General features: G+C 39.3%; 4 protein-coding genes across 4 annotated transcripts; 1 reads left to right on the top strand and 3 right to left on the bottom strand.

Moving 5' to 3' along the window:
- Positions 1–5,187: 5,187 nt before the first annotated feature.
- On the bottom strand, positions 5,188–19,946 carry nat8l (N-acetyltransferase 8-like; the record flags this gene model as incomplete). Its single annotated transcript, XM_079257447.1, has 3 exons — positions 5,188–5,555; positions 18,303–18,467; positions 19,643–19,946. The coding sequence occupies 3 exons, from the start codon at positions 19,944–19,946 to the stop codon at positions 5,188–5,190; spliced, it is 837 nt and encodes a 278-aa protein (XP_079113573.1).
- A 13,914-nt stretch (positions 19,947–33,860) lies between these two features.
- nicol1 (NELL2 interacting cell ontogeny regulator 1) lies at positions 33,861–38,519 on the bottom strand. The gene is made up of 4 exons (XM_079257466.1): positions 38,389–38,519; positions 35,617–35,748; positions 35,139–35,227; positions 33,861–34,852 (listed from the first exon to the last, which is right to left on the bottom strand). Exons 2-4 carry the CDS (start codon positions 35,726–35,728, stop codon positions 34,781–34,783), a joined length of 273 nt encoding a protein of 90 aa, XP_079113592.1. The 5' UTR covers positions 35,729–35,748; positions 38,389–38,519; the 3' UTR covers positions 33,861–34,780.
- nelfa (negative elongation factor complex member A) lies at positions 36,723–45,743 on the top strand. The gene is made up of 11 exons (XM_079257465.1): positions 36,723–38,149; positions 40,603–40,774; positions 41,482–41,643; positions 41,817–41,906; positions 42,204–42,331; positions 42,474–42,543; positions 42,635–42,723; positions 43,605–43,713; positions 43,784–44,112; positions 44,234–44,333; positions 45,147–45,743. Exons 1-11 carry the CDS (start codon positions 37,940–37,942, stop codon positions 45,329–45,331), a joined length of 1,644 nt encoding a protein of 547 aa, XP_079113591.1. The 5' UTR covers positions 36,723–37,939; the 3' UTR covers positions 45,332–45,743.
- Positions 45,744–46,079: 336 nt separating this feature from the next.
- faah2b (fatty acid amide hydrolase 2b) lies at positions 46,080–57,140 on the bottom strand. The gene is made up of 11 exons (XM_079257995.1): positions 56,868–57,140; positions 55,986–56,068; positions 54,922–55,058; positions 54,512–54,721; positions 54,252–54,371; positions 53,549–53,684; positions 52,789–52,906; positions 52,573–52,692; positions 48,573–48,684; positions 48,005–48,193; positions 46,080–47,488 (listed from the first exon to the last, which is right to left on the bottom strand). Exons 1-11 carry the CDS (start codon positions 57,054–57,056, stop codon positions 47,313–47,315), a joined length of 1,590 nt encoding a protein of 529 aa, XP_079114121.1. The 5' UTR covers positions 57,057–57,140; the 3' UTR covers positions 46,080–47,312.
- Positions 57,141–65,854: the final 8,714 nt, after the last annotated feature.

Raw genomic sequence — 65,854 nt, 5'->3', positions numbered from 1 at the left:
TGTCTGTTTGTAATTATTGCTTGATTCGATGGCACGTGGGCAGGATTTTTCCAAACAATAACAAGTGATTGTAGGACTCAGATTAACAAAATATAGTCAGGATAGAGGGGGGGAAATGCAGTGGTTACTGTCACCTCTGGCGAATTTTCACCTCAAAAATTAGCCATGAGTTTTGTAGTATCAGATAAACATTATGTCATAATTTCTTGGATATTTGACATGATACAGCAGATAAAACTGGAGAGCCACAGTCTTTGTAGGAAATAAAAAAAAACAAAACAAAACAAATAAATAAAACTACCAGTACTGTACAGTTATAGCAAAACAAGACACAGTTGTGCTACAAGTGCTATATGTTTTTGGCACCTGCGGCCTCAGTCCAGAGTGAGTCCTTCAGCATTTTCCACAACGGAGCAAAATCCTCACCAAAGGTAGAGAGAGAGAGAGAGAGAGAGAGGGAGTCCATGGTGTGGAGTTCCTACACTGCAGACCGCCTCCACCCCACACACCCCCTCTTTGAAGTACCATTGAGGCACGTTCCTCCCTCGCCCTCCTCGTCAGGTGTAACATTCCAGGCGAAAGCCGATTTCTGAGACGGAAAAAAAAAACAAACTGATTCCATCGGGTTGAAACTGGCAACGTTGACAGCTTGCATTAAGTAGAACATCATCAGTAGGTTGAGATACAGCTATATACAGTCACATAAATAGTCTAAAATCTAATAGAGTGGTTTCAACACTTAAATGAAAGAACCAGTAGCTGCTCTGAATCCCTTTTCCACTGTTCACATCTATCGAGGAAAAAAAAAAGCAACCAGTAAGGATTGAAAACAAAATGCTGGCAGTTTACATTCATGCCTGTGAGTGTTCAGCCCCAACGCTAACGGGCACAGACACCATCAGAGTAACCCAGCACACTCACAGGCTCTGTACAATTGTGCAGTTTTGAATCACAGACTCTTCTTTTAGTTCGTAAACGGGAGGGAATTTGATCATGATTAGCAGATATTCATACTGATTAGCAAGTAACATGGCCACTTTAGATGGAGAAGCTCTAAAAAGCCTCACTTTGTGCCTCTGATGGGGATCATGTACTACTTCCAATGTACTCTGAGCTACAAGAGCCTTCTTCAGCAAAGGATTTTATGCAACATAGCCTCTCAAACCTCAACCATTAAAAAAGCACACTTGCATTAAATCATTTAAAAAAAAAAAAAAAAAAAAAAAAAAAGACAGGAAACCTATAAAAAAAAAGTGAAACTGTTTTTTGGATTGTACATCAGCAGAACATTTGAGAGGGATGGTGTTTATCTAAATGCACACTTCGCATACAGTTTACTACATTCTAACATTAGGTATGCAAGAGCAGTGTTAAACAGGTGAGACTTCACAGGGCATTGCATTCACATGAGGTACAAAACATTGCTCAGAAAAAAACGCATCATAGTCAGTGCACTTCATTCCAAATTGCCTTTAAATTAGCTTAAGCCATGCAGTCCACAAGATATTTGAACTCTAGTGCATAAAGCCTCAGCAAAGGCATTTTGAATGATATTACCTCTCTTCATAATCAGATATCATACTGGTATGGATGAAATTAGTCCCAGAATACATGAAAGAGCTTGAAAAATGTCATCAGGCTAAGACTGATAATGGCAGCAGCAGAAATGGCTCACAATAGACAGACTTCACATTCTTCAGCAAAAAAAAAAAAGTCCATCTCTCACTCTCATCCTCACCCAAGTCCTACAAATCCTGGTCTGGAGGTCCTGAGTGCATGAGAGGGGATCACTGATGTTAAGATGTTTCACAATCACAGCTGATGTGATTCTGTGAACACACCCTCCGTAACACTGACCTTACACCGGTATCGCAGTCAGTGGTAGCTGTTTTTTTTTTTTTTTTTCTGGAAACACCACAAAATACTGTCAGATTCTCTCCAGCAGCAACCAAGTTCAAAGCAGAATGCATCAAGGTGGTGTGAAGCATCCTCCTAATGACATGTTTAACGGTGCTGTTTGATGCCTTCAGGGCTTTACCGTTGAATTTAATCAGGAAATCTTTGACTGGCTCATTTTAAAATATTAAAAACACGAACACTGCTAAGCTTTCGCTGGGATTGTTTCAGTATTGGTTATGGGGAAAAGGCCATAGCACCATGAATGCTGGCATACAGTCGCGTTAAAGGAGTTCAGGGCACCTTTTCTTAACTGTGAGCATTACATAATTACATCCTTACACCAATCATTCAAAATTAAGGGGAAAAAAATAGACATGTTCTGTGTGATATTTTAGGAGTTAGAGGACAGTAAACTATCGCCTGCATCACCTGGAGCATTCGTACTAGATAAAAGACGCAGGATGTTGGATTATAGACCTTTGCTCCCAGTAGTTGAAAGTATGACCACAAGCTGTTCAAGGCTGATTCTCCAGTCTCTGTCGTCCTTTCGTGTCCTCATCCTAAGATTTGTATAGATTTGCTTGTGGCTGGCTTTGATCTCACACCCTTGTCTTGATCTAAAGTAAATAACTAAATTAAAAATGTCGTAAACCATCATGAAAACAGCGTTTTATTTCAACTGCACGCCATGTGGCTGGAGTTTCTCCCCTTAAAGTTATATTTGCATTCAGACACATTTCATGCAAATGGTACAGTTTTTTTTCTACTCAAAGAAACACATTTATTTTATATGTTGATTTTTTTTTTTTTTTTTTTTTTTTTTTAAAAGCTTATTTTATTTATATATAGATAGTATACATGTACATATATGTCAAAAAAAATTTCTATGTTTTTCCAGGTCAGGCACCGTACACACACTGGGTACAGAGGCATGCCACACTTGCATTGCTTTTGCATTCTACAGTTGGTTGGCTGGCAGGCATCATGTCATCCAGGCAGCACTGCAGTCGGTGAGTGTATTCTGTCTGCACCAACTTTTATCACACACACACTTTCTCTCCTAAAGACCAAGTCTCCTGCATCACACCCATCCGCACTCAGTCGTACATCATGTGCAACCTGGCACCGGACTGTCTCATCGTGACAGAGGCAGCGTCATGCTGCCCAGATGACATCAGAATAGGGGCGGGGTCTACGGACTGGTCTAACAAGCATCAAATGGAGTCATTAAAGCAGTGCGGCAAGGCTCCGGAGTGCATGCAGAGATGGGAGGGTATGGATGGGATCTATCAGGATGGGTCAGAGGGGGTTAATATGGAAAGTCTAGCTCAGGGTTGCAGACAGATTCATTAGTGGGAGGGAGGGAAAGGAAAGCAAGGTGTGGATGGGTGGCGCTAACTTTGCGACATTAAATTTGAGCTCTTTTTTTTTTCCCTTTTTTTAAGTTATGTGCTTTTTTTGTCATGTTTCTGTTTAGTTGTTTTTTTTTTTTTTTTTAACAAATAGTTTGATGGTACAACTTAGGCTCAGCGGAGTGGATGGCTGAATCTACTGCTGGTTGTTTGCCAGGAGCATGGAGATGGAGGGAGAGTCTCTGACATTCGCTACATGAGTTTTCAGCTCTATACACAATATAAATACATGGGGTATGAGGGATACTAATGTCAATATATGGGTTCAAATAGTTATTTGCTATTTGTGCTCAGTCATGTACTGTAGGTTTGCAAGTATTGCTAGTAGTCGTGTGTTACCCAAGTTCTTTCCCAATAACCTGGATTAATTCTGTGAAGTGTAGACTGCAGCTACTTAGTCATTATCGTAGTTTTGACAGTAAAATTTGCATATTCAAATGTGGTATCTTTCTTTAAAGTATAAAATTGACAAATTATTAGTTAAACTGTGAACATATTCAAAAGCTTAGAATTTATCCTGGTTCAATCAGTAAACAATTGGTAAGTACACATAGAAAGTAGCGTTGTTAGATCATATTTGACTCTTATGGAGAGAAAGGTTCGTTGTATTCTTTAGAGGCTCGGTCTGGTGTCAAACCATAACCTCATCAAATGTGCATACATACATACGCATACAGTTACGCGCTTTTTAGCAATCACACACACATGCATTCAGATGCACACACACACGCACGCACACACACACACACACACACACACACACACACACACACAAGCTCTGACATGTAGCTATATCATGTCTTGGGATCGGAAACTGCAGCAGGAAAGCTGCCTCCTCCTGTCACCTAAAGCAACCGCAGCACCTCTCCACAGCTCCAGAGAGAAAAGAACAGAATAAATTAACAATGAAATCCTTTTTTTTTTTTTTTTTTTTTTTTTTTTTTTAGCAAGGGAGATATAATCTAATAATCATCGAGCAGAGTACAGAAGGTGTGTGAGGGAGATGCACCGTGCTGCACTTAGGATGCAGGATGCACGGTGCATATTCCGGTTGCCATCATGTCATCTTTCTCTCACTGTGGGGGTCAGCAACACACTCCTACTGGGCTTCAATATGGTGTCTTGAGAGTATGAGGAACAGCCAAACTGTTTGTTTAGTGCAACCACATTTCTGTCCAAAACTTGCACACAAAAAGTAACACTGCAACACTGGGGTTTTTTTGGGGGGTGTGCACCGGAAAACACACCTAGCACTGTTTCGTTTTTCCTCTCAAGCAAACCATATCCGCCATCGCATCCACAGACCCATCAACCCCCCCCCCCCCCCCCCCCCCCCCCAAATGTTGTGTGCAAATGTTTCATTGCGCTCTCCTGCGTCAAAACCCGTTAGCTGTGGGAAAACAGAGGGATTGTGGGAGGTGTGGGGTCGGGCTAAAAGAGGAGTTGGTGGAATTGTAATAAAGGAGATTTTGATCCGAGTCAGATAACCTTGAGGCCAAAGCGGCGGGTGCTGAGTTTGGGTGCCAGTGAGGTTTTTTTTTTTTTTCTCCTTCAGTGGAGAGGGATGGGGGAAAGATACAAAAAATAGATTAATAAAATAGAAGAAAAAGAAATAAACTCTCATTCAAAGATGTAAAAGTATAATACCAAAAAATAGCAACAAAAGTGAAATATTAATAAAAATGTTAGTGACTTTAAGATGAGATAGACGTGTTACTCAAACATCTCTAATGACAGGAAGTAAATAAAAGCTGTCAGAGGAGAGGATGCCGGTGGGGCTCTGAGGGGAACGAGGGTTATTGCTCTCTCTGTCCCTCTCTTCCTCCATCTCCCCCTCTCCATCTCTCTCTCTCTCTCCCTCTCTCCCCGTCACCTCTCACTCCTCACGAAGCTGCAGGCGGTAGCGGCTGTGGCGGATCTGGAAGAAGAGCCTCTCCAGAGGCGAGCGGCTCATTCCGGGTAGCCTGTAGTCCTCGCTCTGGCCCGTTCTGCGGAAGCCCAGCGACTCGTACAGCTTGTGGGCGGCCAACTTGACTGCCGTTGTGCCGAGGACCACGGCGGTGTAGTTGTTGCGAATGGCGTACTCCAGAACACGACGACCCAGTGCCTTGGCGATGCCTTTACCACGGTAGCGGGAGTCCACCGACATGCGCCGCAACTCCACGGTGTTGTCCTCCTCGTGGCCCTGCGCAGCCACAATGCCCACCACCCGTCCATCAAGCACTGCCACCCAGAAGCAAGAGCCTGGCAAGAGAATAGAGATAAAGTTTGACCACATTAGACCTCCTGAAAATGTTAAAGTTAAAGTCAAATAAGTAAAGTAAGTAAAGTAAGGCCATGTTCACAATGCAGTTCGACAAACTCTCTTCCCATTCTTTAGGAAGTTCACATTAATCTAAAAACAACTTAAAATCGAACTCCAGTCTGAACAAAAACAGCCCTGAAGTGAGCAGAAGAATACGTGACATCACATGTAACATGTTACGGAAGTAGCAAATGATTATAGACATATATACTATATAAAGGGATTCTGGCAGACACCAGAAGTAGGCCATTGCTGAGGTGTCACTTCTGTGCGTGTCAGAGCAGAGCAGATGAAAATTAAATGATTTATTTAATGACGTCGAAGGAAAAATGGAAGAATTTGCACATTTCTTGGCAGTGCAAAACTTGAATTGGGGTAAGACGTGAATACTGAAATCATTGGCCTTTACTGTCTGTCTCTGTGTGGCCCTGTGATGGACTGGCGAGCTGTCCAGGGTGTACCCTGCCTTTTGCCCAATTGACTGCTGAGATAAACTCCAGCTTCCCCGCGACCCTTCATCGGACTAAGTGGTTAGTATCATGAATGAATGAATGGATGTATCTGTCTGCGTGACACTGAGGGGGGCAGTGGTTGAGACTCCGCTGTTGATGGTGTGTGGCACGTTTTAGCAAAGTAACTTGTTCCAACAAAACATGCTAAAGAAGCTTTCTGAGATGATTATAAAAGAGTCGGATTTGAGTCACTTTTACCTGCAGTGTGAATATTTAGGACAAATATTGTTAGTTTACAGCACGTATCAGAACTGAGCCATGAGCACCTTTAGTGTAGCAAGAAGACCAACCGGCTTAACCTACTGTCTCTGTAAAGCAGGGGTCTCCAACTCCAGTCCTCGAGAGCCACCATCCTGCAGGTTTTTGTGTTTCCCCGCTGCAACACACCTGACTCAAGTCAACGGCTCATCAACTAGCAGGTGCAGAAGATGACAACAAGTTGTTGGAGAAACTTTTCATTAGAATTAACTGGGTTGTACCTGGGAAACACTTAAACCTGCAGGATGGTAGCCCTCGAGGAATGGAGTTTGAGACCACCTGTCTGCTGGCTGTGCATTCGTATTAATTTTGCATAAATGAGAAAGGTGAAGCCCTCCCTCCCCCATCTTAGACAAGATAAATTATTGGCCACAATGTTGCACTATTGCTTTACAACTACATAATTATATCACCAAAAATAATCACCTTGATTATACAACATCTAAGAAAATCTTGGGAGAGTAATATGCTGCATGCAGTCAAACTAATTAAGCTTTATCTATTTTTTGTACTTTATTTGGGATGCAGGCTACCAACTATTTAAGAAGTAATCAACTTGTGCTTTTTTTTTTTAAGTAATGTCACAGTAATGTTATGTTTTAGCAGGTGAGATCTAATAATTCCTTATTTTCAGCATGATGATAATTAATGGCATTCACATTATTGAGTTCCTGTTCTTTCTATCTTGTTATTATTATTATATATTATTCCGCCAATTTTTGCCGTGCTACTAGTCCTGCATCGTTCAAGTCACTTCAATCATTCAGATCTTAAACTGTGCAGCTCCTTCAGGACATGTGTGCGCTACGATTTTTTTTTTTTTTTTTTTTTTAAACTTTGTAGTTTTTGAGATATTTAGCATTTTGTAAAAATAAATTCAGCCTTGTGACTGAGTGAAAGTCCTTCAAACTAAATGCGGATTGGACGTTGGAAGAATTTAGCTCGGCAATTGGTCGGTTTTTGCATAATGAGCTGAAAACAGCTTCAACGGGTGGTTCGTCTTGATCCCGGTCTCCATTGTATTTTCTTGCAAAATCTTTGAAACGCTACTCCTCCTACACCGTTTGTCTCACTTCAACCATTCAAGTATCAAACTCTGCAGCACATTCATGAGATATGTTCTACAACTTTTGGTCTTTCTAACATTTAAAATTTTTAAGTTATTTTTTGTCAATGTATTGAAATCCGTTCCTGTGATTGAACGAAACGGAATTCAGCTCAGCGATTGGTCCATTTTGTGCACCGGGACACAGGGGCATTCACATTTGCTATTATTTCAATAATAGCTGGTTCTAGTTTATTATTATTATTATTATTATTATTATTATTATTATTATTATTTTATCAGATTATTTATCAGAATATTGGACTAAAAAAGTCAAGAGAAGGGAACAACTTCTTGTGCTTACATTTACAGTATGTTGTGATCATGGCTTAAATATCATTTTGTTGAAAGAAAAAAGAAGACCAGAGGAAGAGCGGCATGGAGTTAGTGAATGAGCTGGACAGAGACTAGTGTCTGACGGGTGCATAATAGCATTAGCCACTCAGCAAGACTGCTGATTAAAAGCTCAGGCATTACGGAGTCACTTTTGACTCGCTGTTAAGTGAAGCAAAGTAACTGAAACACAGATGTCAGACAAGAAACTTGTATTTTCTCCAGATCATATTTGTAATGTAAAACTGCAGGGAAAGAATGAGGATTTGGACATTCTTACAACTTGTACACATCAGGCTCTTCCTGAGTAAATCAGATGTTGGTAACAGACAAACACACTCTCATACAGACAAGCAAACAAGGTTAAAACATTGTGGTTAAATATGTCAGCAGACGATGCACCTCCACCAGACAAATCAGCCCCTCTTTGATATTGACTGTTATTCAAGCTCCAGTTCATAAGTTTTTCACTTTGATACAGTGTGATTATATTTCAGTTTTCCTTTTCATCCTTGAATGCCTTTTTTTCAAAGACAGAAGCACAGATTGGAGGGGAAAGGAGCATCCTTGACATACTGAAAATCACCGTTTTATCACTACTGACTAAACGTCCTTTTTGTCAGTAGTGATGAAACAGAAGTTTATGAGTCATTTTAACATCCTTTTTCTCCTCAAATAATTTAATCACATAATTTTTTAAACCATCATACAGCGTTGGACCTAGCTTAAGCTCCTTTACGGATCATAATCTTTCAAAGAAAAAGACTCTCTGCTCCTCTTGTTTTAGTTGCATAACAATGTTCAAACACCCTCCGACGTCATGCGGATGCAACGGTTACATGGTTTTGTACCAAACGACCATCTGTTTGTTGAAGATTAAGTAAAATCTGACTGTTCTGTGATTGGCTGAAGCGGACCTGTGGACCTGCTGCTCATTGTGCTCGAGTCCTAATACTTCCTCTTTGACCTGGCTCTCTCATGCTTTCACACAAAACCTTCTCTTTCCTCAGTTTCCACTGAATTTCTCCCTCGTGCGTCTTAAAACAGGTGGTGGGAATGACATCGTGTTTGAGTCATTGTGTGTCAGCGGGGATTTGATGCCCCTGCAGGCTCGTGTTAAGCTGGTCCAGATGCTCCTGTCACTGAATCAAACAGCTGTGATGGATGCATGAAGGTAGCAGCAGGCGATCTCATGTACTTGCTGCCCTCCAAGTGTGCAAACAGTGGTTCGCTAATCCGTTGCGATTTGCATGTCGAAGCCTGAAGATTGTCGAGCTGGCTTTTTAGCTGAAATTTTATATCCCGAATAAGTAAAATAATACATAAAACCATCCTGTCACCACAATAAAAATGTTGCAAATTCTCTTAGATTCCAGTCGAGTCATATTGAAGTGGCTGATCAGAAACTTTGTGTCTGCACACATCTGGATCAGACTGTTTAATGAACACAGATCATGTTATTTAATGCAATGAAACCGTTGCTTTTTGACACTATCTGGGGACACTAAAGGGTGTGGATGGTTATGTTGAGCTTTGATGGATTAGTTGTAAGTGGTTAAATACTTTGTAGCGGTAACAAATATCGCAGAATGAGGTTTTATTATGGGCAGATGTCAACTCCTTTGGCACAGTTTCAGCATTATTTTGTGTGTGTGTGTGTGTGTGTGTGTGTGTGTGTGTGTGTGTGTGTGTGTGTGTGTGTGTGTGTGTGTGTGTGTGTGTGTGTGTGTGAAGTGCATGTCTTTCTAAGCACGTGGGATGGAAAGAGGGTGAGGGCTACGCTTGCATGAAGCCCTCCTGACCATCTGTCTGGACTGAGTCTGTGCCAGGAATGAGGGCAGCTCAGGAAGGCATGCACAGCAAGCACTGCCCTGCTCGTCAGAGAGTAGACGTTACTTAACACTGTGTCTCCAAAAGATCACCAGGATCATGTGAGGCAATGAGGAAACCTGAAGGGGGTGGTATTTTACAACTCATCCTGCCCCTCCAGCCACATTTTTCTCTTCTTTTCCAATAAAACCTAAGAAGCATGAATTGACCGCTAAGCTCTTTGACATCACTGTTCAGGGAACATTACATATCCTGCATCTGCGTTGTTATTTTTGATCCTCCACAAGGCTTTTTAAACAAGATCAAACAAGATCTATACTAACATATGAGGAAAATATATAGTGAAGTGCCATATGCACAGTACTTAAAGGAGGGGGGCCTGCAAAGATTCTGGCTGTTGTATTTTCTGTTTTATTTTGTTCGTTATTTTTAGATTTAGTGTTGATGTGTGTGACCGACCTGTCTAGGCTGTTGGAAAGTTATGGAAATACGGAACAAAGTGCAACATTTATTTGTCAATTAAAGGACAATTTTGGATTTAACAGGATGGGTGGCAACCCTAGGCGGCCATGATGTGGAGAGGCGGCTCAACGTCATGAGAGAAACGGAGAAAAAAGAACAAGTGTGGATGAGGTAAAGCTAAAGTTGGGAAGAGAACAGAAAAATCTAAACCAGGGGTCCTTGAGGATCGCAATTCTGCAGTTTTTCAATGCATCCCTGCTCAAGCACACCTGACTCAAATTAAATAACCTCTAGTTTGAGTCAGGTGTGTTGAAGCAGGGATAGATTGAACACCTGCAGGACAGCGACCCTCGAAGACCGACTTTGGACTCCCCTGATCTAAGCAAAGCGACTTGCAGCAACTTACACGTTTCAATAACAACAAAAAAAAAATGCACGAAATGGAATGCATCCATTGGCAAGCGATGTCTTAAAGCGATCAGGTGTAATCTTTTCATCTCCTGCAATAGCAACTTTATTGTTTTAAACAAAATACCACTGGACTCAATGACTGTCACCTCCATAGGATTCCTAGTAACTACAGAGATCTAACTTTTCAAGCAAGATTATTGCAGTTTTTGTTGATTTTTTTAAAAATTTTTTACTATTTTATTTAAATACAAAAAAACAAAGATCAATAAAAAGAGCCAATATACCTGTAGCACTTGTATGACCAATAGCCTAAAACCACTAGAATGTCCTTTTCTCAATATTTGCAGATCTACCAGCTCAGACTTAATATTTACAAAGTTATCATCAAGTCTTTTGAATGAAAAGATCATTGGCAGAATTGGTAATCTTTGAATTTTCTATTTATTCTTTCTACTATCCCACTATTCTCCTGCTTAATACTTTTTGTAGTGCAGAAGAAAGAAGCTGCTCCATGTTTCTCTAGAATGCTGAGCATCCAGAAGGAGTAAGAGGAAATCAGGGACGACTCTTTTGAGCAAAGCAAAAAGCTCCCTGTTGCTCCAGCCCAGCAGCTGCCCAGGCTCAACGCAGCATTAATACAGTGCACCACCAGTGTACTGGTGTGTGTGCAAATGGTATGAATGAGCTTACTCACTCAGAAAAAAAGGACTTGGAGAAAGAGAGGAACGAGGAACAAGAAAGAATAAGTCATTTATCTCTCCTCTTTGAAAGAAGGAGTAAGCAGAGGTGGAGGAAGATGGTGGGGCATGTGTGTTAACAGTAAAAGCGATGTCTCTGAAAGGAGCTATTACTGCTGCTGAGGCACACAAATACGTAGGGGGAGGGAGGAAAGATGGAGAATACAGAGAGGCGGGGGGGGGGGGGGGGGGGGCTGAGGAATACAGATGATCTCAAGAGAAGGAATCAATTTAGTGAAAGTGAGAGTGAAGGTGAGAAAGAGAGGAAAAGCTCTGGAAATCATTTGCAAGTAAGAATCTGATTACTGTGTTTTAAATCCAGCAGATATCATTACTGCTTTGCAACAACTATTAGCATGTCTTTCTGAACGTGTGTGGGAGGGTTAAATACTTGATGATTCTGTAAACTGAACCCATTAGAAACCACCACCCCCCCCCCTCAGAAACAGGAATGGTTTCTATGGAGTAACAACATTATTCCCGTTTCCTTCAGATGAAACCTACAGGGCTAATTCGGCAGATAAGCGTTCAGTCTAGACGCCGCCTCGCTGTAGTTCTCTGTTTCCATGAGACACAGTTTGAGCACGCAGGATGGAAGAGGCTCAACGTTGTGTATTCTTACTGATTATTTGGTGTTTATATATATTTTTCTGTCGTTGCTGCCGTGAAAATGACATGTAATTAAAAGTGCAGATTTACGCTGCAGCTCTGGCTCTGAACTGAAGCGGTGCATGAACATCTCGTCTTGTTGAAATGTCCAGCTGGTATTTATGTGACCATTCATTAAACTATAAATAAAGCATTACAGTTATTTAGATTATTTAGCATGTGTTTTATAGCAAAAAAAATCTTTCTTTTCTAGTGGCTTTGATAGTAAAAACTAGCAAAAATGAATAAAATAACAATGTGTTTCTAATATAATTCCTGCAGTTTATACTCTGAAGATGCTCTGTACAGTCTTGTTTGGTCCTGTGCTGCATGCACAACCTCCTTAATGCACTCACCAAGACACACCCTGCTCTTCAGGTCAGAGTGCACGCTGGGAGAATAGATTAGCCTGTCACACTGAACCCACACATCAGCGGTTTCTTCCTCCGCCACCGGCAAATGAGGGTGGGTGGAGGTGACTGTCAGACACAGGGCCCACTGTTCACGTGTACACACGCACGTACGCACGTATAAATAATTAATCCTTTCTCAAGTGAAGATTCACACCAGAAGTTGTTTCCACTGGGCTGGCCATTAAGCTTAAAACAGCACATAAAGACAGTAAACCCACCACTGACAACCCACTCCTCCCAGTGTGTACTCTTCACTGTTAATGCCGCCATTAGTTCAGAAAAAGTCATTATGACCTGTTGGTGTTGGCATTGCTGCACCGCTTCACATCCACGGGCCTGTTTCTGTTTGTTTATATGCAAGCTGTAGGTGCGTGCCCAATTTTACACACATGTTACACTTTAATATGCCCACGCCATTGTTCACACGACTGCGGTTACAAACAACCTGAGCCCCATCTGCCACTTCATTCCTATGGTCAAAGGCCATCGTGGTGGGTGTTTACACACAGCTGCAGAATCATCATGATACGCTGCCAGGTGCAGACATAAAAATAAGCTTTTCAGAAGCAAAACTCAGGACAGTAAAACAAAACTGATCAATCATAAGACTCTGACCAGACTGACTAATATTAACAGGTTTTTCTTCATCCACACAGAGGGGTTAAAGACCATCTAATTACATCCTGTGGAGTCTGTTACCAGGAGATTAGGTGTGGACCCTGTGGTTGGGATTAGGTGTTTGTGGTTGAGTTATTGATTCCCACATTTCCATGCATTTGGTTGGTGTAAAAAGTGTTGCTAATGTAAACACCAGGGTTTATGATTTGTCCTGCAGAATGTTGCATTTTGACAAAAAGATCTCCTATTCACTTCATCTTCTGTGGTTTCATTGTTGTGGCTAATCTTTGCACCTTCATGTAACTTTGTTTTTTTTCTCTAATCTAGACATTTACAGTAATCGTGCCTTAATACTACTACTGATGTCATTGTGTATCCCTTAACTTCAGCCAGACATATTCTTTCTGCCTAAACTTGAACCCAAACCGAAGAACTACATGTTTATTTTCATTATCAGTCATTCAGACGACTAATCCCTCAACAATCAATAACAATAAGCTTCATAGTGTTTTTCTGTAATGACAAATCCCCGTTATCAGCCACCAGTAGGTCCAAATACCAAGAAAAAGCTGTAAAGATGAATGATGCTGCTGATGACGCATCATCTTGTCTCTCCAGCATTTGTCTTTGTTAAGTATTGATTTAAGTGGAATGTAAAACACCAGCTGAAGAGGTTGTAGTGAGACTACAATGTATTATTAATCTCAGGCTTCACTTTCGCAAAACACCGAACAGACAAGACGCGCATACCTGCAGAGAACAACTGTAAAAGGGAACTGCAAGTTCTTCAGTGTCTGGTTTTGTTAAGTGTGATGGTAGCAGTGGGAGATGATGATGTGGTTGATGGTATAACACGGATCTATATATTACTGATTATGTGAATCAGCTGAGATGAAGATTAGCAATGTATGTTTTCATTGGTACTTCAACTGTAGGTTCTTTGTTATTATTGACATTATCTATCACCTATACTTGCTTATAGTCCAGGGTTGCAGCGCAACTTTTGCCTACAAAGAACAAATAATTTATTTGATTAAACTAGTAAACTATTTTATTTTTGCTAATTATAAATAAATAAAGTCATGTATTTTTATATATATGTATGTATATATATATATATATATATATATATATATATATATATATATATATATATATATATATATACACACACATATATATATATTTATATTTATATATATATATATATATATATATATATATATATATATATGTATATATATGCATTCTGGCTCAAAGGAGCTAATGTGTCCATTAAAAAAACCCATATATATTTATATATATATATAAATATATATATATATATATATATACACACATATATATTTATATATATATATATATTTATATTTATATATATATATATATATATTTTTATATATATATATATATATATATATGTATATATATATATATATATATATGTATATATATATATATATATATGTATATATATATATATATATATATATATATATATTTATATATATATATGGGTTTTTTTAATGGACACATTAGCTCCTTTGAGCCAGAATGCAGCGCCTCCTCCTGCATCTTCAGCACAGATCAGAGGAAGAGGAGCAAGAGTTGCACAAGTGGGAGTCGTGGAAAGAAAATTCAGTGTCTCCAATTGCAACAAGATGAAGGGGTAGTAGAGGGGCGCGCAGGAAGAAGCATGCCCTATTAATCTGAGATGCTATGGCTGACAAGTCAGAAATATCCCCAGGAGACCCCTTTGTCTCCGCTAACTAGCAAGCTCTTGATTTCTTTCCTTCTTTTTTTTTTTTTCTTTTTTTTTTTTTTTTTTTTTGTCTTGTCCAGCATTTAAGCAAGCAGACTGATGTTCTGGATGCTGTGTTCTGCTGAGCAAATTTATTTTGCCAAGGGGAACTTTTGTAGATGTAATGATCCCCTTGTATTTCTTGATTCTTATTTTATTTTTCAATTTGTTTTGGATAATAGCTTGTATTACAGAGTTTATGCTGCTGGACCCGACCGGAAAGGACAGGAAAGGGGCAGAAAGAGAACAGAAAAGAGAACAGAAAAAAACAAAAAAAAAAACAAAAGAAAGAGATCAATGCATACATGTATATGCACATACATACCCACCTACATATATATGTATATACACTCGCACATACATTATATATATACATATATACATACATACACATGCATACACACACATGTACACATACATGCATACATAAAGATAGATATACATACATACATATACACATACATACACACATATATATATATATATATATATATATATATATACATATATACACATATACATACTCACATACATACACACACACACATATATATATATATATATATACATATATACACATATACATACTCACATACATACACATACATATACACACACATACACATACATACACATACACTCACACATATGCATACATATATACATATCCATACACATACACATACACATAAGTACACACACATACCCACCCACACACATAAATATATACACCCACACAAGCCAACTCTAGATTCGTGGAGAACAAAACCGTTGACAATCATGAGGACCAGAAACTAGCAAGTTAAGTCAAAAAGACAGAAAGAGAGCTACCTGCTGTTAGTGAATAAACTTGCTGGATGACTCAGTGACTGTGACACATGCAGAACATTCATGCAGAACATTCAGAGATTTCTTTCCTTCTTGCCCACACAAAACACCTTCCATTGCCGAACGCCCCTCCCTCTCATGCTCCCATTTTTCACTCACCACCTTCCTTCCCTTCACACTTTTTCACTTTCTCTCTGTCTGTCTCCCTCATTCTGTCGTTCAGAGCTAAAATAAGCACAGCAGGTATCAGTGGAGGAAGCTGCTCTCACCCCTGAAACAGAGTGAGCCCTTGTTCACCCACACTCACAGTTTATAGCTGACCCACGACGATGGAATAAATCAGGACTGCAACAGAGTGGGAACATGGTATGATGACTGCCGTTGAAGTACGGTTGAAATTTTGCATCATTTACCTGATTTGGAGCTCTGGAAGATCAAGTAGTTCTTACTGTACATGAGTTTTCAAATAAGATGAACCTGGGAGACATGAAAGCTGCTGGCATTTAGCACAAATGAGCGCAGAGAGACGCTATTAGCGATCCTGATGACACAGCTGGCGCTTGTTAGAGCTCCTTGGAAAGAGTTTTAATTTAAGGGTGGCTTAACCCTTTATCAGGCAAGTGACTGTTTTTCAGCATAAATCAAATTTAAAAAAAAAAAAAAAAAAAAAGTAACAACAGAATGGAGGTCTTGGTACATATCAGAAGGACAATTTTAGGTTAAAATGTCTTCATTTTAAGGTGTTTCATTGGGTGCCCTATAAAGGGTTAACTATCCCAGTTCCTGACAATTAAGCCAGCAAAATAGCAACAAATGCCTACAGTGAAAGTTTAACCAGGAAACCAACTCCCTATATGTTTACTGTAAATAACTACATAAAATGGTCCAAAAAACATGATTTGGACAAAGTAGCCATGTGGCTTTTCAACTTAGATCATCATGGTGAAACATCTCGCCCTGGTCTTGCTACTCCCACTAGGATGAGATGAAGCCCCTCGGATTTGAGCAGGACTACGGGGCTGAAACATCTATGAAGTCTGGCTGCAAGCTGATCGTCAGAAGTACAACAATCAGTAGTTCTGTGCAGATAATCCATATCTGTGCTTCTCGCTCTCGTTGTATTTTTGACATGGTTTTCTGTAAGAAAAACATGCTTTGAACTGAGAAGTATTTTTATTACCTCGTAATTTCTTTGAGCATTTGCTATGATGTTTATGATCGGTGTTGGATATATATTGATCGGCACCATTGATTTGTTCCTGCTGATGAAGGACAGAGGAAGATGAAAGATCTGTGCCAGCAGCTGCTGCATGTAATGAAGTATAACTCTCAAGTTGTCGAGCACTAATTGAACTGTCAAATTTTAATAACACACCTTTAAAAACTAAGAGTTGCATCAAATCCTTCATTAAATGCTTTTAATGTAAACCCTTTTTTTAAAAAATTTTTTTATTCGTATTATTTTTGTCCCCTACATAACTTAATTTTCTTTATACAACCTCTCTGCTTGCATGCTTTATTTCCCATCAGATGAGTCAGTGATCACAGCGGATACTGAACTGGTCTAGTTTAGTCTCATGGTGTCCATTGCAAGCAGCAGTATGTCTTGTGTTGCTATCATATCATAAGACACTATTGCTCATATAAAATGTGCTTCTAGTGCCTTTAAGTTCCCTTCAACCTGCCAACTTTGTATTTTTTGTATATAATAACTCTCTTACATTTTGTGCCATCCAAGCAGCACAGTAAACGTACTGTAACAAATGACGGTGACGTCAGCTGTGCCTCTCCATCAGAACTCCGCGTTGGTACCCAGGTGTTCATCCCCCACGGGCCCATTCAGTTTGCAGGGTTGTAATCATTAGCATTGTCCAGGAGCAGTGGTGCCTGACCCCCTCTAAACCATCACGGCCCTGCAGCAATAATGGGAATGCTAAATTGCAGTTGTGTATGCTGTGGATTATCAAGCCCCGGTGGCGAAATGTCAGAGAGAAATGGACAAAAGGAGGGGGGGGGGAATTGACCGGCTTAACTAACACCTGTTTTTTGTGTTGGCCATGTGTTTTGGGTTAATGCGGGATAAACGTGTCCAAGAAGTTACAAGGCAGGAAAATGTGTCAGGAATTTGTGGATTTCAGCTGCCTACGCCGCGGGTTCGACTCCCCCCGCGGAGGATAAATAGGTTGAGATGACACCAGAGGTGGATTGATTTTTTCCAATTAGAAACTTTGGTGGAGGAAATGAGCCTTGCCGACACCGAGCGTAGCGCAGAAAGTGTATCAGCAGCCTCCTCTCTGCAATCAATAGCCCCAGGATGCCCTCCATCCCCACCCCCAGTGTCCAAGTGGAGCTCAAAGAGGAAGCGAGTGGGGGAAGGAATGGAGAAGCAGACAGGGAGGAGGGGTGGGAATGGAGGAGAAGGGAAGCAGAGAGAATACTGCATATTTAATGATTTTCCCTCAGTTCTGCCGGAGGATCCTTGAAACCAAACCGTGTTTTAAACGTGCGTGTCAGTCAAACTGGCTTCCATTTGCTTGCCTGGGTTGTTGCCTCTTATCCTCTCTGCTGCAGCAAAAAAGTGACTAACTATAAAGCAGGCACTGGCAGCCGCTGCATCTCATCTGTAATAATCATTTTGATTTATTTTTGGAATGTGATGGAGGAGCATTGCCTTCTGACAAACCACACATGTATGTATGAGAGAGCAGTGAGGTTTCCCCTCCTTCTTACCTGTGGGTCTCATGTAATAAGCCTCTATGTCAGCCATGTCCGTGTGCAGAGCACAGTCCAGATAAGTGTGGATAACTTTCCTGCTGTAGTAGTAGCGCGCACCCATGAGAATTAGGGGTGCGCAGCAGGTCAGTGTGACAGATTTGGTCACGAAAAAGCACATTACTATGGAGAAATGGAAGAAAAGTAAACGAAACCTGTCAGAAGAGAGAATCACATGTTTGATTTTTGGCAAAACAAAAGCAGAAAAGAACAATAACACACAGTATGACAGCATAAGTATTACACTTGTAGAAACATCATTAATATTGCTTCAATCAGGAGGAATAAGGACTTTTTTTTTCTTTTTTTTTTAATCACAAACCCACTTTCGTCAGACTGTAAAGTAAAATACAAGCTTATAGCTGCGCTGAAGAGTGAAACTTTTATCTTTCTTGATAAGTAACACATAGTACAGTCAGAATAAATGAAACCAGGGCAGTTTCTGTTGGAGTTATTAGTCAGATGTAACGCTGGAGGGCGCAAAGGGAGACAGAAACAAGCAGGATGGATGCTGCGCAAGCATGAGTTGCCATGCAAGTAGTTTGGCTGTACTATGCAACTTCTGCTCTGCGGCAGGAGGAAATAATCTGAATAAAGTCGCTGCAATGTAAATTTAAAAAAAAAATTTTTTTCGTCAAAAAGTGCACGACTGGCGCAGTCGCTTCTCTGTCGAGACCAGTGGGAAAGCGTCAGCACAGTGCGTGTGCGCACAGCGGGTTGGTTTTTTTTTTTTTTTTCTTTTATCCTGCGTGCTGAGAGTGCGCAGCAAAGTGATTTTTTTCCCCCCCTTTTTTTTTGTGCGTGCGCGCACCCTGTGGGCCAATCCTTAAATTCACCCACTCATTCATTCACGGCAACGGCATGTCATCACATCATCAGCAGGCCCCGCCAGCTACACACATGCACCATGCGCCTGCCATGCCTTTTGTTGTTGGCTGAGCAACGTGTGCCGGCGGAAACAGGAGCCGCGTTGGCTGCAACAGATTTCAGCTAAACTCGTCCTCTCCTGCACGGTCAGATGGTTCACATGTGTTCCGTTCTTTCCTTGTTATTCCAACAGTGAAACAAACATCCAAAAGCATTTAAGATAATTGTAGAAATCCCTTCAGGATGCAGACACCACAACAAAGCGCGGTGGAGACATGTCTTCCAATGAAAGCTTCGTGGGGGGGGGGGGGGGGGGGGGGAGGAAAAAAAAAAAGAAACTAGGCTACATACATAATTAATATTAGATCATAATAAAGTTGAGTTTAATAAAGGTGCCCAGCTACCTGATGGGATGTAATGATCGTACTTACCTGTAAGAAGAGCATATAAAAACTGGGTCTTGGGTTGCTGTTTGATCCCCCTAAAAGCCGTGTTGGGTATCCGCTCCATGATACCCTCGTAAAAGATGCGCCGCACCTCCGCTTGATCCCCGCGCTCGAACTCGCGGATAAAAACCGCATCTTTCCTCACATCCTTCCCCTCAGCGGGGTTTAAAGCCACGCTGGAGGCAGGAGAGCTCCACATCATCGACTCTTTTTTGGTCCCAGGTATAGCATCGTGTTCATCCGCAACTATTTTAGTCTCGCAAACCATTTTGGGAGACGAACAATGCATGCAAGTGGCCGCAATAAAAACACAATACAACTACACTTTCTGAAAGGGAGGGAAAAGAAAGAAAGAAAGAAATGACTGGGGCGGGGAGGGTGGGTGGGGAGGGAATGAGTTGAAAATGGATGATGCGTGAGATTTGTCTTAAAAAACGGCGAAAAACGATGATGAGGGGGGGATAAGACGAGAGGGGGATGTTCTGCTGCAACCCTGAGAGTTTCTGACGACCAAGGCTTGCCGGCGTGATTCAGGCTGTATTTATAAGCGAGCAGGGCGGGTAGATTGGGTTCAGGGGGTTGGGGAGGTCCTCCTGCTGCACAGATTGGACACCGACGGGAGGGGGGAGAGAAAGAGAGAGAGATCTGGACAGGCTTATGTGTGCCGGCGAAGTGTGTATTTTGAGAAAGTGGGCCCACGAGGAGGGGTGTGATGGTGTTTCAGAGCCGGTTTGTCTTCATTATGTCTTACAATGAGTTGGATCCCCGCTTTATTGGGACACCGGCATGCAGCACGCAGCGGGGGAGGCGCGAGGTAAATCAGGGGCGACGCCTCAAGCTAAAAGCAAGACAGGACCACTGCAGATCTTCTGGAAACTCTCTAACACTCTTTAAGCTTTTAGATACTCTTCAATAACACATTGGCTATTATTAAATCCAAGGTAAAAACAGGATATCTTCGTTGTTGCGCAGATTTTTTTTCTGCTTTTGTAACCAAGGAGACACGAGACCCTCACCTGTATAATACATTTAAATGTCCAGACACATTTTTCTTTCTTTATACAATAAAGGTAGTTGCTGTCCACTCCACGCAGCCTCCTCTGCGGGGTGACTGACAGCTCTGCTGCACTGCGGTGATTCCTCCATGGCTTCCCTTCGCTCCGCCACCCTGCTCCTCCTGTCATACATCACTCCCAACATGGAGATCACAGCTCGCTTTACTGCGCATCTGAAAGCCCGTCTGGTACAGACTTGTGGCGCACAATGCAGCTGCGGCAATTCCGCATTTCTGGTGCGGGCGCCTCCTCGCCTCCTTTGTTGTCCCCGCCGTCACGCGCACCCTGAAACTCGAGCTGTCCCGAACAACTCAAGTTGTTTTTCTTGTTTTATTAAGAAAACAACCATTTTCAATCATTTCAGCGCACATTAAAGACGAGGGGAAAATGGGAAATAAAGTCGTGATTGCATAAAATAAAGTCAACGTTTATCCCTACATGAATATATGTAAATCATATGTGTTGTAGTTAAGAAAACAAGACTTAATATCTTCATTTAGTCGCAAAGAAAATATGTAAATATCTGATTTTTGCTCCCAGGAGGCAGCTCAGTTTGGAGGTGCGGAAACCCTTCATAGCCGGAGTCGCATAACGCAGAACTAGTTTGAACTGGATCGTCTGAGGCAACTTGCAATTGATAAGGCTGCATCCACCCCCATTCCCTCCTCCTCAAGCTCAAGGTATCCCCCTCCTCCTAACCAGGGAGCGGAGGAGTAGGAGGAGGGCATGGACACATCCTGCAGCGTCTCAAAGTCCTCACATACTCGCTTCAGTTCGAATATTTCTTCCGCACACACAGAAAAATGCGGTTTAAGGAGGATTTTCTGCGCACCAGCACATCCTTTACAGCGGTTTATCCACAAGTAGGATGATGCTCGGAGCATGCGCAGTGTCTCTTTTTTTTAGCCGACTCTTTGGAGTGCTGCCTTCAAGGGCTGTCGGTAATGTCGCAGCATGATGAGTGTGCATGAGCAACAAAAGTCGAGAATAATCATAAATTAGCAAATAATATGTGTAATAAAATCAAAGCTGAATAGAAGAGGAACAGATGTTCATAAATTTCCAATATTTTTTAATCTCTTGTTGCCTTACCTGCTGCAACTCTGTACCCATTTTTCCAGAGATAACATTTAGATAAATATTCTGCAAACAACAACAACAACTGCAAACAAACGCTTTAAAAGTATAAAGTCCCACTGACAAAATATATATGTGTTTTGTAAGTATATTAATGTTAGAATCTGAAACTTCTTCAGACTCAGAGCACAAAAGTGCAGAAGTTCCTTGTTTTAAGTTACTTTTGACTTATTTTCTCAAAATCAACTCATACCTGGAAGAGAGTGGAAATGCAGACAAATGTTTATTTGCAGGGGCAATCTGGTGTTCATATGAGCAGGAAACAGTTTAAAGATTACCAAAAAAAAAAAAGCTCCAAAAAGAAACGTAACTACGTTGGCATGTGTTAGGTTCACGAGTCCCATCGATACAGCAGACAGGACTGTAGTGTAATCTGTTGTATCACCACTAACCCGTAGTTTTTCTGTACTTTGCATGTTTTTGTGTTCATAGAGAAACTCCACCTCTCTGCTTCACTGTCATGGATGTGTCATCACTGTCATCACTGTGGTGTCTCCAGCCTGATATACTGATCTTTGTCTCATCTGACCAAAGCAAATGTCATCCTGATACATTCAGTTTGGCCAACGCAAATGAAACAAACTTTTTGGACTTTGTAGATATGTGGTGACATTATGCAGTGTTCCTCACATGCCTGAACTTTCACACAAAAACCCTACACTAAGTCTGAATCACCTAGACATGTTTTTATTCAGCAAAGCCTGTTTAAGTCGTGTTTCTCCATCTGGTTATGATCACTGGTGTAGGTTTACTTGCTACCTCCTGACCGCGGTGTTTCCACTGATTTCCAGTTGGGTCCTTTATCCATACCTGTAAGTTCTTACTATCAGATCTACTGGAGTTCCTCTGTTGATTATTGTCTTTGTGGAACCACCATGTAGACAGAAGTGCAGAAGTAAAGTTGTTGTGTTGACATTTTATAACCATGCTGATGCTACCTGGAAACCCGCTGAAGTAACTTGTATGTTCATGATCACAGTGTTGTTGTGATCATGAACTTCTACTGTCTTTGGACAGAAGAAGTATTGAAGTATTTCTGTTTTGCCCTTCACCAAAGGAAACTCTCCACTGACAGTCACTCAAATGCAGCAATTTTCATTAAATATACATTTTCAAACGTTATGTAATGTAGCATGCTCACTTCTAATGTATATTGTAAGTAGATCCTCTCCTCCTTTAGTCAGAAATGTGCCTCACTGAGTACTTTACATGACGCAGACCCGTTTGCTGTCTTTGGCCATCAAGACATGAACTTTCCAGTCTGAAAAGTGTCAAAATAAGACGATCTCAGCTTTTTTTTTAGTTCATTATCTGGCAACAAACAAAAAAGCTACAAGGTAGCATTAATAGATATACTCTGTGCTGTTCCTGCTTCTCCGTGTATTAATATAAGTCAAAAATCCCTCCACATATTGCTCTAATTACCTCACATTTGATCTCTGACTCTTCCTCGCAGCTGAGGAAACCCCACCATCCATATGTTGCATCAACCACCGCTGCTTGGCTCCCCTCAGCCGCCGAGCGCCGCAGCAGCGTTCTGCTGTGAAATTATAAGGATGCAGCATGATTCCCACAGTCTGCTGTTTACATCAGGTGCTTCTGCATTGTTGATTGAGACCCGTTCACAACGTTTAGGCTGGAGAATTGTCCTTAAATATAAAGTAACTACAGTTGTTCTTGTAGAAAAAAAACTTCTTAATCCAGTCAGTGAATGGATTTCTGTTTGGGTATGAGTGGTTTTATTTTGTTATGAAATGGATTGCAACAGATGTGCTGTGTTTTAGGAAGTCATGCCAAAACCTTCCTTTAATTAGCAGAACTACAGTGTTTACGAAACATGAAGTAAACGGTACAAATAGCAATATGATGCCGATTTGAAAACCTCTGAAGGACCCTAGCAAAGCAGAATGAGGCTTTTATTACAGTGACTATGGTAATGTTTATTCCTAAACATTGCTGGACCTGGCCGGAGGGGAAAAAGAGGAAAAAGTGAACAGAAATTAAACGGAAAGAAGAAAGAGGAGATACAGATGCATCCGACAGAAAGCAAAGGTCCTGCAATCTAGAAAAACCAGACAACCAGCTGGTACACCTGTACAGGAACATAAGACGAACAAGCTGAAAAAAACTGGATCACAACTAAGAGTGAAATACCAGAAAGACAAACTCACACAAACATAAACTAACAGAAATAAGCTATTAGTAAATAAACTCAGAGTGTCGGCATGCAGATTATAGAGAGTGAAGAGTGTGATCATGTAACAGTGCAAGATCAGAGGTCTGGCTCCGATGCCTGTCTTACTGGTCAAGGGTGTACCGAGGAGATGCAAGGAAATAAGACCAGAGGGCTGTCATCATAGTGGAGAGCAAACCAACATGCAGTGATCTGGTGTATTTCTGCATTTAAACAGAAAGCTGCTTCTTTGAGACTTCAGTTTCAGGCCACATGCTCAGCAGTTTGCAACATGCCTGCGTTTTGTGTTGTGTTGGGACTTATGGTACCAGAAGCTTGTCTCCCTCTTGTGGCCGCAGGTCAGACACCGACGTGATTTAGTTTAGTTCAACAACTGCTTGTTGTCTTCAGAAGAGATGGAAGATTTCATGACTACAAATTTCCCCCTGAGACACTCTCCCAGAAGTGACAGCTAGAGGAGCTGCTTTTGACTCGCCGCTATCATCAAAACACCCCAATGGATTAACTGGTGTGATGTTGGATACATCTACATTGATCTCTAGATGTTTGATGCACTCAGCCTGTTGTTGATGTTTCTTGAGATGAGATTTCAGATGTGAGATGTGAGATTTTTCTTCTAACCAGCAAAACAGTTTGTGGTTTGTTTAATATAAAGACTTGTCTAAAATCCTGATTCAATTCAATTCAGTTCAAAGTCAGGGTCACAGACAAACAACTACTCACATGGTAAATTTAGATTGACCCAGTAACATAAGATGCATGTTTTGGACTGTTGACTGACTTGATGTACTGGGAGAACATGCAAACTGCAGAAAAATCCCAGTAGAGACTCGAACCAGGAACCTGATGACAGATACACAAGTACATATCTCTACAAAACAATAGCGCTAGTAAGTGTTTTGCTGCTGGGCGGTATTCCTCCACAGTTAGATGTTGCCGTTTGGAAAGTTTTGTTTGTTTGTTTCAACTCTTCATTTTCACACTTGTAAAGTTTCTGGAATGCCCCCGTGATTCCCAGTCAGTCCCACCCTGGTAGTAATGGCTGTGTTTACAGAACGCTGCATCGACTGGGCTTTCCAAGCACTTCTTTAACTTCTTTAATGTTGTCCTGTTAATACAGATCCTGTGGTGGAGGGAGCCGTCATTAGCGACGGTGTGACTGTTGCAGTCAGATCTTCACTTCCATTATCCTCAGATACACTCTAGATCAGGACTATTCAACTCGGTCCCACGAGGGTCCTTCAGGTTTTCAGCTTTTCCAACACACCTGATTCATCCTCATGAGTCATTGTGCAGAACTTCATAGCCTGCTGGATCCATTTCATTTCAGTGAGGTGTGTTGTAGCAGGGATACATTGAAAACCTGCAGGACCCTGTGGGACTGAGTGGATTAGGTCGTCCTCTATTAAAGAAAAGGAGAAACCCTGACACCCTTTGTGGAATTCATGTGAAGACTTTACAGGATTATGAGCAGCTCTTTCTTTCTTTCTTTCTTTGGGTCAAACCAGCTTCCAGTCGGAATAAAGCCACATATTCACCGGCTTTTCAATGTTTCCAGTTCATCTTTGGAGCAGTTGTAGTTTGACCCGTTCAGACTCACATGGCAGCCTTGTGATCGTGTGGTTTTTCAGCAATGCGTTGTCTTTTCCTCCTCCCCTCCTCCTTCGACATTTTCCATTTAAATGAAGGGAAAAAGTAATTGGAGGCACTTTTTGACTCCAAGTTGTTAATCGGTTTTTCCAATAGTTGCTGCAACGCAGAAAGGAGGGAAGATTTATAAGGAAATGGTGTGTATGGGTGTTGAACTGAGTCTATAAATAGATTAGCAGAGCTATGAACAAGAGAAAACAGCTCACACTGTCAATATACAGGTAGTTTAACCTGGTGAGTGGATGCAAATGAATGCATCTTATCCTTCAGTTTCACTGGCATTAATATTCAGCAAAGCAGTATGCATGCATTGCAAACCAAGAGGACCATGCATCGGTCTGCATCACTTCATCATCTGCAGTTTTACATGTTGCAGTTAACAGATCCAATCCAATACATCTAAAAAAAAAAATTAGAATATTATGAAAAGTTGTCACTCATTTCAGAATGTTAATCCCAAATATTCTAAAGATTCATTACACATAGAGTGAAACATTTCAAACATTTATTTCTTAAATATTTTGATGATTGTGGCTTATAGATAATGAAATCCCAAAATGCAGTGTCTCAGTAAATTAAAATATCACATAAGATCAATGAAAAAAAAGATATTTTAAACAGAAATGTCAGGCTTCTGAAATGTATGTTTATTTCCATGCTTCAATGCTTGGTTGGGCCTCCTTTTGCATGAATTACTGCATCAATACGGCGTGGCAATGGAAGCAATCAGTGTGTGGCACTGATCAGGTCTAATGGAAGCCCAGGTTGCTTTGACAGCAGCCTTCAGGTCATCTACATAGTTGGGTCTGGTGTCTCTCGTCTTCCTCTTGCCAATATCCCACAGATCCTCTATGGGGTTCAGATCAGGTGAGTTTGTTAGCCAGTCAAGCACAGTAACACCGTGGTCATGGAAGCAGCTTTTGGTACCTTTGGCAGTGTGGGCAGGTGCCAAGTCCTGCTGGGAAAAAAGGGACTTTAAACATGGTGCACAAAAACAAGCAACGCAGTAAGATATCAACTCCTGGCTGAATTAACCCATTGATGAGAATGTTAGGAGAAGTGTTGGTGCTTCATAGTGACAGGACGGCTGGACCAGAGTGTCATTAGATCTGTACTCTGTGTGCAGGAGACATTTTGCTCTGACTTTAGGTGCTGACATGTTTCTTCCTGCTTAGACTAAAATCTGCTGTCGTTGTTTAATCGTACACGATGATTCAGAAAATTCAGGCTGGTACTTAGACATATTCATATAATCAGGTTCCTGTTTGTTTACCGACTTGCAGACATTTTATGGGATATGAGATGGACAATGGTCTCAGTATGACTCATCAAACATCCCAGTGGATTAACTGCTGTGATGTTGGGAAAAATAACTAAAATAATTCTTTGGTTAAAGATATAGTTGCATGGTGTTTATTTATAGGCTGTGTTACGACATGATACAACCAGAATTCTCCCAGTGTGTAGGAGCTGGTCCTGATGCTGTGTTGGTGTCTCCATCCTCCTTTTTACTGAACCTGGAAACCGTCCAGGAAGCACTACCAGTGTTGCCCACAACACTGAACACACTAAACATCCTCAAGGCCTGGAATCAGTTTACAGTTCAGTAAAAGTGAAAGTCAAGCTTGGAGTCAACTTTTTCCAGCCACAAAGGGAAGAATAACACACTCTACAATACCAACCCTGATTATTTTATAACCCCATTTACAAGTCTTTTGCTTCAGACATGACAGTGTTCAGATGATTTTAATGCAAACCACATTGCTGAAAACACCTTTAACATCTTTGCTATTTTGATCCGTTCAAGGCTGTTTTGCTAAAAAAAAAAAAAAAAACTCAACTAAAATCAGCTCTTAAAACCCATCTATCTATCTATCAATCTCACTTTAGGTAAATGACTCATGTTCCTGTAAATGGAAAGTCTGCTTCTGTCTTGGGTCTGAAACACACTCATTCTTTGAAAAGTTACTATAATTAACATCCTTAAAAATGTGAACAAGTGTGCTACTAGTAGGTGTTGCATGTTTGGGTGAAACAGATAAGGCAGAAAACATAAAGCAGAGTCATAGCTTGCTTCTGTTTTGTCAGTACTTGTCAAAGTACATTATGTGCATGTTTGCACATATTACTGCACACTTGGGAGGAGTTATCAACTTGTATAATTGTGCTTTCACCTTGCCTTGGCTGCCCTCTAAATGCTTCAAGAAGCCCTACAGTTGGTGAAAAACGACCTCTGTGTCAGAGTCAAAGCAATGCTGAGGTAAGACGAAGGAGGGATGAAAGAGACCACCCCTGCTGGAGAATTTCAAACAGCTGGTTCGTCGATGGAGTCACCTTCTTCGGGAACAGATGAAAGAAAAGTTCGTGAACATGGAGGAGTGGGAGAGAGAGAGCGTGAAAGAAAGTAGGGGTTACTTCCTGGCCAGGACTGAGCGTGATTCAGTGTGAAGTCTTTGCCCCTTTCATGTCTATACCTCCATCCCTCCTGACAGAGTCCAGCAGGGCGAAGCTGCCTCAGCAGGACGGCTGAGCTGCATGTGCGTTGTGGTGCAGTATGAAAGGATTTGCCTCCGTAGTGCTGGCAGTGCAGGTTGTTGCACCGGGGCTAAGAACCCTGCCAGGTCACTGCAGGCACTTAGTAAGCCAGCCCACACCTCCTCGGTTTTCTGTTTTTTTGTTTTTTTTTTGTATGTATTTACTGTATTTCACCCCATCTGCATTTCCAGCCATGAGGGAAGTGGAGAGTGCTGCATTGCTGCGACACAGCTGCCCGCCTAGCTTTACTTAGGGCTCCTCCTGCTGGTGCAGATGAGGGTCCTGCAGGATTTTTCAACCCCTTTTGCAGAAATCCTCCTGTAAATAAACAGGTGTGTGTGTGTGTGTGTAAATGGAAGATGATGAGTTCAGCAAAATCACCAGGACCGTAACATTACTTGTAACTTGCATTTGTAGTTAACTGGAAAGAGGAAACATAAAGCACATTTGTATCAAACTATTACAGAGAATTTTCTCTTCTTTATTAGTTTTAAGATATTTAAATAGTGGGAAGACTGGCAAACATTCAGCCTGTGTTTCGGCTGTTCACTGAGGCGTCAGCAGCTCACAGTTTTATTCATAACTGAGTCATCTACATGTTCAGTCTAAAGCATTAAAAGGTTCATAATAGTTTTAAAAAATGTTGGGGTTTTTTTTATATGGGGGTGATTTAATCTATTCCATATTACTGAACCCTTAATTTAATCATTGATGTGTAAACATTTGAGTGATGGAGAAAGGATTGTCTGAACAATAAGATCAAAAAGGTGTGATGGGAATTTTACTCAGGACAAATCCACCGGTTTGTATACAGAGCAGCTTGTATGCAAATAATGTGTGGTACATATAAGGGTAATAACATTATACCAGTAACAAGGTAATGTTACTGGAATAACTACTTTAATCATTTGTTACCTTTCTCATTTATTTGGTTCCGACCCTCCCTCCTATCTGAATCCCCGCTTTTGTCTCCCTTAAAGTCATCAGGAGTCATCAGGAGATTCCTTTCTCTTCTTAGCTGAACTAATCAATTGTCTTTTGTGAAGCGCTCAATCATAAAATAGTTACACCTACTTTTGACAAAGTCCTCATTCAGATGTCTCATCGATCTGTGTATTAGCAGTCAAAATAAATATCTGTTTGATTTCCTCATCGGGACTCGTGATTAACGTGTTTTTTTTTTTCCACAACAAAGGTGTTGAATGGATGAAGGCGGGAATGGTGAACCAGCGTAGCATAAATGTAGTATATTAAACATAAAAGCTAAAATGTCAGAAAGTCATAATAACAGTATAAAAATATAATAATCATAAAAATATTTAAAATTACAAAAGCAGAATCAAAGAATGTATCGTAAAAAAAAAAAAAAAAAAGACATAAAAAAGCAGCTAAAATGATCCAGTCAGTCACCAGAAGTTTCTATCAGTTTAGCAGCAAACCCAGTGGTGCAGTGGTCCTTCAAGAAGTGGGTATACTCTCAACCATCCGCCCTTGTTTTAAAAACAGAAAAAAGAAGCCTAGAAAAACACTGTTTCAGAAAAAGTGACATATAAGACTTGATTTAGTTTACTGAAAAAACTTCATCAGTATATTTGCTCGTTGTTACATAATTTCTGCTCTTTGGTTTCAGGAGTAATGAAATGACTGAACCAGTACTGGAACAGAGACTAATGAGAGACAGGCTCATAGACATATATACATATAACTTTATTATATCTATGTTCAGGCTAAAGTTAACTGCACCACTGTAGCATACTGGTAACCTTAGCTTTGCTGCTGGGCGATGTAGATACATGTGTGGGGATGTTTATAATTGTAAAAGCAGCATCTCAGTGGGTTTAGAAGTGGGTATACTCTGTATACCCACTTAGACCCTGAACTACACCACTGGGCAAACCAGCCTGAAAACTGCTTTCATTTATTTTCATCTGCATCCACACAAAAACAGTTCAAATAGTTCATAAGTAAAAGTTCTTTTTACACAAGTCTTGTGTCATGACATTATATTAAGTCTTATTTTTCTATATATTAGCTCCTGTAACATTTTATGGGCTTGTACTTATCAAGCTATTTTTCAAGAAGATCTACATGTTACAAAAAAAATTTGTCAGAAACGTCACTAAAATTTATGACATAAACACAATTCAAATTTGTATTTTTGTTTATAAAACTAGATCTTTTGACTGAGTGTTTTCATTGTTTTCTATTCTGAATTCTGATATCCATCTACATTATACCAAGCAAGCCAATTATCTCCATCTGCCTGGAAATGTCACCACAAGGGGGCCATTTTTGCTGAAGTATTGCTGTGCAGAGATGTGGAATTGTCATCGACGCGCTGTTAAAATCTTTCCATCCTCATCAACGTTTAGATCTAATTTAAAACAGCATCTGGTTTCTCTATATTTGAACATTTAGAGAATTTAGATGATAGTTGACTTTTGTTGGTTTAATAATCTCTCAGTGCAGACTAGTGTCACACTTACTGTCGTACATTTGATTAATATCTTGTTTTCAATCTTTTTCTGATCAATACACACATTACTCACACACACATGCATTTTCATGTGCATACACACACACACACACACACACACTTATTATTCAGGGATTTCATCTCAATGGTTTATTTAATGTTTTGTTTTATGTACTTGATATGTCTATTTGACACTGTGATGTATTTCTCATATAATGTTTAATGTTTTGTACTTTTTGTTTCTTAGATGTTAAGGTGAGATATCCAACAACCCTCTAAGGAGTTTTTATCTCACTTGCACAATTTGTTCCCTGCTTGTTCATACATTTTTCTTACATCAATTGTTTTTGTTTTGTGCAAATAAACATAAACAATTTCATCTGTGAAAACACATCAGCCAGATACAAGAAGTTGTTGGATTTTGCACCATATTGACATGACAGCATCACACAGTTGCTGCAGATTTGTGAGCACACATCCATGATCTCCACGTTCCCCTGCATCCCAAAGCTGCTCTGATGGGTTGAGATCTGGTCATTCTGGAGGCTGTTTGAGAACAATGTTGTGTTAAAAAACCAGGTGAACATGATGTAAGTTTTGTGACATTATCCTGCTGGAAGTGAAGACACTGAAGGAATGGATATGGTCAGCAACGAACCTCAGGTAGCCAACACTTTTCCATCTTCTATTGTCCATTATGGCGCTCCTGTGTGAAGTGTAGCCTCAGTTTCCTGTTCTTAGCTGACAGGAGTGGCATCTGGTGTGGTCTCCTGCTGCTGGAGCCCATCTGCTTCGGTGTCTGACGTGTCATGCATTCAGAGACGCTGTTCTGCATACCTTGGTTGAAATGATTATGTGAGTTCTTCATCATTTCCAACTAGTCTGCACATTCTCCATCTTCGACAGGACACTTTGGTCCAGATCATTCTGTGTAAACCCTAAAGATGGTTGTGTATGAAAATCCCAGTAGATCAGCAGTTTTATGACAAGTAAACCAGTAGGGCTGTGACAATATGATTTTGTCCCAATTTGATTCAATCATGATTTTTTGGGTGCCGATTCGATTAAATTGCTGATTTTTTTTTTACTAAAAACAAACAAAAAAAAAAAGGCACAAAACCTTTTTTGCTCCTCATTTTTCTTGATTTCATTTAGAAAAAACAACCCAGTAGCCAGACCATCATTCTGCTGCTATAATGCCCAAGAAAAAAAGTAAAAAGATCAAGAAAAACAATGAAAATGGCAAAAGTTTTGTCAAGGATTATTTTCATTTGAAGAAAAAAAAAAGATTTTTTTAATAAAAAATTCTGTTTTAATATTGCGAAGCAAAAAAATCCCAATATTCAATTTTTTTATTAGATTTTTTTTCCACCCCTATAAACCAGCCTGTCAAGCAACAACAACCATGTTACATTAGATCCAATTTTGATGCTCAGTTTAAATTTTAGAGTCTTTTTGGCCACATCTGCATGACTAAATGCACTGAGCTGTTGCCTTGTGACTGGCTGATCAGCTGTTTGTTGTAACAAATATTTGAAAGAATCATAGGAAAGGATGCACCTTCATAAAGTGGCATGTTTGTTTTTTGTGACTTTTGCACACATTTGACTGAACAAGATCCATTGCTGTCAGTAAAAGAAGTAGATCAAGCTTATTAATAACAGCTCAGTTCTTATTGATATGTATAAGTTATATATATAAGTTATTATACATATATATATATATATATATATATATATATATATATATATATATATATATATATATATATATATATATATATATATATATATAATATTTAAACGCGTCCGAAGTAATGCAATAGCAAATATGTCAACATCAAATGAATATTTTACTGGTTTTCATGACAATTAAGTATTTTGATGTTTAAGACAAAACAAAAGATTTGAAAATATGAAGATTTTACTATGTTTTATGGAACAAGCAATTACCATATAACTATAAATTAGTGGCATTCAAACGTGGTTCAATGATTTTTTTTTTTTTCATTCCTGAATTGGTATCTGAAAATATTGATCTCCATCCACATCTCTGCCCTCCAGTAGGTGACTGCTTTGTCTCTTCTAGGCTGTGTTATGGTGGAATATTGGAGTGATTAAACTTTCCAGAAAGTAAAAAGTAGACCAGATCAGGTGGAAAACAAGTGGAAGGATCAGAACATTTCACTGTTTACGATATTAGAAGTGCACATCTCGCTGCCGGAGCTGCTTGAGCCCTGCTTCGGTAAGGAGTTTCACCACGTCATCACAGAAATTCTGCTCTAAGGAAGCTCGAATAGAAATCAATTTAGAAAAAGGAAATTAAATTAACAACATACATGGTTGGAACAATGTTAGAGAAGCAACTCTTGATAAAATGGAGACTACTCTGGTATTTTTGATGGGATGTTGCATCATCTCTTCAGTAGCAGTGAGTGTTGTTGAGTAAAACCTAAAAATTCCCAGTCTGTTTTTATTTCAACACAGCCATGATCAAACCATCAGATCTGCTACCTCCTGACCCCAAGTACGGAAAAACGCATCAAGCTCCTTCACTAAGCTTATGTTCACATCTACTCACATCCAGCTAGCTTCTCATTCCTTGCAGTGCAAATCCGTAAAACAGAAAATTCCCACCCAGCAAGTACTCAGATCTGCTTTTTTCAGTGTTCTTCTTGGAACATGTGTGTTGTCTGACCCAGTTTTGTAAACAATCCTGTGCAGATTCAAAGCAGAAATATGTCATCCATTGCATTAATGGCTAAATGAGCTCATATGATTTGATAATAAAGGACATAAAACAATCATGTGCACATTTTAACAAAGGTAAAACTTAGATTTTCATCAGGGTTTTTAAAAGGCCTTGAGGATGTTTGGAAAAGTGGAACATAATTTACATATTATTAGCACGACACTTTTATCTAAGTTATGACCCTACTATGAAAATACATGAGACTGTGCGTATTAAAGGAGTCACAGATTAAAAACATCTTCTTCACAAATACAAAAAAAAAATCCTATTCAAAGAAAAGCAGAGAACATCACTGTTTTTTTTTTTTATTCATTAGCACAACATTAAGACAGTAAATGGGTTTCCTTGTTAACAAATTATGCTAAATGAAAACAAGCAACAAGACAACTATTATTTCTACCTCCATGTTCCCTGCAGCTGCTCTCTCCATCTCTCATCACCTGTGCTGATGCTGGAGTATATCTGATGCCGTCCAGTTCATCTCTTTTCCTGCATAAGCCTTTGTAAGGCTAAAAAGACTGGAGACACCTCCATGACATGTACTAAGTACATTTATATATTCTATACATACAATCTATATTAACAATATAACAGAAAGTGCTGTGAATTCATGCTACAGTGCTGTACTAAACTGAGACTTACAATGCACTTCACTCCGCTAAAAAATTCTTTACAAAAAAAAAAAAAAAAAAAGAAATCTCCATGGTAACTACAGAAAAAAATAACTTTCATTTCTAAGTTATTCTGCTGCTCCTGCAGGCTGTGAATCAACTCATCTGGATCGGTGAAATTACAGTCAGATTCCTATGTATAGCCTCAACAACTATTTCAAACTGCTTTTAATCTGAGCAGTATAATACACTTCTTGTGATGCTACAGTTCAATGAGTGTGTGTGTAAACAGTAATCTTATACGACACAATCGTTTACAGATGCCTTCTACCGTATCTACATTATACAGTCAAGCCTTCTACCGTATCTACATTATACAGTCAAATACTAGAAGGTACAAAAAAATCAGTTTATGCCTCATGAGAGATGGATGTTAGCTGGTGATGAGCAAAGTTCACAGGCATGTGTTTCACAAATATCGGTGGTATAAAAGACATCCTGAATAAGGCCGAGCTAGAACTTGCCCCGTGGACTGTGATCCAAATGATATAGCTTCACTCAACTGAGATGACATGAGATATGAGAGAAAATAAAATAAAGTGCCTGTTATGTCGATCAGTTTAAATGGGAGCCGCTGTACATCTGTAGAGGACTGGAGCGATGTTGTTTTGAGAGTGTCGGGGCAGGTGGAGGCGTCCTCAGGTTGCTCGGAGCTTAACGCAGTGAGTTGATGGGCATGCAGTCACAGAGAGCCCTCCTCTCTGCCCTCAGCACCAGCGTCTCTGTCTGCAGAACAACAACAAAAAAAAGCATTCAAGGCCTTTAACAACCAGTGAAAAGTGTCATCCAAGTGTTGAGGTTTGTATTTACCCTAATAAAAAATACATTAAAAAAAACTAATAAGCAATAGTCTTCCATTGAGGGCAGAATCTCAACCTTTGTCAATGTAAATTTTGTGGAAGAATCATCTGAAGATTGTGTTTAATTAACATGTAAAGGATAAAAACACTGCAATCTAATAATGACATGCAAATAATAATGACATGATCCAGCACTTTGCAACGTCACTGACCCTGGCATCAAGGTTAAAAGCTGTCTTCTTTAGATCTTGCAGTGCTCTCTGCATGAACTCAAAGGCATGACAGTCCACACAAGGGCGACCTGGAAACAAAAGATGCAACACAGTTTTGATGGAAGATTTGTTTCTACTTTACTTTCACTTCACTGCAGCCGATGTCGTCTCTCTGTGGGTGTAGTAGGTAAACACACCTACAGTATGTGAACAACCTGTGTGGCTTTCTGGACAATGCACAGTCAAATGTATCACAAATCATGTCACAAAGTTCTTGGCATTTTTTTTTTTAATTTATGTTATTTTCTAAATTCATTACATGACCTGTGTGGAAAGTACAAGGCAGGACCAGATTTATGATGTGAGCTGCACTAATAAGGGTGACCTACAAATTCTCTCTCTGTGATTCCTGTGGGACGTGAAATCATTAGATGGTGGGAAACATCATTATAGCAGCCATGTATTTGCATCCACCTACTTTCGGCTGGGATGACGGTCCCCGTCTCCTGATCCGCATCAGCTGCACCGAGACAGGCGAGCTGGACCGCCAGAAGGACCAGCGCTGCCTGAACATATCCACTGCATGCCATTGCAATGATGGTTTCCGGTTCTTTTCATTTGAGAAAAAAGGAGAAATGATAATAATAATAATAATGAATAAATAGTAAACCAACTGAGTGTTCGCACAGTCGTAAGGAAGCGGTATTACAGATAATAATGGGCTTTGTTCATAAAATATTCCTCGGTAAATGTTCAGGTTTATAAAAGGATTCTACCAAAAATAAAGACAATATAGTAAATATAATCTATTTTAACCTACCGTCAATCAGCAGATAATATTAAGGTGAAACAGCTTAGCGCGAGATGCTCAGGGAGCAATGTTTTATGTGGATCGACGAAGTGCGCATGCGTGTGGGTCACCTTAAATTTGCTTTGGGTATTTGGTACCATAACTGAGACTTCCGGTGATGATGTTCAAAATAAATTATTTTTCACTTTTCTGTATGTCCGATCTATGATGTGTCTTTGTCATCTACATCCGATGGACAGTTATAGATATGATAACCACATAAGTAGCTGTTGTTTTGGACCCTAGCTTGTGTTGTACTTCAGGAATTGAATGAAGTTAAACGGGAATTGTTCAAAATAAAACCTCGAAGTGCAAATTAACTCAACTCGACCATAACTCAACTTTATTTATAAAGCTCTTTAAAACAACCGGAGTAGAAACAAAGTGCTGTACACAATCAGTCAAAATAACAACAGAATAAATCAGATAAAAAGGTAAATAAATAACACAATAAAACAACAGCTCATACAAGGAATAAGGAAATAAAACAATAAAACAAAATGAATCAATCGTAAATAAAACCACGAATTAAGACCAAACTATAACACACTGATCAAAAGCATTTCACTGGCTTACAATTTGAATTATGACAGGATACATTTTTTTTGTTTATTTAAAGACCTGAATCTTTGTATTTTATTGTATTCATATTTTCAGCTTTGTGTTATTTTCAAATTAAATCTTTAAACTAACTAATGCACAATCCTAATTGTAAACTATGTAGATTTTTGTCCACAATACTGAACAATATTTTTTTTAAATGGCCTGCAAGACAAAGTTCTTTTAAAACTTTATTGGCAGGAAGTAGTTAATAATTACATGGATATGACAAACTTGTCACAGCAGTGATGAAACCATACTCTATGGATGAAACTCTTGTTTTTCCCCACTGTTGATGAATCCCTAAAAGAGAAGGACCTCTTTTTTTATTTTGAAGATAAAAAAAAGTGAAAAAGGACTTGATATTTTTTGTATAACTTGTTATACTCATGGGAAAGTTTCATATTCATAAAAGGAAATGGGCTGACGGCAAGCCGAGCTTTGCAATGTTTTTACAAGAACTTTTTCAATACAGCATCATAATTAAAGATCTTGAAAATTCTAAGGCCTTAAAGACTATGGGCATATTAGACTAATTCTTATTTCACTCATGTAGTCACTGTGTGCATACGTATACATACCCTTTCATTAAAGAAGGAAAAAAACAGCCGCCTGTAAAATAAGCTGAAATTGACTAAAGTAATAATAAATAAAAATTTTATGAAAATTATTACATTATTTTCTAATTCTGGTTTGATAGAAATATTTTTTAAAGTAAACAATAAGATAATTTATTGCATATTACATCACTCATAAACTAATATTTTGTTGAACAATCCTTTAATGTTTCCGCTACAGTCAGGTGTTTTCTGTTCCTCTCAGTTAGACTTCTGCACCTGTTGACAGGTATTCTGTCCCACTGTTCAACAGAAAAGTGCTCTAATTTGTCCAGGACCAATTTATTTATTTGTTTGTTTTTTCTTTCTTCAACTCAGTTAAATGAAAAAACAGTTTCTTATATTACTAAATTATATTTTTGCTAATTTTTAGGTATTGTTCCTTTTTTAAGTCTCCATTTTTTTTGAGTGACTGTTGTAAATTCAGCGTTTTCTTTCATGAAAGGGCATTGATACATGAGCACAACTGTATACACAGGTGAAGATGCTTTTTTTTTTTAAATGTATTGTCCATTTCCTGCATTTTCTTTTTTTTTTTTAACCTATTTTCATTTCATTAAATGACTTATCACTTTATGTTCTGTGTTTTTTGTTCAATGTGTCATTAAAAAATGAACAAAAAAAGAAAAAAAATGTTGACAAATCCCCCATCTTTGTTGTGGGCGGGGTCCTGACTGCTACTTTCTTAGGTAGCCTGTTAAAATGCCCGAACTCAAAACACTTCTTTTTCCAAGATGGCGTCGATGAAGGACAGCGACACCGGCCTGTGGCTGCACAACAAACTAGGATCCACGGACGAGCTGTGGACGCCTCCGAGCATCGCCTCTCTCCTCACCGTGTCAGTAATCGACAACATACGGCTGTGCTTTTCAAGCTTATCGCCGCCGGTGAAGCTGAAGCTGCTGCTCGGGATGCTGCATCTTCCCAGGCGGACTGTGGACGAGGTGGGTTGCTCTGCGTTAGCCCAGAGCCGCTCTTAACTTTTATTCACTGCCAAAAGATGACTTTACTAAAGAAATAGTTACACAAAAACATAATAAATAAATAAATAATATATTTAAAATAAATACGAGTCTCTTGAATGCTTGTGAAAAGCACATGAGATGTTGTTATTACTGACGGCTAATTGTATTAGCTAAGTAATAAGCATTATTATTCCTGCAGCGCGTTGATAAATATTTACCTCATCATCGTTTCGAGTCATTAAACGAGGTAAAAGCTGATCCTTGACTAACTTGTTGAGCACGTTTGCGCTTTTTCTCAGCCGTGTTTCAGCAGCTGCAGGGGGTAACATTAGCCTTGTGGATGTCGCTCAGACATTGTGGTGGGATGGACGCAGCAGCGAAGCTGTGCAGGAGGAGGGCGGTGCTAACTCGGTACGACATACCAGCTCTTCAGCTGCCAGAAACTTGTCACCAATATCATGTTCTTAAACAAGAACAAAAAAACTACTAAAACTGTAACTCCTTCAAACACTTTTAAGCTATGATCACCATTGTTGTATTTATTTTATTTACCTCCCAAGTTCCCCAAAAGAAAACTTTCCCTGCCGGTTGTTGTCACTGTGATTATCGCGAGACTTTACCTCTATTTAATATTCAAGGACTGTTCAGGTTTGAAGCTTTGCGCTGTTTTGCGCCCTTTTAAACTAGTGTGAAATTATAGTTGTTTTAATGTGTTTTAGGTTATATATTTTTAATGAACATGTATGTAGGTATTAACTAAGGCTGTGACAATATGCTTTTGTCCCGATTCGATATTTCTGATTTTTTTTGGGAGCCGATTTGATTTAAATTGCAATTCTCACAATTCTTCGATATTGCTATTTTTTTGTAGATTTAAAACAAAAAAATTATAACTTTTTTTGTTGCTCGTCATTTTTCTTGATTTCACTTGGGGAAAACAACACAGTAGCTAGATTATCATTCTGCTGCTAAAATGCCCAAGAAGACAAGTTAAAAGATCAATTAAAAAAAACCAATAAAAATGACAAAAATTTTATAGTGCGTTAATTTTATTTATTTGAAAAAGAAAATAGATTTTTTTTTAAAATAAATAGATTTTTTTAACAAAAAACATACGATTTTAAAATTATGAAGAAAAAAATCCAGATTTTCGATTTTTCGATTAGATTTTCCCACCCCTAGTATTAACATTATTCAATTACTTGCAAGAACTAGTGTGGAAAAGTATAAGTTGGCAAGACCAGGGCCGGATTAAAAGTTCACAGGCTCCTGGGCCCAAGAAATTTCCAGGGACCCCCCTTCCCCACCGCAACATTGTGAAAATTGTGTGTAACACACTGTGAAATGACATTTCTAACATCTCTCAGCCAATGGTACCAATAGGAATACACTAGACACTCTGGTGTAACTATCTGGCTTTTATGTACATTTTGCTTCATGCCCAAACTGATGGTGTTTGCCATACATGGGCCCCAAGTGGGCATGGGCCCCTGGACCTGTGCCCACAATGCCAATAGGATAATCCGGCCTTGGGTAGGACCACAAGAGGTCTTGCTAATGAAACTTAAGTATTAGCAATAGGATGCAATAAAGTGTTACAATAAACACACAGCCCTGCTCAAGTTGGCTGAATTATTATTATTAAGGGAAACATCAGATGGTTACCAATGAATCATCTGTGTGTAAACAAAATGGGATTGCTGTAGGAAATGGAGCAGCTCTTCTCAGAGACTCTAGATGAATCTGAGAAGCCATGAGATTATTACCTCCTGTTTTTGCCCGCATTTATCTGTCAACTACTTTTTCTGAGAATAGGTTTTGGTCTGATTTAAATAGCAATAAATTGCAGGAGTGATCTGGAAGGCATTGTGGACACAGGACATTTTAAAAGGATTCTTCACAATATGGGTGAAATTGGCAGGTTGGTAGAGATTTATGCTCGAAATGCTTTTTTAGTTGGTAATTCGAAACCAAAATTTTGACTCACTTTGGTTTCTTGTCTTATTTTTCCTCACAATTATGATTTATTGAGGATCTGAATGAAGTTATCAAACTTTTAAGTGACTGGTTTCTGGTCACGCAAGACAGGAATATACTGTATATGTATTTTCCAATCTAATTACTTATTGATCATCAATGTACTGCAGCGCCTTTCTGCTTTAACTAAATTGTACAGAATTAGTGAAACTATTTACTATAAAGTGTAAATATTATTCTTTTCTTTTGTACCATTGCTACTCAAATTGCATTACTTGCATCTGTGCCATCACATGAGCTGTTTTCTCTTCCATGTTTACTAATTAACAATGAATGCAGTGAATTTCTCACTACTACTGATTTTTCAAAATTATTTTTCAGAAAGTTGATTAAACTTTGCTCATTCTTTTTAGTTTAATTTCTCCTAACATTATTGTTGTCTTTTGTCCTGCCAGATGAAAGAGGCCCTGTCAGAGATAATCCAGCTGGCTACAGTGGATTCAGAGCCTTGGGTGCTGATGGTTGCAGACATCCTCAAGTCCTTCCCAGAGACCGGTTCCCTCAATCTGGACTTGGAGGAACAAAATCCAAACGTGCAGGACATTCTCGGCGAGCTCAGGGATAAAGGTTAGGAAGGTGTTTGCATTTTATATAGTCATTTAAGCTGTGATGAGATGGTGTGACTTGATTTTTTGATAGAAAAAAAACAGAAATATGTCAGCAGGTGTTGCCTCAATTATTTTATTTTATTTTATTTTATTTTATTTTATTTTATTTTATAGGGACAAGTATGCTCCATGAATGATGGCACATACTACAGCATTTTAGCCAAGGCTAATTTTCAATGCCCGTCCCTGGTTGGGCTTTTAAACAATAAGAAAGTATACACAGTTTACATTGCACTGCAAAAATTTAAAGTTACACATATGTGCCTTTTATATATACATACAAAATACATATATACATACATATACATACATATACACCAAAATGTAAAATTAGGTAAAACACATTCAAGGCTGTCAATAAAATTCAGTCCGAATTTACACTAATGTTTATGTTATGTGCTAGCTTGGTCACTGCTGTTTTAAAGACTTGCTACCAAAAATCTTTTCTTTCTTCTTTCATCCTGCTGGAAATCTACTATTTTGGTGATTTTTCTAAGCATTATGCAAACTTCCCAACTTCAGCTAGTGGATGCATAAGTGCAAATCACCTATTTATTTATTTGTCTTTTTCATTTGCAAGTTTTTAACTCGGACGTCACTTAGTGATACGGTCGCACAGATAAACACCAGTCTGCTCCGTGGTTAATCCCATTCTCTCCTCATTAGTGGGCGAGTGCGAGGCATCTACCATGCTTCCTCTGGAATGCCAGTACCTGAACAAAAGTGCGCTGACCACCTTAGTGGGACCTCTTACACCCCCCGTCAAACATTTCCAGCTCAAGAGGAAGCCCAAGAGTGCGACACTCAGAGCAGAGCTGCTACAGAAATGTAAGTTACTTTAAAATTTAATTGGGAAAAAAGCAGTTTTTTAAATGATAAATACAGGGGGAAAATTGTTTTATTGAACAAGACCTGTTGCGAGTGTATCCTGTAAAACTTTGCAGGTAGACTTCTCTTTGGACTTGGTATGAGAAGTTGAATTTGTTTTACTTGTGTTCCAGCTACAGAGACAGCCCAGCAGCTGAAAAAGACAGCCGGCGTGCCTTTTCATGCCAAAGGGAGAGGACTGGTCAAAAAAATTGACACTACAAGTAAGTTGCATCCACATATCTGCTCCATTGTGCAGGTGTGTAATTGTATAAGTCAGGGGTGTCCACAGTCAGTCCTTAATGGCGGCAGTCCTGCAGGTTTTCCATTTTTCCTCACTCCAACACACCTCAAATGAAAGGGATTGTTGTTTTGACTCAGGGGTGTTAGATCAAGGAAACATGGAAAACCTGCAGGTGTGTGATCCTCAGGGACCGGTGCTGGGAACCCCTGGTATAAGTAAACAACCATCAGGAGATTGTTATTGTTGCTGATAACGTGCACCAATCCCTGCATCACAGCCCCTCTCAAAGGAATTCCCAAGGCTCCGTTCCGCAGCCCCACCGCCCCCAGCATGTTCAGCCCTCCCAGCAACCGTACACCGATCGCTCCCGCTCGGACGCCGCTGCGGAAGGAGAGAGGGGTCAAGGTGTGTTTTGTGTAACGTAATGCATCATGACTGTTCACACATTTCCTTTTCACTTTCACACATTTGTCCCACAGGTTTTTATTTTTTAGTTTTTCATTTCCTACAGAAGTAAAAAAACAAAAAACGTGTTTCTTCTTTTCAGCTTTTAGATATTTCAGAGCTGGACATGGTGGGAGCTGGAAGGGAGGCTAAGAGGAGAAGGAAGACTTTGGGTAAATACATACCCATCTGTCCATGTTCCCAAGCTTAAAGCTGCGCCATCAACAAAGTGTGTTGATGTTTACACGTTTGTTTTGGATGTAGAACCAGAAACAGGAGAGAAACCAGCCAAAGAAGAGTCGGTGGTGGAGAACACGACGCCAGATTACGCCGCTGGCCTTGTTTCTGCACAGGTACAGATGTTTCCTATCACTTATTTGCTAATGATCTCCAACTTTCATTTAAAGCTTCTGAAACCCACCAATTGAGCTCCTTACTTAACTGTCTTTCAAAAGTAAAGCAGTGGTTAAGCGATAACAGTCTCCAACTTAACTCCGATAAAACCGGGACACTATTATTGCTCCAGACAGTGAAATCCCCGACATAAAGCAACATCTAGGCAACCTGAGCTCTTCAGCCAATTCACCTCGGGGTAATATTCAGTGAATCCATGTCATTAGACCGTCATTCAAGAGAGTTGGTTAAAAATAGCTTCTTTTTTTTTTTTTTTAACTATGTAATATTACAAAGCTGAGACCAATGATGTCTAAGATCTCTGGATTCAGTCGATGCTTTTAAAAAGCTCTTAAAAACATATTTGTTCAGGCATTTTAGCTCCAAATAGGTGACACTGCTGTGTATTTATACTTTTTTTTTATTCATTTATTTATTTTTTCCACACATTGCAGGTTTTCTATGTTTTTATTGTTGTGAAGCACTTTGTGACCGTGTGTCTATGAAAAGCGCTATGTAAATAAAGTTTGTCTTTATTTTTACTGAACTGAACTTTATTTATAAGGCCCTTTAAAACAACCAGAGTTTGGACAAAGTGCTGTACATCAGCCAAAAATTACGAGATAAGTAAATAACACAATAAAACAATTTATCATACAAGGAATAAAAAAAATTTTTAAAAAAAAGAAGAAAACAAAATAAATAAATATTAAATAAAAGCAAAACACTGACAGAAGCAGACTCACACTGGGTTAAAAGCCAAGGAATGCCTACCTTCACTTCCTGTTCATCTCTGTAGCTTAAACAACTTTTTCATCACACTTTTCCTTCTTCTTCTTAGAAACTGGGAGCTCTGAATGAGAATCCTCTGCCATCAACCAGTTACCTACCGGCCACGCCCAGCATGGTTCCCTCCTCTTCTTACATTCCCAGCTCCGAGGCACAGCCAGGTGAGTGAGGCAGCTTCCTCCACGAAGAGCATCAATAGTTCTCTGCTTACATTGATGTTTTCTGTCAAAGCGAATGCTGGTGGTTCGGGTCGGGACACGATTCAGGCAGCTCGCCAGCCGGAGGAGTCGGCAACAGCAGGTACTGGTGCCAACTCCACCTTATCAAACCAGTACAAGCAGAGGACGCCCATGTACAACGCAGGCACCACAGGAAACCCCACAACACCCGCGTCCCCCAGCACACCGGCCTCCACCCCAGCCAGCAACGGCCCTCCAGCTGCTGCTACGGCCAGCCAGCCTGAAACCCCCACACAGCCTCCCGGCACACCTCAGACCCCCACACCAACACCAGCCCCTACGCCAGCACAGCCCCAGCCCAAGAAGAACCTCTCACTCACGGTAAGGTTACAAGAGTTTCCTTTTCCACGACACACACTCCCTCTGAGACTTGTGTATTCCTGAGCTGTGTGTGTTAAGCTCCCCCTCTGCCACATGCTGTGTGTGTGTGTGTGTTCATCAGAGAGACCAGATGTACGCTGCCCAGGAGATGTTCAAGACGGCCAACAAGGTCACCAGACCAGAGAAGGCTCTCATCTTGGGTTTCATGGCAGGATCCAGAGGTAGGCAGGCGGTTGTGCGAGCCGCATGATCAGGATAGAAAACACACACAGTAACACACAAACACAACCTGTTTTGGGAGCACAAAATACAGTTGTGCTCATATTTATTCATACCCTTTCATTAAAGCAGGGGGAAAAAAACGGCTGTCTATAAAATAAACTGAAATTGACTAAAGTAATAATAAATAAAAGTTTTATGAAAATCGTGACATTATTTTCTAATTCTGGTTCAATAGAAATATTTTTTTTAAAAAGCAAACAAATAAGATAATTTATTACATATTACATCACTCATAAACTAATATTTTGTTGAACAATCCTTTAATGTTTCCGCTCCAGTCAGGTGTTTTCTGTTCCTCTCAGTCAGACTTCTGCACCTGTTGACAGGTATTTTGTCCCACTGTTCAACAGAAAAGTGCTCTAATTTGTCCAGGACCAATTAGTTTGTTTGTTTTTTTTCCTTTCTTCAACTCAATTAAATGAAAAAAACAGTTTCTTATATTACTAAATTATATTTTTGCAAATTTTTAGTTATTGTTCCTTTTTTAAGTCTCCAGTTATTTGAGTGACTTTTCTTTAATGAAAGGGTATTAATATGAGCACAACTGTACCTTTTTTTGATGCCTCTTATCAATTCAATGTGCGTATCTGTTTGTTTTAATGATTGTGAAGGTTTTTTTGTGCTATAGTTTTTTATTTTTAATAATTCTAATAAATGTTTAGTGGAATGATCACTTTCACTGCGATGTAATCGTGCTAAATGTGTGAAAGCTTTTAAGCATTTTTACACAAAGCTGTCCCTCCTTCCTGCAGAGAACCCATGCCCGGAGCAGGGGGACATCATCCAGATCAAGCTAAGCGAACACACGGAGGTTCTGCCCAAAGCCGACGGCACCGGCAGCACCACCATGCTGGTGGACACCGTCTTCGAAATGAACTATTCCACAGGACAGTGGACCCGCCTCAAGAAATACAAACCCATCACCAATACCTCCTGAGGACCCCCCCCGTGCTCACTCAACATCACAGTCACACCCCCAATATCATGTTCACTTTGGAAAAACAAGTTTACGCACACAAACATGTATTCACACACACACACACACATTTGGGCCAAATCAAGCGCTGGGAGGGGAAGTTATTGACAAGGAGAGAAAGATCCTCCCTTTTACTGCACGGCCAAAATCCAGAGCGCTGAAGGTGTTGTTTTGTTTGTTTCCTTTTCTTTTATTGTCTGTTTTTAAGTCACCGTCTTGAACGGCGCTGTGATCAGGAGAGGGGGGGGGCAGAGGAGTTGCTGCAGACACCTTCAGCATTTGTACCAGGGTACAAACATGTTACGTAAACAGAGAAGTCGTCTGTATTTTCCTGTACAAACACGACATTTGCAGCTTTCTCAACAAAAAGGAGAGCCCACATATGATTGTCATCATTAAAGGTGACCAATAATTAAAAAAGAAAAATCAAAACATGGGCAGTAAATAGTTCTTAATGCTGTTGAGTTCTGTTTGAAGCCTTCTGGTAGATGTTTATTATTTTACATCCTTTTTCAAAAGGGAAGAAAATAAAGTAAAAGACTTTCACGGACGTTTCCTCGTCTTTCATCGTCTCTGCAGTTGTCTGAAACGCTCATCAGGAGTTGAATTGTGTTGCATTTGTTGTGTTTAACCTTCCTGATCCAAATGTCGTGACTAATCACATGCTGCTCACAGCTTCCTCATGGAAATTACACACACACACAGAATTTCAGCATTAATGCTTTGTAGCTGAGAAAAAGTATTTTAACCCTATATTTATACATATACATAAAACACACACACACACACACATGTATATGTGTTAAATTTATGCATTTGAAAGGAGGAGTCTCTGCACTTGATCCGAAGTAAAGCAGCTTTTGTTTATATTAAATAGGATGTGTTAAATGTGAGGCCTTTGCTATGGCAGGAAGTCCGCTGGTTAAAATGTTCACCTGCAGACTGATGGTTTGGAAAACACAAGTGTGTTCAGGAATCTGTGAAAGTCAAGTGTTGCTCAACAATTTTACAAACACAAAATAGAGGTTTTAAAGAGCAAATATTAGTCGTCCTCTGAGGTCAGGCGTCATCTGTCACTAAAGTTGAAATTGTTGTCCTTCTGCTGAAACTCTTGCAAACGCAGTCTGATTTGGAGTTTCCTCTCAAGTTTTCCACATTTTCATTGTCTTTAGGGTGTGTGTTTGATATGCTTCAGTTGTTGCGAAGGTTAAAATCCTTATTTCAGGTCAATTCTGTGTTTCTATCATCAGGGCTGTTGTGTGTGAAGTGTTGAGCAGCTGAGGATTTAAACAATGTATACATTAGATCTAAGTTTGATCACATCTGCAATCTGGTGGGTTTAGTTTTTTATTTTAATCTATAAGGATAAATTGTGGATATGAAGGCGAGTTTGCACGATACGATCCAGAGGTGTAATTTAAATATACTCGAGGATGAAAAAGGTTTTTAAACCAAAGGAGCAATGAACATATGAAAGGATACGATCTGGAACCTCTTTTTATGAACTAAAATTAGCTGCGACATTTTGGCTTACAAGCTGAACAGATACACCTTTACAACTCTTAATGCATGAAGGTGCAAATGAACCTTCACTACATCTTCTTATCTGCAACTCCACAACCAGAGAGATTATTTCAGGACTCGTACGAAACCTTTCCTTGTGTGATGATGTGAACGCAGTTACACTCCCACTTAGGTTTTCTGCTTTAGACTTCTTTTAAAGCTTGTGCTCGTAACCGTCTCTGACCCGTATTGAATTAAATAATCACGCTTAAAAAGAATAATTGCTTCCTCATTGGTGCAAAAAGTAATCTCACGCTTTAACGTTAGCTGACGCCGTGTTTGTGTGCTACAGGGGGGCAACGAGGCGGACAGAGACCATTACAGTCTTTAATGACAACATCTCCAGTGCAGAGTTTTGGTAGCAGTGGAAGGTGTGGTTTTAGTTTGCTCCAGGATCCCTCCAGCCGCCAAAGGTCTTCTCCAGGTATTCAGCCACAGCCAGGGTCAGGTGGTCCTGCAGTTTTCCACCCACCACCTGCACGCCCAGAGGCAGACCCTCCTCACCCAAACCCAGAGGACACTGGGTAACCGGCAGCCCCAGGATGTTCCATATACCTGAAGATGGAGAAGAATCATGGAAAATACTTCATAAAGTTTTGTTTTTCTTCTTAAAAACATTAACAAGGTCACAGGAAATAAAATGATGCCAGAATAAAAAAAAATCCTTCCTTGCCAACATTTGTCAGGTCGTGTCGGCAAAAGTGTTTTTCACACGATATGCGTACAAGCAATGGCTTTATCGTTCTATTAAATTGACAGCATGTCAGCTGAATACACTCGGTGATGGAACAAGACGCGGAGTGTGTGCTACATCTCGCTCGTGCAAAATTTGACAAGAAGGTGAGGAGCTCTACAACTGAAAGGGAAAGCTTGGACAGTAATGATGATTTCATAAAGATGATTAAGGATGTCGGAGTCAAAAAGAAATTAAAGTAATACTGTGTATCCACAGAGAGACCTTTTTTTTAATATTACAGTAATTTATTATGTACCAGAATTCAGCAGCTTTGGATGAACTGTGTCACAGCTTCTGAATGGATCCTGAATTTATCTACGAGCAGAATCACTTACCTGTGTAGGCAAAGTCGAAGGGTCTTAAGAGTGGGTGGTGGTGCTTGGGCGCCACTCTTGGGTGGGAGGGGTACAGAACAACGCCGTCGGTGCCCAGCAACTCCTCCACCTCCTTCTGCAGCTTCTCCTTCTGCTGGATGATGAAGGGGGAACTTCTGGACCACGAGGTCACCTCAAGCAGACCCAGCACTGACGACACCACACGATACACACAGTTAATTCAAACTTGAACAGCTCCAGGTTTAGGAGCTGAGAGGAAATAGACTCAATATTGTTACAAATGTGTAATAAATTATTTGGAAACTCTCAACATAACTTTGGGTGAAAGTAAATGTTTTGAAAAGCACACAAACTAAAATTCAATATTAACATTTTGCCCTCAGATTTTTTTTCACCCTCAAGCTCACTTTATATTTAAACAAACTCCTCGTTATATTTATTAATTGGCAACAATACTGATTAAACTTTTCTCCAAACTACAAACAAACATGAAAACCCCTAAATACACAAATAAAAATAAAACAGCAGTAGTTACTGCATTATAGCAATAAATGACTTCAGTTCTTACAGATAGCAGCCATTGTATGCTCCGATCTTCCCACCATCCACTTCAGCAGCTCCCACAGAGGCCATGCTGGTCGGCCAGGTTCCCCCATCAGCTCAGTGAATGGCAGAGGGGGCTGAGGGGTGAAAATATTAAAGGATCATTATTTTCTAAGGTCACATACAGTGTGTGTGTGCATGTTTTGTGTTTCCAGGGAAGCCCTGAACGTCTCTACAGTGACCACAAAAACAGTCATGAGGTTATTTCCTGTTGCCACAGGCTCCATATAAAACCTGCCAGTGTGTTACCGCAGCATCAGGCTTTCAACAAGTGATTTATTTGTGAAAGAAAATCTGAAAACTCAAAGAAATAAAAATGAGAGGAATGGATTTGGGAACATGGGAAAGAAATGTCTGCAGATAATGAGGTCAAATCTTTTTTTTTATCTACACGATCTGTCACACTGCCATCTGTTTAGTATTACATAGTCGCTTTTAATGGCTGAGCAAAATCCAATCATGTTACAGTAGTAAGACTAAGTTTTACAGTAGTTCATGTCAATCATTGACAGATGTCAGATGCATGCAGAACGGTAAAAAGCTGTGCAACACTCAAATGTTAGTATTCAAGTGCCTAAAACAGGGGTGTCCAGCTCCGGTCCGCAAGGGCCACAATCCTGTGGGTTTTTAATGTATCCCTGCTCCAACACACTTGACTCAAATGATCCCTCATTGTGCAGAACTTCATTGTTCATTTAATGGAAGCCAAGTGTGTTGGAGCAGAGGTACAGGGAATACCTGGAGGACGGCGGCCCTGTAGGACGAACTTCGGACACCTCTAACATAGAACTACGCTAAAGCAGCTAAAATAAGTCAGTGTGCTCTGTACTGCAAACATTTTAATATGTTACTAGTTATTTTATGGAAGTCTGAAATTTGATGAAATTTTTCATCACCACAATAAAGGCTTGAATCTTTAATTTGTTAATTCTTTTAAATATTCCTTTACCAGACATAAATTCTAGGAAATAATTTTCAACATCTTCACCAACAAACTGAAACTGTTTTAAATATTATTTTTACAATGTACATTTGATGCAATCAAAAACATCTTTTCGGATGATTCTCCTACACACAGATAAGTTGGGTGATCAGTGACGGTGTCAGGATTGGGTATAAAAAAAAAAAAAGAAGCATCAGCTAAAAGCTTATTTTAACCAAACCAGGACAGCTGGTGGTTTACCACTCAGCACCAAACTTTGTCTAAAATCATCATTTAGTTACAAAACAAAGTTCTTTACAATCTTCCAGTGCAAGACTGTCAAGAAATGTAATCTTTTAATAATTATAAGTCAAAGTACTGAGAAAACAATCCCAGGAATCTTGGGAAATCTCAGTGCATAAAGGTCCAAGTTGAAAACTGCTCAATGGTTGACCTTAGACAACACTGCACGAGAAACTGTGATGTTGCAACGATCAGTAAAGCCACACCCTTTCAGGAACATCTTGAGAAAACATTTTTCATTCTACACAGCTGCTTCATCCAGAAATGTAACCTGGAACTGTTTTACAGCAGGAGGAAGCTGAGCTATCTGAATACCAGTTCATCTCAGACATACAGAAAGGAAGTGGACACATGTTCTGTGATCAAATTACTTCATGTTTAAGCTTTTTTTTTTTCAATTATTTAGGAGATTTATTAATTTAAGAGACAGATGCTACTATCAAGACATCGTTTCCTTGTAGGTTCAGCAGGACATTATCAGATCTCATTGTGCCAGACTGGATTCATTGACACACAGTGTGGACATAAATAGTTTGCCATTTTACTCTTCTGGAAATAAATAAAACACTTTTAGAAGAAGCATGAGATTAAACAATATCAGGCAGACTGTTGAGTGACACAAGTTTTGTACTAAGCAAGAATGGACAGTGATCCCTCTGCAAAACTACAGAAATTAGTATCTTTAAATCCAAAATGTTATAAGAAATGCAATTAAAAGGAAGACTGTAGCGACACAATGGTAAACATATCTCTTCTTTGTGCAGCTGTTGTCAATTTAAAATGTTTCCATATTTTCTAAATGCAATTATGTTGTTTTTTCATTTGATAATTGAAGGTTATAGTAAACATGTTTTACATTTTAAGTTTTTACTGCACTTTCCAAAATTTCCCGACTTTGAACACATGGTGATGAATATAAGCTGAGAAATATTTCATACAAGAAGCTGTAAATGAGTCGTGGCCCGGCTGTAACAACAACATCCGATCAACCAAAGGACTGTGCAAGCCGCAAAGAAATGCACGTGTGTTTGTGTGCTTAACTGTGTGTTGACAGAAATGTGTTCATAAATTCTCACAGTGGTGACTTGACAACTGTTGGCTACAGAGGACAACTTCAGTTTAGGTTTAGATAAGTGGAGCTTATTACCAGACAAATCTGGCAACATAATCAGTGCAATATCCTCTCAGATGATAAAAACATCCTTTTGTGTGTGTGTGTGTGTGTGTGTGTGTGTGTGTGTGTGTGTGTGTGTGTGTGTGGTATGCAGGGTGCTTGCAGCTAAACAGATTACTGGACCATTTCTGAGCAGCAGACTACAATAGGGTCAGTGACTAAGATGCAATGCGCCTCCTACCACAGTGTAACAACCGTTATCAACTAAAGCACCGTGGCAACAGCAGGGCAACAAACGCACACGTCCCTGCTGGGGACATCATAAAACAACTGGTATATATGAAGGGATGAATGGAGCAGCTGTGATGTCACCAGTATTATCCTGGCACCATCATCATTCCTGGAAAATACAAAGATGGGCAACGAAGAGGAGTTGGGGGAGGGCTATAGCTTGGGGGTGAATGATTGACACTTGAACTCCAAGCTGCCTGTAGTTAAGAGCTAAACAAGCTAACCTGAAGCTAATGGAGGTAGGTGGGCTAATGCGAAGGCACGCTGTTAGCTGGTAAAAAACTGTGGTTGTGTTACACTCTGCATTCACGCCGCCTGTAATTGTATAACTCCAAAACTCACGAGCCAATTGGAATGCGCCCCTGAAAGAGCCCGCCCATGAAAGGTTTGTGTCAGAAATTAAACCAAACAATTGTGAATCAAAAAAAAAAAAGAGAGTGAAGCGCAACCAAATAGAGAGAGAAAGAAGATGAGGAAACTGCAAACAAAACTACTCAATTTAACTAAATTAAAGCCTAAAAGTTTTCATAACGATTGATAATTTTTTATTTTGAGATCATTTAATTGTTGTTTTTAGCTTGAGTTTTAAAAAGTTTTGCCTGGAGATTCTGAAAGAAATCTGATTCCATACACCGACTCCCCTTTGAAGCCCCGAGCAGATGGGAGGTGGAACTGCAATTTTTGGCATTTCCACATAGGCTGCACTTTTAACCACAAAAAGTTAGACCAAGACTTAGACTAGACTTTATTGATCCCTTTGGGATGACTCCCTCAGGGAAATTAAAATGTCCAGCAACAAAAAAAGGAAAAGTAGCATGCATATGAAAAAATAAATTTAAAAAAAAAGTCTGCATAAGCTCAACTATATTTGCAGTTCGGCCCTGTGACCCGAATTGTTAAAAAACACAACGTTCTTCATAAAATCTAAGTGTTTTTGTAGGATTTGAATGAACAACAAAAGTTTTTTATGCCTAAATCAACAACATCAAATCTCAACTTTTACTGTAGTGATATTTATTTGTTGATGTTCATCTTCTCCTACAGGTCTTGCTAAATATAGCTTATTGGCTGTATCTTGTTACAGTAAGATTAACTTTAAATAGCTCAAACGTCTTGATCGGAATGAGGTATTAATGAGGTTTTATCTGTGTCTGGATAAACACTTGTCACCCCTCATTAGATCTATAATAATACACAATTAGCAGGAGTGGTTGAAGTGATATAAGAGATTCTGCTGTCCTCCATCAGGAAGACTGGTAGGCTCACTGTGTGAAGACAACAGCTTTGGGCATGAAGAGATGCTCTACTCTGAGTCAGGCTGTCAGGTGCACCTACTTTGCCCTGCTCGTCAGGGAGAACCATGTACTTGTCCCAGATCTGGAAGCTATAACGGAGCCCAGGGAAGCACACTTGTTGGACCTGTACTCCGAAGTCAATCTCCAAACGCTCCACCACCTGCAGAACGCCACACGAAGATTTGACATTTGAGAAGATTTGTGTTTGAGACTTCGACATACTGTAAAAGTTATCGGACAGAAGTTTTCAGCATACCTTCCTCTGAACGTCCAGAAGCTCTTTACTGACAGGATGTGTGTAAACAGAGCCGCCATCGTGTGGGATGGTGAAGAACCGCAGCTTCTTCAGGTCAACTTTTGTGTTTAAAGACAGCCTGTGTACACATGTGAAAGCAAATACTGCTAATTACACCGCAGGTGAATCACTTTAGCATCAAAGATCAGAGCATTGCAAACACTTTCAAGGTTTGGGTGTGTGCCCTGCACTTGTCAAGTTAAACAAGATCAGAGTCAAACCAGACCTAACCCTACGCTCTGCGAGACACCGACACCCAGACCTGTTATGTGAGTACATCTCCAAAGAAAGTCACTTGTTTGACTGAGGATAAATCTTTCCTCTCTGATCTGCAAGGACACTGCAGTTGCCACCTTCCCAACAACATTGACGCCCTAAAAGGAAATGTGTCAAGCATATTTTTCTTTACAAAACATCTTATATAGCAGCAACACAGATAACTCTCTTTACACAGGTGTAAGTCTGAGACAGCCGTGTGGGTATTTACCTGTATATCTAACTACTAAGCACAAGCATGCCTCGAAATAACTCCCATGTTTGCATTACAAATATTTGATTATACACACGAATACCTTGAAAGGTTACATTAATCAAACAGCATTATTAAATGTGCACAGGCAAACAGAAGCTTGTCGTAATGTATGTAAATAGTCACTAACAAAGTGGTATTGGAAGATGTAAATGCAGTCAAATCCAGCAGACAGGAGGGACAAGATCCTACTTGTTAGCACTGGGTCCAGCCATGATTTTGAGCATAGGCAGCAGGTCATCAGCGTAGCGGCACATGGGACCAGAGCTGAGGTACTCTGACTGCCTGCCAGAGGTAGGAGGGTACTGGTTCTCGCAGGACACCACGCCTGTAAGACAGCACCAGTCCCAAGGTTGTTTGATGTGTGAAAAAGGATGGAAAAACTGGGATTTCCAGCCAAAACGCTAATTAATTTTAAATATCAGAACAAAATATTGAGCTAAAAATGTTCATGCTCAAAACAACTGAACATGAGGCAAGCCGTATCTAAATGACAGTAAAAGAGATTTACATTGAGCTTGTTTAGTCTGAGTTATCATTGCACAGCATTTTCCTTGTTTGTGCTGATAAGTGGAAGAATTATGTCCTTGACATATCATCTCTATGTCTCTACTGTTTACACTTTGTGCCATAACCATGATAAACGAAATATCTGAGTCCTTAGCCGCTATGTTCTGAGACGAACTTTAACCCCGCTGCGGGGTTACTGTGTTATGGTTTACAGATACTGATAAGAACTTTTCCTCTTGCATCTGAATAGTGCTTTTCATGTCAAGATGACCACCATAGATAGCAGCCACTAGAGTAGCCGTGCACTCCAAGAATAACAACTCTCTAAAAGCTCTGATCTAAGAGTTTGAACCAGTAATACTTTAGTAGTTGCACCCTCTCTTACCTGGAGTAGTTTTATGGCCAAATATTCCGTTGAAAAAACAGGGCAGACGGATGCTGCCACCGATGTCTGTGCCCACGCCGATGACCGCTCCTGCTGCTGCTATTATGCTGCCTTCTCCCCCTGGTGCCATATGATCACAGCAGATAAACAAAGGAAGAGGCAGATAAGTTAGTTTAGTCTGTTGCCTATGATAAATTTCCCCTGCTTCTTATGCCAACATTTAAAGCTTAACACATTTATTTTCAACCACAGCTGCCAACCTGAGCTCCCTCCTGGTATTCTCTCCAAGTCGTAGGGATTTTTGGTGATGCCGTAGAGGTGGTTGTGAGACTCGGACCACATGCAAAGCTCGCTTGTATTGGTGACACCCAGCGGTATGGCTCCTGCTCTCTTCAGCAGGGCTACAGGTGGAGCATCGACGGAGGCCACCACTTTACGCCTAGAGATCACACCTGTAGTGAAGGGCATGCCTGCGAGAAGGAAAAATAAACTGTTCAACTATAACCAATCTGTTTTACAACATATACCACATCTGGGATTAGCAAGAGTAGCTGTATGCTCCCGGGCATGTTGGTGGATGTGTGTTAACAGTATCAAATGTTGACTCACATACACCTTACATGTATGTAACAAAAGGTGACTGGCAAGAGATTAGATTTCTGAGAGTTACCCTGGAGGGAGAAGCACTCTTTTACAGACAACGGGACTCCCAGTAAAGGCAGCCGGTCCTCCAGTACCTCCTCTCCTCCAGTCTCCTCCTCAATCAGCTTATCAACCTGAGCGGCCTCCTGGAGTGCAGCGGCAAACCTGGACAAAGCAAAAATACAGGTAAGAACTCTGGTCAGCTCACATCCTGGTTAAAGACACTCAGGTTGTGTCCGAATGTCTTATTCCCTATATAGCGTCCTATAATGTGATCACCATATTCTAAAGATGTCTGAATGTCAAGAGAGAAAACAGTAGTCCACTCAAAATTACCCACAATGCATCTTGAAAAGTAGTGAGCATGGGTGGTCACTAGATAAGTCAATATAGACGACAATGCAGGAGCTCAAAGTAGCGCCAGTGCCACGAATGTCAAAGCAGGTGAAGAAAAAACTATAAATCTTTCATTTTGTATCCTATTTGTTGAATAAATATGCAACAAAGAAAGAATAAAATACAATAAAAGAAAATAATTTTTTTCACATGAGTTTGGATTTGATTTGGAACAATGCGTGGTGGTTGCTATGGTGACAGTCGGTAGTCACGTGATCTGCGATGAGGAGAAAATAGCCAGCTTAATGTTTGAATCGCCAACAAAATGAGTGCACCATGTAGTGTGCCTTATAGTGTAGCCCTATGCAGTCAATGAGGGGTTAGGGTGCACATTCAGACACAGCCTTAATTTTCTGAATGAAATTAATGTTAAACTAAAGCAATTATCTTGATGACAAATGATGGTTTAACCCATTTTCAGAAAAATGTCAGAGTTAAACTAAATGATTTCATCTGAAATATCCATAGTAGGAATATTCTTTTAATAACAGAAACATAAAGTTGTAATAAAGCCCTTAGATTTCACATGCGGCAAATGACTCCATTAAACACTCTCATATGAGACGCTAGACGTCCTGAAGCTGTTGCAATTGTTCTCCTGTAGATAAACCAACCAGGCTCCGCAGCTCTGACGCATTACGATCATAAAGAGAGAAGATATAAGTAAAGTATCAGGTGAGACGACTTTAGTCTTGCCTGTCTTTTACAACAGCATTGACAAAGGGGTTAACTTCCTGGATCCTGTCGATGTAAGCCTGCACCACCTCCACACTCGACACCTGCAGATATATAACATTTAGACTCTGAGTTAGGATCAGATACAAGACACACGAAACAGAACAAGAAGTCACACTGACACAACCTTCATATTTCACATAAACAGGGGGTTGAACTAGTTGCCTGTCAGTAAAACCAGGATGATAAATCAAGGAGGAAAGTTAACTTTGATGCATTAACATGTATAAACTTTTTATTATATGTCATAACCAAAAGTCAAAGTTCTTCCTTTCATTACAAAATAACCAGTTCTGCAGACTAACTCCTCAGTTTATAAACAATTCTGTATTAAAAAAAAAAAGTATAAAAAAAGAAAACATATTTTTATTACATTTCTATGTCAATGATTTGCATGGTTAATCCATACAACAAACAGATCATAGAGTCATCGCCTAACCCAGGTATCACCAAGTGATAGCGGTGAACATCAGAGTTTGAAGCATCCTGTACCAAATAAACTGTTATAAACATCAGCTAAAGTCCTACAGACCTTCACACCTGTCAACAAAAAGAGTCATATCATATACACAGGAGCACATGTGTGTTATTACTCCACAGGTGTTAAAGGCTTCCCTTTAGGGAACAGCGGGGAGATAAAGATGTTTCAGTGTAATATGGTTTCAAATCTTACAAATAAGCCAATATAACATGTGAAAAACTGTTATCAGATGTGCCAGCAAGATAACTAAAATACAGGCATCTTTCAGTACGTGAGTCTAAACTGACAACAGCATGAAAATATCTAATTTAAAGAAAACAACATTCTTAGGAGGATAACATCAGTCTATTGGATGCACGCACCTCTTTTCGTCGGATCTTTTTGGCGAGCTGCGTCGCTGGCACCAGCAGCAGCGGGTTCCTAATGGCTGACAGCTTCTTTCCGGATGCAAGCGGACTCCGAGGGGAGAAAAACTGTAAAATCATCAACAAGAGCCCCGTGAAAGCGTTGAAGAGCCACACCTGAACCTTCTCCAGGCGGCTCAGGGCCATGTTTCCACTACGGAAGGAGGACGGAGGGTTGACGGCGGTTGTCAGTGCAGCGACGAACGGCTCCTGACGCAGCCGACGCTGTTCCTGATAGTCAAGGTTGCTAAGGTTACAGAACCAGCACGTAAACAGGGTCTGGTATTTACTTTCAAAATAAAACCATTGATTGCTTCCTTCAAAAACATGTAATATGATTCTCACCTCAAGCTGCTTTGTTCCCTGTCAATTCCTGTAGCTGTTTACTTAAAATGAGCCTAAATAATAGAACTATCAGTAAAAAAAATTCAAGCATAAATAAACAGAGATTTTTTTCTAAATGTAGCAAAGTCTTGTTTATTTTGAAAACAGCCAGAAGTATATACTTTATGCATCGTGCCTAACTTGTCAAACCTGTTCTGGACAGTGTCCAAGTTGATCAAAGGTAAAGTTTAACGTGGTTTTAATGTGGTGGCAAAACCATTAAAATGCCTCTGTTGTGCGTGTTGAGTTAGTTTTTATACTGAGTGAGAGTTTTAAATGAATACTGTCATTATGAACAAATTAAAAACAAATTCATTATGAGTTAACAATCTTTGGCCTCTTAGATAAAGGTACACTACACAGTTTTGTGAGTTTGTGTGTTTATTAGGGCTGTGGCAATATCCTTTTGTCCCGACTCGATTCGATTCCGATTTTTTTTTGGGTGGCGATTCGATTTAAATTGTGATTTTCACAATTCTTCGAATTTGCTGATGTTTGTAAATTAAAAACATATATATATATATATATATATATATATATATATATATATATATATATATATATATATATATATATATATATTGCTTTTATTTTTCTTGATTTTAATTAGGAAAAATCAATACAGTAGTCAGACCATCATTCAGCTGCTATAATGCCTAAGAAGACAAGAAAAAAGATGAATAAAAACAATAATAATGACAAAAAAATTACTATGAATTATTTTTATTCATTGAAAAAAAATGTTTTTAACAAAAAAATGATTATAAAATAGTGAAGCAAAAAATCCTGATTTTTTATTTTTTTATTTTTTGATTTTTCGATTCAATTTTCCCATCCCTAGTGTTTATTAAAGGCCTGTCTTGGCATTGATTGTCAATATGTAATTTAATGAAGATAAATACATATGCAAGTAGTAGAAAGGTTTAATGTATTCTGTTCCTATGACATGAATAATATGTCACAATAGCCTGTATGAATTCCTTTAAAGGCTAAGGCATTTTTTCCATGTTTTCAAGTATTTCATTTCAGTGTATTACTCCGTATACTACTTTAATACACAAAAAGTTTATTATGTGACTTTTACAATAGAGTATTAATCTACAAGGAGAAGTTTACATTATTTAAGATTTATTATGTAACTAAATGTCAGCAAAATCTTTGCACATTATTCTAAGCATTGGTTTATTAGTTTACTCAGCCTACTAGAGTATTGTTGTTGCCCATGTCCATCCCTCTGTGACCACAGTGTACACATCTTCTGATGGTTTCGACCAGTAGGACAATGCACCATGTCACAAAGCTGAAAATCATCTCAAACTGGTTTCTTCAATATGAAAATTGATCACTGTACTCCAATGGGCCCCATAGTCACCAGATCTCAATCCTTTGGGATGTGGTGGAACTGGAGATTCTCCTCATGGATGTGCACTCTTCAATCAGGAGCAACTGTGTGATGCTATCACCTCAATATGGACCAAAATCCTAGAGGAGTGTTTCCAACACCTTGCTGAAGCTACGTCTGAGAGCTAAACCAGCTCTGAGGGCAAAAGGGGATCTAACCTAGTACGAGCTAGGCGGACCCACTAGACTAACAGGACAAGTATAAACAGTCATAAAGGAGTATTTCTCAGTGTTACATTGGCGTACTGGACTGCACCTGCATGAAAATAAAATCCTGTCAGGTGCCCATGATGAGGATTTTGCGAATAGAAAATCCTCTCACAGCATGATTGTACGGGTGAATGAGACATTTTTATGTTGTCCATTAGTGAACACTGTATGCATTGCTTGTGTTGTGCATTGAATGGTTTTATAGTCTACATCTCATGATTTCTGATGGTCTCCAATACTGATAATCATCATCAATGTTGTGGCAAAGTGTCCTGGATCAGTCCGTGAGTCCTGAGTCTTTTGGACCTCTGCAATTTATCAGCTCTTGGTGAGCCACATAACCCCTATTAATACCCGTTTTGACATCATGGCTGTGGAAGGAATGTTATGATTATTATGCTGTATACTGTGTGTATACAAGCCTGCAGGAGGATACTGCATCCAGTTTTCTGTTAATTATGTTTGTTTCTTTCCTGCATTTATTTCAGTGTGAAGACCTGAGGAGGGGTTTTATTATTAGACTCTTATGAATGTGTATCTGTTCTTGTGTTACATAATATGCTTTGATTCCATGCTTTCTATCTTGTAGAGCCACATGTTACTTTAGGTTTGTGGAGCTTGTGCTGATTTATCCTTTTTCAATAAATTAACATCATGCTACTCTTTAATGAGCATGTGGGATTTGTACTATTTATAGTCTATGGAAAAGTGTCGGCATCATCCAAATGTATCTAAAATTATTGCAGTTATTGTTCAAAAGTGCTTAAACAACAACAGCAATGTGCAATGTGATTGCAATGTGTAGCAGACAGGGGAAGAAATATTGGCTTCCTTTCGTGGTGACTTCTGATTGTAATAAGAGATGAGATTAAATAGATGCTGAAAGTCAGTCTGGAGCAGACTACCTTCTTGGAAAAAAAATCATGATAAATTAATTCATAACGTATCACACTTTCGGCTATCCTTTTGTGCAACTAGATTATGGATGGGTGGAGCAAGGATGACCAACATATCATGGCTTATTCCCATATTCCCATGCCCATATTCTTGAAGAACACACCCCATACCCTATAGAGTGGAGTATCTGTGTCGAACACTAGAGGGAAGCAATGCTGAAGAAAACAGACATTTTGACTCTCAACTGAGCAAAGAGAGCAGAGGAGATGAAGCGCCACTGCAATGCAGGTTAGTGGGTTAGAGGAGAATTCCTCTTGTGTGCTTGTGCTTGCTAGCTCTGCAACTGTGACTGCTGCTGCTGTGTCACCCTGCCGCATACTGGAGCCACCGCTTCACACAAGCATCTATTGTTTGGTTTTAGCTCCACATGGTGGATTCTTAATCTCAGTCACATAAAAATCAAAGTCCAGACTGAAGCAAATTGTAGGTGTAATATATATTTACTCAAGCTCACTTTAGTATTAATCCAAATGGTCTAATGCACTTGAGTTTTTCCACTTTAAGGGACATAAGACTGAAGCCATTTCAGAGGGAACTGCATTATTGACATGTTCTCTTGTTTCACTTCAAGACATGTTTTATTTTGTTTTCACAAAATTGCAAAAGGAGCCATTTTACTTTTTAGCCCTGATGCTAACAGACTGTCGTGTTAAAAAAAATGTGCACCTTTCTGTTAGCGGGGTTTTGCATGAAGACATGAAATAAGGTAAACTCAAGCTTAGATAAATAAAATGACATGATGTATTATTCTGTTTTTAATAACTAAACTAAACCACAGCTGAAATGCATAAGCAGCACATGAAAAACTAAAACTGACTACTTTCATAGGCTTTAGGAGGAAAAGTAGCAGCAAAGTGCTGCTAATCAAATTCTTAAGTGAATTTCATTAATAAGTGTGAGCATTTCTGTATAAGCAAAGGTTTTGGCAGTTTGCTCTCTGTTAACACAATGTGAAAGAAGAAAGACTTCAGTAGAATCAACATTGCTGCACAGCTTCGGTTTGCAAAGTTGCATTTTAACAAACAAAAGCAAAGACACTTGGAACGATGTGCTTTTAGATAAACAGGACCTAAATGGAGATGTTTGATCATAACGAGTGGCACCATATGAAGCTCCTCATATAAACCGTCACGTCTGGTGGTGGAGAAGTTTTGCAGTCATAGGATCTGGTTACCTTGAACTCCTGCATGCCGAAGTATTCTAGAGTTAAACATGAGGCAACCGTCTGACAACTAAAGCTTGGCTGAAACTGGGTCATGTGAGAAGACAACAAGCTGAAACACAGAGTCAAATCTTCAGCAGAATGGTTGGAGGATGGGTGGGTGTGGGAATCTAGGTGTTGCAATGGCCCAGTCCAAGTTCAGACTCAGCCTTATTGACCTGCTGTGGTGGGACCTCAATGGAGCTGTGCGTAAACAACTGCAAACCTGAATGAACTGAAGGAATGTTGTGAAGACGAGCGCGTCAAAATTCTTTTGCAACAATGTGAGCGACACGAAGCAATTAGCTGAAGTTGATTCTGCTAAAGGTGTTTCCACAAGCTAGCTGGATCAGTGGGTGAACTTTGTCACCAACCCACTGTTGGCTATGGTGGCGCTGGCCAGCTCTCAAATCTGATTGGACACCCTGGTGCCATCTTGAGGGGTTGAGAGGTTACTGGAGGAGGAGGAAAGAAAGCTCTTTCCAGAACTGCATGAACTGTCAGTGTCATTACACCAGTTTGAAGTATTTTAAAGTGGTTTCCAAACTGGCACTCGATTAGTTTTAAGATAAGATCATATTTCATTTTTCAGTTTGTGTATTTTAGGACTGCACAGCAACTTTGTTTCAAACTGGAGCTGAAAAGAAACTCTAAAACTCTACCAACCCCACCAGAAAGTAAACTAAGAACAAATCAGAGGAAAAGCCACTTATCCCTTTTCTATCACCATGAGCAACCCATACTGCGCCCAACAACAACCAGATTTTCTTTAAATGGACCTTTTTGAATTTCTTGCAAATATTTCCACTTGGTGTTCCAGATTATTAATGTAACATGTCTTTATTTCTCAAGTATCTCTGATGTGTTGAGGCTGGTCATCAAGGCTGGTTGATGACTTACTCAACCAGCCTTGTGATGGACTGGTGAGCTGTCCAGGGTGTACCCTGCTTTTCGCCAAAAGACTGCTGGGATAGGCTCCAGCCTCCCTGTGACCATTAATTGGTCCATTCATTATATATATATATATATATATATATATATATATATATATATATGTATATATATATATATATGTATATATATATATATATATATATATATGTATATATATATATGTATATATATATATATATATATATGTATATATATGTATATATATATATATATATATATATATGTGTATATATATATATATATATATATATATATATGTGTATATATATATATATATATATATATATATATATATATATATATATATATATATGTATAGATATATAGATAGATTGATATATAGATATATAAATTTTATTTTGTCAATTTATCATTTATCACAGTAGTGTATGTAAGTGCATGTGTGTTTTAGCAAGAGGAGCATTGCAATTTTCTTTCTTAGTTTATGCCCCCAAATCTTGCCCACTTCATGTGTAAAAGTCTAGCTCCGCCCCTGGTTCATCTGAAGCTATACCAGAATGTTATTTCAGTATCTGGTCTGTTTTAAATGACATGGATTAAAAGTAGCTGCAGTCTTGTTGAGTTTCCACCAGTGAAAGATGGTTTTTGCACTTTTACATGTGAAAAATGTGTTAGTTTGGTTTGACTGTGTGGCTTAAAGAGGTGAAATCCGCAGCAGAAACCCGATGGCTGCTACCCCCTGCTGAGCTTTTCATTGATCTTCATTTCACAGGCAGTTTTGGGATTAGTAGAGGAAGCTCGGGGACAGAGATCACTTCAGTTTCAGTTCTGTCATCTGTGGAAAGTGGATGTTTGGCACACCTTGAAATTACTTTGACCTTTTGCACACAGACCCATAACCTCTTAGTCCAGTACCACGTACCCAAGAGGAGATGCTTTAGCGAATAAACAACATGTTCAGTTCACAAATTGGTGTGTCGTTCAGAGAATTTAAAGACTAAGTGGTCCTTGAAGGGCGTGCCCAGTCTCAAAAACAGCAAACATATAACTCAATCCCAACCAAGTGGAGAAAAACATCAGTCAACCTGATCACCTGTAAAGTGAAACCTGAGGCTCACATGTCTACCGGGCATGTAGAGACAAGAGCGAAAAGCAAAGGAAGCACACAATTAGTGATAGTGTGTGTCCTGAAGCTGCAAGAGAAAAGTTACTGTGTTTTAACCTACTGCTATCTTCATGCATGTGCTCTGTCAGGCCTTTTTGTGGAGCTCAGTGGGCGCGTGCCTTCTGAGTAAAAGGATACGGGGTCACTGAACATCAGCAGAACGGCTTCGGGCTATTTTGTATTGATTTCCATCTCCTTTCTGTGCTGTTTTGTCACAGGATGAATGTCACAGCCTCTAAATGTTGAAGCCTGATAAAAATATAACTGATCAGTTTACAGCCTCTGTTCCCACACAGGTCGCGTAAAACATTAACAACGCATTTAATTTTTCTAACAAAACACACAGACATAAACCCATCTTAGTTTCAGTCATCACTGAGTGGTCAGTAATTTACTTTCCTATTTGTTTTGAGCTTAGCTCTTCCCTCTCATCCACTTTGCTTTAGCTCCAGTCTACCCAGGAGACCGATGCCGTCTGATGTGTCGGTCCCTTGGGGTGCCTGCGGTTGTTTTGTGACCATTTTCATTAGTTAGTGGCAAGTATTCACTGGTTTCCCCATATTCTTCATGGCAGGTCAGATAAAGCTTTAAAAACATCATGACACTTAATTTAATCGGTTTATGATGCTGTTTAGTTAAATGTGTAATAAAATGCTTTAAAAAGATGAAGCAACCTCTGTATCCCTGAAGGGGTTTGTGCACAAACAACCGCGCTGAAGCAAATCTTAACCGAGCGGAAAGAAAAGAAACTTCAGCAAACATGCAGAAGACAATGAAATAACAAGGCAAACAGAAAAACACTTGACAGACTTTTATGTGCACACATCTACTCCGAGCGTGTAGAGACAAGCCCCATTCCAGTTTATGACATTTTTCTGCTCCCCAGGATTTGTAAAGGGGATGCTTACACACTATGATTACACTTCATGTTAAGTCAGCAAAAATGCAAACAGAAACATGCTTCTTTTTTTTTTACATGCCAGTGCAATCACTAATAGGGGAAACTGTTGAAACTGAATTCTGTGTGAAGAATTACTCAACCAGCCCTGTGATGGACTGGCGAGCTGTCCAGGGTGTAATCTGCTTTTCTTTTCACCCAAAGACTGCTGGAATAGGCTCCAGCCTCCCTGTGACCATTAATTGGTCCTTTCATTATATATATATCTATATCTATCTATCTATCTATCTATCTATCTATCTATCTATCTATCTATCTATCTATCTATATATATATATATATATATATATATATATGTGTGTGTGTGTGTGTGTGTGTAGATATAGATATATATATATGTGTGTAGATATATATATATATATATATATATATATATATATATATATATATATATATATATATATATATATATATATATATATATATTAATTATATATATATATATATATATATATATATATATATATATATATATAGATAGATAGATAGATAGATAGATAGGCAGATTCATATACATAGATATAGATATAGATATGGATATATATGCTGTTTGTTTTTTAAGATTTCTTTACTTTTAACTTATTTATATTTCATTTTTTATCCATATTATCTGTTATCAAACAAAGAGGGTGTGAAAAAAATGATAAGTGATCGTACTATTGTTGGTCTTTGGATTTCAGTACAAGTGTACGATATTAATAAAAATACATACATAATATAAAGACAGTGAAATGGGGGAAGAGGGATGACATTCAGCAAGAGTAGACTTCTCCCCGTTTTGTTTAAACATTGATTTATGTACAAGTTGATTTTTCTTTGGTTTGTATTATTCAAAATAAAATAGAATAAAATAAAATAAAATAAAAATAAAAATAAAATAAAATAACTTTTGGTCATGTAGGAAAGTACCAGGGGAGAATATTGAAGTGTATTAGGGGTTGTTGTGTCCCATGTGGTGACCCTTTACACCTTTTCCCCTACCCCCACACCACCTCTCTGATCCTCCTTGGGGAAGTGGAGTGTGGGCACATGAAACAGCTGGTGTGCTCCAGAAACCAATTATAAATGCCCCAACCCAACCCCCCCATCAGTCGCTTGTGTAGTCATCAGCACCCACAGATGAGATTTAACAAGGGGAGACCACCTGGATGGTCAGAAGGAGACGCGGCAGGTTCCTGAAAGTGAAAGCGACAGTCCAGACGTGGTTGTGTGGATGGAAATTGGAATTTTAGATGTAGGAGGCCTGCTTCATGTTTTATTTACAGTAGGCTCTTGTTTTTTATGGGCTTTTGTCCAATATATCAGCTATCTACATTGTTTATGTCTTTATTTTAATAAAAGTACTTATTATCAGTTGAAGCACAGAGAAACAGGTTGAATAATATTCTTATTTTTCAATAAAACTTGATTAAAGCCTTTGTTTCTGTTTGAGTCCAGCATTTTTTGTCATTCTCTGCTGGGATTGGTCAGTCCCATGAGGGGGCCTTAGCTGCTAAGGAAGCATCAGGACTCTGCCACTGATGCCCCTCCTAAGAGGCCTTGTTAAAACGCTTCACCAAGGGATATGAATGTCAACTACATAAACCAGCCTCACACTTTATTAGAAATCCTGAAAAACATTTAATAAAACATCATTTAAGGATCTTTATGCTGCAAAAACTATAAAAACAAATAATGATAAGTTATGATAACTGGTTAATGTTTTCTCTGGTCTATAGGCTACAGCTTAGACAAATTATGTATTGATTTGGTTC

This window comes from Telmatherina bonti (assembly GCF_933228915.1).
Source record: "Telmatherina bonti genome assembly, chromosome: 18".
Lineage (NCBI taxonomy): Eukaryota > Metazoa > Chordata > Actinopteri > Atheriniformes > Telmatherinidae > Telmatherina > Telmatherina bonti.
This window is presented reverse-complemented; position numbering and strand designations above follow the sequence as displayed.

What these genes read in the sequence shown, in the direction of transcription:
- nicol1 (XM_079257466.1), bottom strand. Translation starts at nt 35,728, where the DNA reads ATGGCATGCAGTGGATATGTTCAGGCAGCGCTGGTCCTTCTGGCGGTC. An exon ending in GACCGTCATCCCAGCCGAAA is followed by an intron (nt 35,228 to 35,616) that starts GTAGGTGGATGC and finishes TTTTGTTTCCAG; the next exon opens with GTCGCCCTTGTGTGGACTGT. An exon ending in CTTTTAACCTTGATGCCAGG is followed by an intron (nt 34,853 to 35,138) that starts GTCAGTGACGTT and finishes GTTGTTCTGCAG; the next exon opens with ACAGAGACGCTGGTGCTGAG.
- nelfa (XM_079257465.1), top strand. Translation starts at nt 37,940, where the DNA reads ATGGCGTCGATGAAGGACAGCGACACCGGCCTGTGGCTGCACAACAAA. An exon ending in GAGGAGAAGGAAGACTTTGG is followed by an intron (nt 42,544 to 42,634) that starts GTAAATACATAC and finishes TTTTGGATGTAG; the next exon opens with AACCAGAAACAGGAGAGAAA. An exon ending in CTGGCCTTGTTTCTGCACAG is followed by an intron (nt 42,724 to 43,604) that starts GTACAGATGTTT and finishes TCTTCTTCTTAG; the next exon opens with AAACTGGGAGCTCTGAATGA.
- faah2b (XM_079257995.1), bottom strand. Translation starts at nt 57,056, where the DNA reads ATGGCCCTGAGCCGCCTGGAGAAGGTTCAGGTGTGGCTCTTCAACGCT. An exon ending in AAAAGATCCGACGAAAAGAG is followed by an intron (nt 56,069 to 56,867) that starts GTGCGTGCATCC and finishes ATATATCTGCAG; the next exon opens with GTGTCGAGTGTGGAGGTGGT. An exon ending in GCATACAATGGCTGCTATCT is followed by an intron (nt 48,194 to 48,572) that starts GTAAGAACTGAA and finishes TGGTGTCGTCAG; the next exon opens with TGCTGGGTCTGCTTGAGGTG.